Below are 65,212 nucleotides of genomic sequence, written 5' to 3'. Positions count from 1 at the left end.
TTAACACCGCTAACAACCTGCTCGGCTGCCTCGCCAGGGTTGACCTGCACAGTTTTGTCATGCGTCGAATTTTTGCCTGACACGTCTGTGGAGCTCACCTCCACCTCGGGAATCAACGGCTATTTTTCTGTGTCGACAATCGAGGTTGACTGCACAACGTGCGGCTCCTCAACGCTGGTGGTCGCTGCACTATCTGCAGGAACCCGGGATTTTTCTCGACTGCTCTCAATAAGCATCGGCTGAATGCCGCTATCCTCTTTAAGCGCCGCATCGATCAGCGTTTGATCAGCGTCGTTCGCGATTATAGGGCATGGCTGTGTCTGTGCCGTCTTCGGCAGTACACACGCCGCTCACCGCGAGCGTTTCTGCTCCTCTTCTCTCCTGCCGTAGCTTCTCTTCGGCTACCACCAACTGGCGCTTGAGCTCTCGAATAATAGCGTCGCCCGCTCCTTTTCTCTGGCTCGCTCAGCCTCTGACATTTCTGCGCGCTGAGCGCATTACTCGTACCCATAGCCACAGCCACTTCGCCAACTAAATGTAGCCATTGTGCCTTGCGTAATTCTAACCTTACGGCTCAAGCACTTCCGAGGCAAGTAAAGTGAGAATGGGGAAACTCACTCCGTTGTCGGGCTGTCGGTCATGGCACTTGCTTCGAGGCAGCAGCAGGTCACGCCCTGAGGCGCAGAAATGTGGCCGGAATCCAGAGCTCGCAGCAGACCTAACACGTCCTCCTGGCCTTCAAAGTCGCCAGCCGCTAGTGCCGCAGAAGTCGCGGCGCTTCGCTCCGTCGATCCGCTTCTCTCGTTCCTTGACACTCCAAGGCCTCTTGACTCCAAGGCCTCTCGCAAGAATATGGCCTCACTTGGACCTTGCTCCCCGTGGCTTCTCACCAAGATGTTGCCCCTTCAATCTTCTGGGCGGTACTGCCTCCAACCGATCTGCAGGAAGCCTCTCAGACGATCCTGGTCACGGCACCAGTTAAACTTCTTGCCCTCCTTCTGACGGGATGGCCGGTTTGGGCTGGTCGGTTGCTCGTAGCGAGCGGTTGACGGTGATGGCACGCTGGCCGATGATCGATGCACGGCGGTTAGCAGTACGAAGGAATTAGCGGTCTTCTTCCGCTCGTCTGGCGACACACTGCCGGTTGGGGCAGCAATTCCAACTTCTTGGCAAACAAACTGATTTATTCAAGACGGGATCGACATAAAAAGGCAGGTGAGCAAAAGGCAGTTTAAAAAGGGCAGTTTTAAAAAGGCTGTTAAAAACGGCAGAGCTTGAGACTCGGCGCGCTCGTACCAAGTCATTGTTTCCAACGGGTTTTTAACCCCTTCGATAATTGGGCGGAGCTTTAGTAAGCTAGCTCTCGCCCAATTTTAACCAACAGCAGTGCAGTGGCTCCGTATGTGCAAGTGGGCGGACCCCAGGGCTCCCCGGTCTGAGCCCAGTGGACCCCGCACCTCCTGGAACGTGCAGGGCGCGTGACTCCGCGTACGCAGCTCGCTGCATGCGCATTCCATCGAGTGCCACGCATTGGATGTGCCGTCTCCGCTGACAGCAAAGGAAAGTGTTCAGCACGACAAGGTCGTCGGCCCCCTGCCGGTCAGCAGGGGATGACTCGGCGCCAGAGCCGAAAGGATTAGTGCCGGTAGCCGGCATCGAGGCACCCTAAGCGCGGCCGTCGCGCCTCGACGTACATTCCTCTATTTCCCATGGGCATGACTGCTCCCAGGAACAGGAGCGGGAGGGGGGGGGGACCCATCGGCGCCGTGGGCTTCTAACTTAACACTGACATAATTGTGAACTTCGTGCAGTATTAACGCGTTTTCATGCGCGCCTTCTAGCAATAATATCCGGGAATCCTTCGAAATGCTCACCAGCTCCTGAAGACTCCTTTCAGCATGGTGCTGCTACCATGATATAGTTCACATTTGTGTGTTTATTTTTGTCGCCTTTCTGTGTTTAACAAACCAGTAGAAAATATTTTGGGTTCCCTTAGCACCGCCAACAGGATGTATACAAATGGGTACAGCGTGCATGTAAGCGTTTTAGAGTGGTTTCTGCATGCACAACATGCCCACCAGCGCTGCCGCAGCAGCAATAAACCTTGCCGCTTTAGGTAATAACAATAAAAACATTCAGCAAAGCTTTTAGTGGATGCAAAGACAAGCATTCAGGTGATCCATCCCTTGGCTCGAAGGAGAGCTGAGCGGCTCTGCGCGACATGAAGCCCGATCAAGTTTTCACGAATCAATTGATCAAATTAGGGCTCTCACATCTCCTTTGAAGCTTTGGATAAGCCATACTTGTCGTCTGCCCACTTCTTTACAACCGTATCAGCCGAAACACTGCTTCTCGGAACCGAACAATCCGGCGCAGTAGCCGTCGTGAAGAGGCGCACGCCGAGCAGTCAAGAGGCGTGTAATGGCGACGTTATCACGTGATCAAAGATGGCAGCCCCCATGGTACCGCGCTGTATAGCCTGTATACACCGTTTTACGATGAGCGGGCGGGCAGGAGAGGAAGAAACACGTGCGCTGCGCGACACCCCACTGTTGCCATCCTCCCCTGGACTGATAATCCGGCGCGCGGAGCAACGTTCTGCTGGTTAGCCACCGGTCAAGCGCGTGTTTGCGTCTGTCCAACAAAAGCTGCAATGTTGTACGGAAAGCCAACATCCTCTAGACATAAATGTTTTATTGCCGGTTGCGGCAATAGTCGACGGAAGTAAAAAAAAAAGCCGCAAGTATGTACGCGCACCATCTTATGGGAAGGTCTGAGCGTGTCTGCGATGTGTTTCTTCACCGCTTTCCCGCCGGCCCCGAGTTGCATTGGTAGTGGACGTAGTTGGCGAACAGAAAATACTTGCGCCAATAACAAGCTTACGCATCAGCACATTTTGTAAATGAAATGCAGACAGAAGCAAATCATTTCCCGTGCTTAATGTCGGGCGCGGAACGAAACACAGCGCCTGGTTTGCCAAACTATACCCTACACATAATTTTAAGAGATCAAGCTTTTGGATGGTCTTGGCAAAGCTGTTTTAATTCAGCAGTACACGATGTAAGGACTTCAAAAATGTGGCCACAACTTCGTTTCGCCACGCCACATGTTCACGAATATCGGGAGCGTGTGGGCATCGCCACTTGGAAAAAAAAACATGCTGTTAGTAAAAAAATACTAACTTCATTTGCACAATGGCATGAATGATAGTGGAGACACGAACTTTTACCCAACTGCAAAGTGAGCATTCAAAAATGCTGCCACGGCAACATAAGAAGAAAGAATATACGGCATGCGCGGGAAATCACATCGAATGCATGCATTGTAAGAAAATCCACTATGCCTGACCATGCCAGAGATAAGACAAACGCAACGACTTGAGCAGTGCCCCTACCCGACTGAGATTGGAATTCCTGTGCACAACCTACATGGTTAATGACATGTGTCGGTGTTGTGTTGCAGACACCAGTTTTGAGTTTTATGTGTGTCCAGTAACCGCGATGCGAGCGCCAGCCAGTGTTGTGTGTGTGTGTGTGTGTGTGTGCGTGTGCATAGACATCACCCGTGAAACTCATTGTATTATGCCATCATCAGCCTTCATTCACACTTTCCTTTTCCTCCTCTTCCCTTTCCCCTGTGTGGAGTAGAAGGCCAGGGCCCTGTTACCACCGGCCGACCTCTCCGCCTTTCTTTCATTAAAATTCCCTTTCTTCTCTCTTCTCAACACAAGTGCGGCTGTTCGGCGTGTCAATAAGCGGTAATAGCGTTCCATCAGCGTACCAACCTTTCAGCCCGTGTAATTACACATTTTCTAGTATTTGTGGGCCAGTGAGTACTGGCGGCAGCAGAGTTAGGCAAGAATGCGTGTTGCTTTCAGTGAACTGTCTTGTAACGCTCGTAGTATGAACAGCCCTACGCGAGCGGCAGGAGGGAGCGAATTTCAATTTCATCGCGCGTATCGCCGCAAAGCAAACACTGCAATGATCAGACGTGGATTCGTTTCGGTCACAGAGCTCGCTGTTGTCTCCCGAATGCTCAGTTTGTGAACAGAGTGCTCTATCGTAAGCTCTGCATCTAAATTGTCACACTCGCCATGTCCATGGAAAGCAGGCAGCGCAAGCGTAAATTAGAAACTGTGCTCCACGAAAAACGAGATAATCGATTCATCTAGGCGATCTTGAGTTTCAGTAAATTTCGCTTTCGTTTTTCAAACATGCAACACGGTGCAACGTTTGCCGTACAGGCAACCGGCGACAAAAACTACATGGCGTGAACTGCGAGCATGGCACTCACTGATGCTGATCGTTCGCTCCGTCGAAGCATGGTCGCTTGCTCCCGCTGGTTGTTGCAGGCGCTAATGGCAAAGCACACACGAGGATTAACACGAGGTGAACCCCCACGCACCATTTTTAGGCTTGGCAGGAATAAAACGGGCGGATGACACTGCTAGAAACCACACGCTGTTTCGTCTGCAGTGCACGGGCTGCAGATTATCAGCCCATGGTGGCATCGGCGGTAAGCGGCGCTCGGGTAAAAAAAAAACAAACAAAAAACATGGCGGCGCCCAGGTATCGAAACGCAATCGGTGTTTTTTTTTTATTGAACAACTTTTATTGCTATCAGAAAAGACGTTTGTCCCCGCCCCGGCACGGAGGCCCGGAAGACTGGGAGTTGTGCGTCCGCAGTTAGAGGCTGGCTGGCAGTCCTTGACATGGTAGCGGCCTCTTCCGTCAGATGGATGGTCGTGCGCTGGAGCTCAGGGTCCGGGCTTCTTAGCAGGGTCTCCAGGCTTCTCTACTATAAATATTTTTGCCCGCTCCGGGAGATTTTGGGCACTCCCAAATTATTTGGTCGAGGGTCCCTCTCGCCCCAGTGCGTGCATCTATCATGCAACCTCAGCTCATGGTACGCGTGGTAAGCCCATACCGGGTTCATAAATGTATTAGCTTGTAGCTGACTCCACGCGCCAGCTTCTACATTTAATTTTGGGTCTGGTGGGGGCGCCAGCCTACGTCCCAATTTGTAATGGTCAACAACCTCCCCGTAACTTTGACGCTCCTCTTTCCCACAGTGCTCGGGGGGCTCCACGGCTACCCGGCTACCGACTACGATCAGCTTGTGCGGCTTTGGCTATCATCGACCTTCCAAAACCGATGCACCAAAAGAAATTCCATGGAATCGCAAAAAGAAACTGGAGGACGCTTAAGCTTCGTCTTTAAGAGTGAGACGCGACAGCGTGTCGCATGGTTGCCGAGGAGTACACGGAACGCTATCACCTGATCGGCGCGACGCGTGGCCCGTTGTACAATTTAAGGAAAGGACGTCTGTCTCACATATCTCGGCGGACACCCGAACCGGGCCGTAAGGAAAGGAAAATGAAATGAACAGTTGCTTTTTAGGAAAGGAAATGACGTCTGCCTCACATTTCTCGCTGGACCGCCGGAACGCGCTGTAAGGGAAGGAAAAATAGATCGATCGATTAATCAATCGATCCACCAATCAATCAATCTTTAACGCTGTCGCGTAAAAATCTCTTCCCTTACGGCGCGTTTCAGGTGTCCGCCGAGATGAGCCATATTTTTCGCCCACGGCCAAAGACGCCTACGCCGACGACACCGGCTTTTCTGCGACACGAGCTCCTTAACGTTGTCGCGTTAAAAAGTGCATTCCGCGGCCATGAACACTGCCGCGCAAAATCTGAAGACGGCCTGTGAGATCGAGGCGCGAGTCGGCGGCGCAGGCGCCGCTAGCTGTTATGTACGACGGCACATGGCAAAAGCGTGGACACTTTTGTGTCCCTTGATAGTGGACTGTGCCTCGATTTTGAAGTGTTGTCGAATTACTGCTTGGCATGCAGTCGGCACGCAATATTGAGCAGTGAAGAAGAAGATATTCGGCAGGCGTTCCACCGGCCCATGTGCGAAAAAAAATGAAATTTGGTTTTTGAGCAAAGTAAATGACACAGTAACTGTCTCACATGTCTCGGTGGACACCCCAACTACGACGTAAGGGAAGGAATAAAGGAGGGAGTGAAACAAGAAAGAGGTGCCGCGACTTTAGAGAGGCAATTAAAGAGCCCTCGTCGCTAGGGCCCGGGCTGCCGAGGAAGCCACGAGGGTCCCCGAGTAGGGACCTAGCTCTCCTAGAATTTGTAAGGGTCTGGCCCCTAAGGCCAGTCTCCACTCTCTCCAGTTAATAACCTTAAATAAATGTTTTCCACTACCACCATGCACCGGAATAATTTCGACCACATGGAGATATTTAACATGCACTGACATCGCCCAGCGCATGGGCACCTTTTGTATTTCGCCTCCATCGAAACGCGGCCGCCGCGGTCGGATTCGAACCAGGTAAAAGGAAGCAGCACTTTGCATTTGGCAGAGAGCGCCGTTGTACGAGACACCACTACGCTTCACTACATTTTTGAGGCATGCAGGCAGTATAAAGCGCGCACTGCTGTATCCGAGGCTTAGGTGTATGGTGCTGCAACCATATGGAAATAGGACTGCAGCAACCATGTTGCAAAGCCCCTCGGCACAGCCCTTTGAGAACTAAAGACCCTGCTTCCGTGAGGAGAGAAGCTGAATGACCCCACGATACAGAAACCGCAGGTGTACTGCCAAAAATGTCATGAGGGAAATAACCAGAAGAATAAGAACGGGGTGGAGCGCATATGGCAGGTTCTCTCAGGTCATGAATGGCAGTTTACCAATACCTCTCAAGAGAAAAGTATACAACAGCTGTATCTTACTGGTACTCACTCACGGAGGAGAAACGTGGAGGCTAAAGAAAAGGGTTCCAAGTTGAGGACAACGGAGCGAGCATGGAAAGAAAAATTATATGTGTAACGTTGAGACCGGAAGCGGGCAGAGTGGGTGAGGGAACAAACGCTGGTTAATGACATCCTAGTCGAGATCAATTAAGAGGAAGAAATGGGCTTGGGCAGAGGATGCAATGCGAAGGCAAGATAACCTTTGATCCTCAAGGGTAACGGAAGGGGTTCCGAGAGAAGGCAAGCGTAGCAGGAGCGGCAGAAAGTTAGGTGGGCGGATGAGATAAAGAAATTTGCGGGGATAAGGTGGGCGCAGCTGGAAAAGGGCAGGGTTGATTGGAGAGACGTGGGAGAGGCCTTTGCCCTGCAGTGGGTGTAGTAAGGCTGATGACGATAATGACGAGCGGACATGCGAAAGCGTTTCCTGCCCCCGTTTCTTCATTTTTCATTTTTTTTATATTTCCCTTTATTTTTGTTGAATGTTTTTATTTTTGAATTGCTCTTTTTTCACTTCGTTTGATTGACAGGTGGAGCGGACACTTAATTGTACACGTTTCCTGCGCACACTCATGAGACAAGAAAGGCTTTCGCCTTAATAGCAGCAACTAACAACAGCGGTGATGCTCATGCTATCATGTACTGCAGTATCTGGGCATCCTAGCTGCATTCGTGCCCAGCGATGCAGCTAGTAGCCATAGATATTGCCCAGAGGGTGCTTCATAACGACGTAAACACAGGCGAGCTGAAGCCCTTAGAAAGCCGCCACCAGACCACACGCCCCTCTTGACAAAAGCCCAAGGGAAGGCATTGCTGCCAATGCATAAGCGGCTGACAGATGACAAGCTGCTGGCTCGTTGCGTTCGAGGTAAGATGCAAAATGCTGCAGAATCGCTGAACCGCAAAATTTGGTTGCTGTGTCCTAAAATGAGGTTTGCATCTCAGACTGCTGTTGAAACGGCCACAGCCCTTGCGGCCTTGTGGTTCAATAGGGGACATACAAGCTTTGATCAGGTACTGGAAGAAATTGGCACTCTCCCATCCAAGGGATTCCTTGTGCTCAGTGACAAAACGCGCATCCAAGAGACGTCTACACGGCAGACTGCTGAGGCAAGCGCTCACCGCCCAAGCATGGAGAAGGAGGCTCGAATGGAGTACGCTGCTCGCAAGGACCATGAGGGATTAACCTATGGCGCAGGGGCATTCTAGTGATGGGGGATGATTGCTGTGCAGCCCATGATTCTCCATGCCAAATTTAGTGCAAATTTCGGTCGCATTTTGTTGAATACAGAACTTTCAAACTTTGAAATGCATTTTTCTCCTTCTGCAGTTTTTACTGAAAATTGAACACTGGCTTTTTGGGGAAAGGAAATGACGCAGTATATGTCTCCTGAACCGAGGCCTCATAAGGGAAGGGATAAAGGAGGGAGTGAAAGAAGAAATGATATTATCCTTTTGTTCTGGGTGCTCCTTACTGTTGTATCAAACCTCTCTAAACTAATATTAGAAATTCTAAAGTTATGAATAGTAGTCCGGATCAGTAGCCGGGCGCCCTCAGTGGTTAGGGCGCTCGGCTACTCCTCCGTAGTTCCCGGGTTCGAACCCAACCGCGGCGGCTGCGTTTCGATGGAGGGGAAACATATCAAATTTTCAAGATTGGACACAGGGTTTTTTGTACTTCTATTTGTCGTATCACAACGAAACTTGGCACACAGATTCTTTAGAATGTGCAGCTTGCAGACATCTATTCATAATTATAAAATTTCTCATATTAGTTTAGAGAGGTTTGATACAACAGTAATGAGCACCCAGAACAAAAGGATAATATCAACTTTTTTACCACACTACAAGAACCTTTCTGACCAAACTTTTGCTAGTTACCTGCATTCTACAGTTCGTAAGCTACAAACTAAGCTATTGATATCCGCCGTGGTGGCTCACTCAGTGGTTAGGGCGCTCGGCTACTGACCTGGAGTTCCCAGGTTCGAACCCGACCACGGCGGCAGCGTTTCATAGGCGCCCGTGTGCAATGTCAGTGCAAGCTAAAGATCCTCAGGTGGTCAAAAGCCCTCCACTACGGCACCTCTTTCTTCCTTTCTTCATTCAGTCCCCCCTTTATCCCAATATGTGTGATAGATACTGTGCCATTTCCTTTCCCCAAAAACAAATTCAATTAAATTCTTCATTCCCAGTGAAAATTTTCTACGCGAAAGCATGTGCACAAAAGGCCTTTGTTTTATGCTTGCTTAGCAGCACTGAGCAAAAAGCATGCATGCTACAAGAAATCTAAATAGCGCTCTGAAAAACGCAGGAAGCACAGCGAAAGCACACAAAATTTCAATGTTCTGGGTAGCTTATTAATTTTATTTTTTAAACAGCACCTCTTCTAGCTTCTGTGTCGTGTCCGTGTCTTTTCGGTGCACCATATATACATATACTGCGTGTTACGTCGCTCAGAGAAAATCGAAAAAAAAATTATGGCTGAACCGCCCACTTATTCGCGGGCGCTGTTTTCGAACAGCGGTGGCATTTGGCGGTAAATGTCTTTCCTTAATCAGCGCGAATTAACCGGTATCCCGCATCGTATGCGAGAACGCCCAATCGAAGACAGTTTCAGAACAGCTATACTGGCACCACCAGCTCTTGTCGGTGAACGAACGACGAAAGCAGACAAACACAACACACGTAACGAAGAGCGACTCCCGACCTTTAGGGGGCGCTGTCGGCACATCAGTTGCGAAACCATTTTACGCAGTACCTTAGCAGTACCATATTGAAGCTTCGGATGGGCGTGAACCAACGCGATGCGAGCTAACACAGGCAGCGGTAAGCTAGAGGCGGTCTGGCTGCAGTGTTCAGGAAGGCTGTAGTACAGTGTACTGGATACTGTAGATGTAGTCTGGCGATGGTTCGGCAGCATGACCGACTGGCATCCCACGGCCACTGGATGTGACGTCGGTGCGCGAAAGCCGGACCGAAAAAAAAAAAGTTTTGCAACTGATGTGTCGACAGCGCCATCACTCGCCCCTTAAAGGTCGGGGGTCGCTCTTCGTTACGTGTCTCGTGTTTGTCTGGTTGGTTGGTCATTTCCTGCAGGGTGGGATCAGTCTGCACGCCCCTTTTCAGTGAGAAAAGGACGGTAACTGTTTTTTGTGGAGAGAACTTAAATCCATTTTGGTCTGCCCAAGTCGCTAGTTTGTTCAGAGTAAGCTGCATCTGTCTTTCGCATGTTGGTAAGCTGGAAGATGTGCATGAAATTTGAAGGTCGTCAACATATATGGAATACATGATGGACTTTGGAATCATTTGTGATATTGAGTTCATCTTTACAATAAAGAGTGTGGCACTTAGAATGCACCCCTGCGGTACGCCATTTTCCTGGATGAATTTTTTCGAAAGCGTGCAACCTAGACGCACACGAAATGAGCGGTCAGAAAGTCTTTCAAACAGTTCAGCATCCTGCCATGGATACCTAGATCCGCAAGGTCACGAAGAATCCCAAACTTCCAGGTGGTATCATAAGCTTTTTCGAGGTCAAAAAATACTGCCAAACAGTGCTGTTCGTGTATGAATGCTTCACGGCCTGTGTTTTCAAGACGGACGAGATGGTCGTTTGTACAGCATATGCTTTTTTAAATCCACATTGGTGGATATCAAGAAGTTTGCGCGATTCAAGGATGAACATTAATCTAATATTTAGAACACTTTCAAAACATTTAGCAAGACAACTCGTAAGTGCTATTGGCCTGCAACTGCCACCCGAAATTGGCGGTTTTCCAGATTTCAGGAATGGCACAACCACGGCCTTTTTCCACGCCTCTGGAATTTTTCCAGATTGCCATATTTTATTGAAGAATTTCAGAACTTCTACAGCGTCTTCGGAGAGGTGAGCAAGCATTTCATAATGGATTTCATCTGGGCCTGGTGCTGTCTCTGCCCGCCGACAGTACTGTAAGGATTTCTTGTGGTGCGATTAATTTATTGTAATGTTCATTTGCACTGCCACTTGTCGGCAGTCGTTGTTTTCTGTTGTGTTCTTGTACTTTGTAAATGATTGTGTGTACTGCGAGGAACTAGAAACTGTGGCGAAGTGTTCCCCTATAGTTTGTCGACCTGTTCCCTAATGCTTGTCTGTGTATCTGGAGCTGTTAGGAAAGGAATTGTAAAAGGAGTAAAGCTGCCATTAGGTTTGCAGACTTGTTCCCACATTTGTTTCAATGTAACTGAACTATTTATGGACGACACAGTTTTTCCATGAAGTTTTCTCAGCATTGCGACGTATGTACCGTGCTTTTGCTCTCGCCTTTTTAAAGGGACACTGAGGAGAAGTCTATCATTTTTTTTTTGTTAGCAAAATCTGATAGTTCGGCATTTCATGGCTTTGTTGCCGCTTGTCCGGGCACGAAATATGCATTTATTTCAAATAAATTTGGATTCGAAGATGAAAAAGTTTTTCCCGCCGCTCTGATTCAAACTCAGGGAACTCTTATGACGTCTCAGAACGGAGTGACGTGATACGTGACGTAAACGCAGACTCCGTGATTTCCGACGGCTAGCGGTGCGGTGCGCAACCTTCCTTTGCCAGCCTCAGAGATTCGTGGTTTCAATGAAGTAAGGAAAATTCCTCCAAGGTGGCGCCTCTTGCCCTAGGAAGTCATCACGCTTGTACTTGCGAGATTGGCCTGTGGCGGCGACACCTGTATTTTGGTTCTTGCTATTTTCTACATTACAAGAGCTTTGTTTTCAGTAAGAGTGGCGTTTTTGTGATCAGGAGCTGCTATTCTATCGATACAAGCAAACTTCAATTTCTCCTCAGTGTCCCTTTAAGCTTTATGAAGTTGTTGTGAGTGGGATATATTCAGAAAGTTCTGCAGGCTTTGTTTTGTTTCTTTTTTGCTTCTTTGCACACTTGTGTGTAGAGGAGATTTATTATTTTATCGTACAATGCCTGACGATTGAGGAATGGCTAGACGTGCAGCCGCAATGATACATGTTGTAAAAATTTCATTTAGTTCGTCAACGCTAAGATTATCAGAAAATATTTTCTCCAGACAGGCCTTTTCTTGAAATAGTGGCCAGTCCGCTAAGTGCAGCTTCCAACGACGTGGTTTTGTTGGGATTATTGGTGGTGGTGACGCAAAATTAATTACCACTAGAAAGTGATCACTTCCATACGGGTAATCAAGAATATCCCACTTAAAATCGGTAAAAACAGATGCAGAGCTAAAAGAGAAGCCTATGCAACTCAACTTACCTGAGGATGAAGAGCAATATGTGGGTTTGCCTGTATTGAGCAAGCAGACGTTGTTGCGCAGAATAAAATCTTCTAAAACCCGACCTCCAGTGTCTGTCTGTTCACTTCCCCAAAATGAGGAGTGCGTGTTAAAATCTGACTACCAGATATGGCTCTGGTAGCTACCTAAAAAGCTCTTCTATGCCTCGTAGCGTAACAGTGAGATGTGGTGGAAGATATATAGAGCATACAGTAACTGTTTTAAAGCTTAGGACGGTGACTGCAACGGCTTCATAATTCGTCTGGAGCTTTATTTCATGGGTTGCAACGCCGCTCTGAACTACAACAGCAATGCCTCCAGAGAGCCTATTTGCTTGCTCACGGTCACGCCGAAAGACTTTATATTTCTTAAAAATATTTTTATGAGAAGGTCCCAAGTTGGTCTCCTGCAGACACAGTGCTACAGGAGATAGAGAATTCAGGATATCTGTTGCGTCACTATATTTATTTAGAATTCCACGGCAGTTCCAGTGGATAAGGAACGCCATGATGATTTTGGGGGGATTGTATTGAGACCTTAGGTCCCTCCTTGCTGAGGGCCTGTTATTAAGGTTTTTTCTTTTTTGCGATCAAGAGAGTTCTGCCTCTGCAGCGACGGAGGTGAGCTCTGACCTGTGTTCATCGCCTCATTGGAGGCGTTGGAGTTCCGCGGGGAGCCTGCAGGCAGGGAGGTTGTGAGCTTTTCCCGAACGGGGGAAGCCCACAACAGGGGAAACGGGCCCTTTTTCGGGGGTAGCATAGCAGCTTTCACTGCATCTGCCAGGGGCGCGGATGGCCCTGCCTCAGCCTCACTAGGTGTGAGCAGGGCAGGTGTCGAAGGCCGCTGTGGTGTGCCGCACCCACGCACCACATCGGCGAAGTTTGTACGTGCAGTGAAAGAGAATGTGCCCTGAGTCGTTGCGCAACGCTGTCTTGCCTCTTTAAATGTTATATATTTTTTTAATAAGCGGCGTGGTCACTTCGCAGTTTGCGCAGCGTGGTGCAGCATCGCAGTCGTTTGATTGCTGATTATTGGAGGGACATTTGGCGCAGGTATCAAGGCCGTGGCAGCTTTGGGAGCCGTGGCGGGAGAACCAGGCGCTTTGTCGGAATTTCCCTGTCTTCTTTACGAATTTTGATTCTCTGTACATTAGTCACATTCTGATCTGACAATCCTTCGAGCATTTCTTCTTTGGTAAGTTGCAAGAAGTCTTTGTCAGAAATGACACCACGCAGTGTGTATAGAGATCTATGTGGGGTCACGGAGACAGGAATATCACCAAAAATTTCGATGCTTGCCAGCTTTTAAATCTGAATGATATCGATCAGTTCGAGCAAAAGGTCACCACTAGCTAGCTTTGTCACTTTATACTCAGGGCCCAGGGAATCTGCGAGAACTTTGGATACTAGAAACGGGAATATAAGTCTGGCTGGCTTTCCTTTTTGTTCGCTATGAACGATGTAGTACATTCAGAACATAGTTTTATTTTTGTAGAAAAACTGAGAGGTGATATCGGTCCGCCCTCTGAATAGAGGGCGATCATTTGAAAGGAGAGAGGTAGCCAAAAAAAAAAGCGTGTTCTTCGGCCATGGTGCCAGCCACCCACCATGCAGCCCAACAAGGGGGCGGAACAGGAACTTGTAAGTTCTGCCCACGCCAGCTGTACACCACTGCTATAACCAAATATGGGCAACTCGGTAGTTACGCCACGCAAAGTTAACCCTTGCCACCTATGAAATATACAAGAAAAAATGAGAAGAGAGGAAGAGACAGGAGAGTTGTGAGAAAGATGATAGGAAAGTAAAATATAAGGAGGAGGACAGGAAAAGGCGACTGCCGATATCCCCGGTCGGGTCAGGCCGGAGGTGCCGTCTACAGGAAGCTGGGGCCAAAGTGGTGTGTTGCCTCCGCCAAGGGGCCTTAAAGGTCCAAATGCTCGGCATCGGCTTAACCACCAGGATCCCCTGTTCCCCAGACACGGCGATGCCATGCACGGCTAGGCGCGGGTGCTCGGGTCTGTGGTGATGCATTGTTCACCATCATCCCCCTGCAGGGATGTCCCTGCAGATGCTCGGGAACACGTGGTGTCGCCACTCACCAACGACTGCAAGCTGCAGACGCCCCCCTGCGGGGAGCCAAATTGGGGCTCCGAAAACAAAACACAAGACAAAGTTGGAAAGCCTTGATTAAAAGCTATAAAGGCGATCTTTATAGTGTCTGTCGTAAATAAAATGCACAGCGCACTTGGCACGTACAATTATCACATGTAGTTGTGCTCATGCTGTACATTTTCTTCATAAAGTCTTGCACTCGACAGTTGTGTCCGCATGCTTTGTTACCCAGGGGTGGGTCAGCACCTCATCGAGAGAGATGCGGTCAGCAGGCAGTCTCTTCAGCAACTGTTCCAAGAAAGAAAGGAAGCCGATGTAGAGTACAGGCACTCTCACGTGCTCGATTGAAAATGGTCTGTGCCATTTAGGAAAAGAATTCGTGGATCACAAAACCCCCATAATAATTAATTTCTGATCAGCGTAGGCATGCAGCTTAGAACCTGCAATTTTTTTTTTCACATCTAGGAACAAGTGAAAATTCGTCTGCTACCCAGGAAACTGGTTGAAAACAAATGAGTGAGGTTCTGCTGTGCCTGCTACTGGCACAATTCATTGCAACACAATGCCAACTGTACGTGCGAAGTGCAGATGTACACTCGCAGCCATCACCTGCACCTGTCACCATCACGTGGTGTAAGCTGGCGATTTTTCAACCAATTTGTTTTAAACTAGGGGACAGAGGAGAAGAAGCACGGCATGTGCAGGAAAGCTGTGCGAAAAAGGCAGATTCAGAGATGCAGCGGGAACTTGTATGAGTGCCCATCGTCTTTCCTAGGACAGCTTTCAATGCTATTCAAGTAATTTTTCTTTTGTGGCCCTGGAGGTCGCTAATATTTCATCCACAATAACACACTAGCTTTGCAGTCCAATACTCTGTGCACATGGTTACACTCCTTCAGAAATTCGACCTAAAGATGCTCACACAGAGCTGCAAGAAGTTGTGCCCTAGAAAAAAGAGAGACAGTGCAAGGACTGCACATCTGCTTCCAAGAATAATGAGGAAATCTTAGGCGTTGAATAGGGTAGTCCTGAGTGCGACTCAATTCTATTTGTTTTGTATTTTGCACAGTGCTTGCCTTCACCTGGGATCACTTGCACGAAGAAAATTAGACAGTCTATTTCCCAGTCTAATGTTATTCACAGTCTGCACCCTCCCTTGATTTTAAAGGCAAAGAAAGTTGCATAACCGGCTAACTTTGTAGATAGACACCAGCGGTCTAGGAGGAAAAAGAAGGCTACCCAGCAACTCAAGTTTTAGTCTGGTGCACCTGAGGCGTCCACCGATAAAGTGAACCAGTTATGCACCTTTCCTTTTCTCAAAACCAAGGGAGGGTTTAATCCGCGAAAAAGATTAGACTGTCCTATTTTCTTCGTGGCCTAGGTGTCTTCAAACGAAAAGCTTTCTAGTGGCATTATGTATAGCATTCTTGAAAAAAATATTGAATATTGGAATACTGTAAGTTACTGTTAGTGGTCACTCTTCTAATGCATAGAAAAGTCTTTCTTTTAAAGTTTTTCATCACTCACATTGAGCAGTTAAGACTGCCACAGAAAACCAATGGGAACATTTTTGACGATAGCAAAAACGTTAAAAAAAATGCAAGCCTGCTGACAGGACATCTACCAATATATTCATTGTTATAGTGAAATCTTAAACAATATATGAAAAAATTGTGTTCATAAACTCCTTCCCATCGAAAAATGCTTTTGTCCAGAATTACACTGTATATAAAATTTTTATTGTCCCCCAGAGAAATGAAGCAGGATTGTGACTTATGAAATAGAGCGAAAGATAAAATCAACTTTCTAGACTTGCCTCACCTCTGTGCCATTATTAAGTGTTGGAGGAAGAGGGTGCATGAAAAAAAAATATTCTCGGTTACCGTACTTACGCGCATAATTTGCGCACCCTTAAATTATCCCACAGGTTTACAAAAAAAATTTTTACTCGCATATTTTACGCACTGCGCTGCACTAGACCACCATCATGCACACGGGCTCTACCCTATGGCTCTACCCAGTAGCATTCGGCTATTCCGTGTGTTTGTTCGGAAGGCTTTTTGAATATTTTGTGCACTGGGCGTTCATGGTGGTGTCAGGGGCCGCTGTTACAATCGCGGTGGCACCAGCGGCATCGCCACTCGAAACGGCCAGCAGCGCTTCCAGGGAGGATCGGCAGCTGATAGAAGAGCCAACACCGCTGTTTGTTTGGCTGATGCACGTGACTCGACTGCCGGCTACGCTTTTCTTAGTGGCTCTGACGGCTTATGTTTGGTTGTTCGGTCGTGCCTTGCGATGGGCTATCACAGCTATACGGCAAGTTTCAAACTGCTTGTCAGCGCTTTATCATGGCGCGGAGCGCGAAACCAGCGAGAATAACCGCGTGCGCACAAGTTTGCCCATAGACGACAATCGCTGTGCCGGAAAACTTGTGCGCACGTGGCTATTTTCACTGCCTTCTCAGCTCCACGCCGTGATAAGGCGCCGACAAGCAGTTTGGTCGACGCTCGTGCGGTAGTGTTAAAGAATTGAGTGGTGCGATAATTGATTTACTGATTCGCGGTTGCTTTCTCGGACGAAGTTGCGAAAGCAAACTTATGGAATCTAGAACTACCGAACAATTGGCTGGTCCGCAAGCGATGACGCTGTTTTAGCGTCTTATTCAGCTTCGTGCATGCACCTTCATGCCATCCCGCAAGAGCGGGGGGGGCGCTGTGCAGCCTTTTATTTAGAGTGAACTTTTTTTCGGGGGCCGGCCAGCGTAGGGTGCGGGTCTGGGTGCTGACGTATACACAGCAACATACACTATACCTGTATTGCGCGTTATGACCCTTATAAAGTTTTTTAAGTCGCGCTTGCAAAATCCCTGCGTAATTTGCGCACCCCCTTCTTAGAGTCCTAATTTCTGAATAAAAATTGCGCAAATTATGCGCGTAAATACGGTATTTCAGAAGACCAGCATATCAGATTGCAGCACATTACCGACTTGTGACTAAAGATGCACTAAAGAGGACTCTTAACACGTCTTTTTACCACGGGAACTCGGTCTACATGTTCCGAGCATTCTTATAAACTTCAAATTATTATCCTGTGCGGCCGATTTCCCTAATTTAAGGCGGGTTAAACGACCCGGTTGCCGCCTTTTTCGAACTCAACACTGAAGGTTTGAGGAGTCAAACAACGCATCTAGTGCCTTTACGCCAGTCCCGTGGTGGCTTTGCTTTCACTTTTATTTTGTTTTCTAGGTTTCTGTGAATATATAGTTTCAGTCGCAGACAACACAGCAGCAAATCAGGCCCATGGAAATAAAAATACACGTGGACTCTTCAAGATTTACATATCACTTCACCAATGGCAGAGCAGCAAGCCGCCACGAGACTGGCTGAAAGGCACTCCACGCGTTATTTGACTGCTGCTACCTTCAGCATTGAGTGAAAAAAAAAAATGCGGGAGCCAGGGCATTTAATCCGATTTAAGTTAGAAAAATTGACCGCACAGGACCATAATTCGAAGTTTCTAAGAATGCTCGGAACGTGAAGATCGAGTTCCTGTGGTAAAAAGATGAGTTCAGATTGCTTTTTAGTGCACCTTTAAGACAGACGTGCCTCTCTGATTTGGGTCTTGCTTTGGCCTATAACTATAAACTTCATTTGTGGGAGTGTCCCACCAAAATGTCACTAGGATATTCTCTCCAGCTGGGTGTGGCTATGTGACAGCTTGGCGAAACCAAGCAAATAACAGCACTGCCAGCAAGCAGGTGCACTACAGGTCCCTCCGTCAGCTGGCTTGGCGGCAATGTTCCTTACCTTTCCAATGATATCACGAGCATCGGCGCTGACGTGCCGCGGAAACTTGACTTTGGCACCACAAATGCGCCGATATGTCTGCTGTGTGGTGCGTGATTTGAATGGTGGCTTGCCAACCAGGAACTCATAGATGAGGATGCCCAGGGCCCAGTGATCGACTTTCTCGTTGTACACAGCGCCCTCGATCATCTCTGGTGGCAGGTAGTCCAGTGTGCCACAAAAGGTCTCTCGTCTGCAAACCCAACCACAAGACCCCCGCACTTGAGTGTGGGCACATGACAAAGGAATGCTGTAACAGTCGCTTTACATTCAGAGAAGAATGAGCTTGTTAAATGGGCAAGCAGAAGAGCAGTTTGGGCAAACACAAGAGGATAGCATTGTATTTCAGTGGGCAACAACAGACGGCTGCCTGAAGTTAGCTGAGAGAAAAAAAAAGAGACTACATTGTTACTGGCCGTCTAAAATCTTGATGGAAATGCTAGGCAAAGATGCTGGGCCTCTGATGACACAGACTGGCATGCGAAGTCTTTACATGAGCACACCACGCATATTCCCACATACTCTAATAATAAACTTTTGTGAGGACCATGTGCCTGACCATTTTCTAAATGCTTGCTTCCGAGACTTGCCAGTAAACTGAACATTCTTCTTTGATTCTGGACCCAACAGTGCACACACAAAGTTAATCGAAACCTTGAAGAATTCATGGACAAATTCCGAATAGTTGGAAAATACCCTCACTAACAGAGCCCACAAGAATGACTGATAACAATGGCTACGAACAATGGCTCGTAGCGATAATCAACATTTAATGGCTGACAATAACAGTGATGGAAGCAGCACTTCACTTTTGGGAGCACGGCTTGGAGTGGCCAAAATATTAATTTGGAGCAGCCAGAGATACATTTGGAGCAAGTGCTGATACAAGTTTGTTTACTATTTAAACATAAAAATGCCTCAAAGAAGGTCATTTGTGCTAGCAAGATTTATTGCCTATGAAAGCAAGAAGCAAAAAAAACATTGTTCAAGACATGACTACGAAAGGTCTGTTCAGTTTGCACCATTAACCTTCACATATAGAAGCTTTGTTCAGCAAGTAAGAAAAACTTTCCCTCGTTTGTCCAATTTACAATGGACAGTTCTCCAACAATCTCTGCCGCCTCTTTCCATGCAGCTGAATACTACACATCCTTGAGTGCTTATGGCTTCGCACAGGTGCGGCACATAGCTGCCACTCACATAAGTGAAAACAGTCTCGCGTCATGAGACGCGTGCACATTTCGCATTATACAGTGTGCGCACGTGTGCGTGTGGTTTGGTTTATGGGGGTTTAACATCGCAAAGCGACTAAGGCTATGAGCGACGCCATAGTGAAGGGCTCTGGAAATTTTGACCACCTGGGGTTCTTTAACATGCACTGACATCGCACAGTACACAACAGCCTAGAATTTCGCTTCCATTGAAATGCGACCGCTGTGGCTGGGATCGAACCCACGTCTTTCGGGTCAGCAGCCAAGCACCATATCACCGCTGAGCCACCACAGTGACTGTGTGTGTGTGTGTGTAGATGTGTGTGGGTGAAGGGAGGGGGGAGGGGTTCGTGGAATCACGAATCACATATTGAGAAAATAAAAGGGAGCATGGATGGAGACAGCCACAAATAGCTTCAGAAATTTCCTTTGAGCTTGCACAGCGAATCTCACTCGAGCGGCCAAGTGAAATAAATGCAAGCAAGTGCCAAATAAATGCTGGTTGCACAGTGGCGCACTTTCGTTCTTTGTAGTGGAGTGACAATATTGAAATTTTCGAGTATGAAGGAAAAAATGGATTTTAAAATAGAGTAACTACTGAGTATGAAAAAAAAAATATCAGGTAAAGATAAACAGGCAAATATTGTTGTTTTTTACAAACAGTGTATTATGGTCTTTGCAACTGGAATTACACTGACTGAGCACTATATAGAAATGATGTGCACCAAAATGTATATAGCTTCATTAGATGGCATAACAGCGTACAACATGTAAAATGAGAGAGCAAACGAAATCCATGAATCGACACATGACTGGCAGCTAAAAATAGCATGCTGAGTAGTAAAACCTCATTAATTCGGATTTCAAGTGACAAGAAGCAATGCCCACATTATCCGAGGGTAGAGTTAGTCAACCTCCCCATCTCCCCTGGGTAAAAAGATGCTGACCATATGCTGAACAAGGAGGCCCTATTGTAAAAACAGTGAACAGCCCCTAATGAGCATGCAATTTCAGTGTGCTAGAAGAACGACGACGACGCCAGTAAGGGTAGCTCATACTGGCATCAGAAAGGTGAGACTGCTTCTAAAGCAATGAAGAAATGATCAGCGCCGCACCTGTTGGCATGTGAAAGCGCCGCAGACCTGTGTTTGGACAGTTGGCGAATGCGCGGCCAAAAGCTACAAGCACACAACCTAGCAAAGCTACAGGGGCATTCCGTATGTCATTATGCCTTCCGTTACGGGCATATCATATGTGCACGGGTTACAATGCACCATGCGATTTTTTACACCATCGCTTTCCTCATCGGTTACACCGAAACTCGGGTTTCCTTTGGGATTTTCTTGTGAAATTGCACAAGTGGGCTCTTCCAGTTACACACAGTTGAGCTAAACATAATGAAAGAGCTCATGCTTGAAGTGTTTTCCACGCAAGGGGACGAGTGCCATGGGTGTGGGCATTTAGTATGAAACATATTACGGAAGTATAAAACACGAAATATGCGTTTCGCGTTGTGTTTGTTCGAAATGGGTGGTCGACCAACATGTTTTCATCCTGTTGTGTGTGGCAAAAGTCCACTTGCTAATATTCACAGGAGATCCAAGCCTAGCTGCGTCTGAATGTGAATGGTCCAAGCGCCGAACGACAGACAAGAAAGCAAAAATGATAATTTTGCAGATTTTTTCCTGAGAGTTTAATCTTGATTTTTGGATAATTTGTCCAGATATTGTGGTATAGCCATAGTCAAAGTAATTAAAGTTGGCGGTATTTGGTTGCTCTTGAATACTCAAGAATTTTTTAATATTCGGAAATTTTTTAATATCCATTTCTCGAATGAATATAAATGGAATAACAAACATACTCGATTCGTGCTCAAATATTCGCATACGCCAAGTTCTCGGTTTTGTTTTTGACAGTGCAGCGTTTTTTCAGCGAAGTGGATGGCAATGTTGGCCCGATATAATTTGTTTTTCATTTAGCCTTGTCTTGGTGCAGGTCTGGCGCAGTTTATCACTAAAATTCCTGTTTGGCACAAGATGGAGCGGAGCAGCAGTCTGTTCGTGATGCAGCTCGGCACAATTGGAGCAGCCCTTCTATCACTATTGCAAACTGGAATACCTTTCGACAACTGCTCCCAAAAGCATCCAGCTTAGCATTGACCTGCAACAATGGATGAAATGATGACTTGTGAAAATGGCCAACAAGAACTGATTATCCTTTATCGCTTTTCTTGAAAAAGCTACATCGGAGAACTGGGTCTTCACTGTTACCTTTAGAGTAAAAACTGCTGCTGGTGGAAAGACTGCCACATTTGTTTGTTCTACAATTTCAAACAATTATCACATAATTAGTTCATGAATACTAATGAAGAGAAAAGCATGCCTGTAGCATTCGAAGATACAAACATTAGAAAGAAAAGTTCTATTAATATGCGAACAAATACACATTTCTTAAAATTTTTAACCTGCGCTTAAAAGGATGAAAAAAAATACAGCACTTAACATAAACAACCAACTCGCCCGAACCTGTCAACAGGAAGGTTTCACTGAGGCTGTGCTATTGAGGGTGCGAGCATCATCATGGCTAGTGCACCATTTGCATGACCGTTGCTTCACGCCAGTTTGCGCAGTGTCGAGTTTCGGAAGCAATTCACAATGTTTTTGCATGTTGCTAATTAAGTACAATACTTTTCTTTGTGGACTGCTATGTGTGCAAGAAGTTTGCAGCAGTACTCCACTGCACAGAGGTAGTATATCAGCGCTGTATGTTTAACGATGCAGTTAGACGGTCAGCCTAACTTGCGTAACTACTCGACAGTAAAGCCGGCGGCTGCATGGTATGCAAGAACACAGCCTCTAACATTTCATAGCAATTTATGCAAGAACACAGCCTCTAACATTTCATAGCAACTGATAACTGTGCGCTACTCATAAGGGATACTTTGCGAAGAAAAAGCGCAAAATTAAGTGACCCAAATTCCAGAGCTAGTACTGCAGAAATGCATATCTCAAGTAGTGTTAATTTTACCAACATAGCGCTCGAATGCACATATGGTCTGGATTCTAGGTCAGCAGCAGTGCAGTAAGCAGCAGTTTTGCTATACTCAACAGCAACTTATCACTTACAAGTATAGCCGCACCTCGTTAACATGAACACTGTGTTCCCAAGCAAAAGTGTCCATAAAGGGAGTCATCCGTAATAACGAATCATGAACAAAAGCAAAGAAATATTAAGATTACAGACTGTTCTGTGCATAAGTGGCTAGCAGTGAGGTGGAAATCGGGCAACCTTAGCTGCTCAAAGTGATTTACTCTAGCCGCCATTACTCTGATAATCATGCAGTGAAGGATGAAGCACATCTGAAGCTCCTAGTGGTCCACGAGGCACATGACAGCCACTTGGTATGGTGAAGTACATCCTACTATGAGTTATACCCTAAGAACAATGTACTAACCCAGCTGACAGCTGCTAAATGTGGTTTTCAACGAAGCACAGAAATAATTTTTTTTTGCAGCCATTGATGCAATGTTGCAAACGGTACCAGTGCATAGCCAGAAATTTTGTTGGGGGGGGAGGGGGGGGGGGTACTCATGTTGCAGCGCGGCCTCCTCATAAAATTTGTGGAAGGATCAAACACAACAATAATAAGTGCATTGCTATTGACAATGCCATTGTTTACTAGATAACGCTACGCACTGTCTAGACAAGTGAAATATATATTTTTTAAAATAAAAGAATGTATTCGTATGTCTTAAAAATCGTGGCAGACAAGACTAGAAGACATAAAACTGGGCAGGGGACAAGACACAGGAGAGAAGGAAGCAGGACGAGCTCGTCCTGTTTGCTTCTCTTCTGTGTCTTGTCCTCTCCTCAGTTTTATGTCTTGTAATCATGTCATACCAACTATCTGCTTATCGTTCACTCGTGGCAGACATAACTGACACCAATGCTTCCATGTTTTCGCGTATTTGATAAGTAAAGAAAACATCACAAAAAGTCGAACTATATCAGTCCGGAACCAGCAAAGCAGTGCATGCCGCTGATATGAAAAACGTAAAGGCCGTGAAATTAGCAAGTAGAGGACAAATATTTTAATGAATGTTTGTCGTTCAAGAACCTTTACATTTTTGTACATATGCAACGGCCAGGGAAAAATCTTAATGCCGCTGTCCTTCGCTCCGGTGTACTGTGCAGCAGCAGCTGTCACCGGTCATGCATTGCGAGTAATTGCACCGATTTTTATTTTAGTCGTAACAGCGAGCCATCGATATTCCCTTGAAAGTTTGTGCTAGGATGGGGCCCCTTGCGTTACATGACTCCAGGTGCACGGGTGTTTCCACAAAATCGAACACGAGTTAGCAATGTTTGGGCCAAAATGTCTTTTCTAGTCTGAAAAAGACAGTGTAGGTGACAAAATCCAGAATGACTTCCAGTGCCGGTGGCTACTTTGGTCAGCGAAGCGTGACGGTTCAAAAAATTTTCATGCGGGTGGGGGGGCTGAATTCCCATAAGACCCCCCCCCCCACCCCCCGGGATACGCCCCTGAACGGTACGGCACGTCGACTGGTCACTTTGCCACTGTAAAGAATGAAACTGCAGGCACGCACTACAAAAAGGCCACTACTAAGGCATTTGCACATTCAACTGCCTATTGTTAATGTTCTAGCAAAGCTAGTGTTCTAGTTTTTATAGTGTTTTGCTAGTGTTCTGAGCTCAAGTTATAATGGGCTCAACATCTAGCGGAGGCACTCATTATTTTATTCTCATTACTGTCCACATTAGCAGGACACAGATACATGGGTCCCAATGGGCTCTGTGCATTTTAACCCTGTTCATTGTTTGGACAGCGAGTTTCCATATTAAAGGGACACTGAGGAGAAATTGAAGTTGGCTTGTATCGATAGAATACCAGCTCCTGATCACAAAAACGCCGCTCTTACTGAAAACAAAGCTCTTGTAAGGTAGAAAATAGCAAGAACCAATATACAGGTATCGCCGCCACAGGCCAATCTCGCAAGTACAAGCATGGCGACGTCATAGGACGAGAGACGCCACCTTAGAGGAGTTTTCCTTCCTACATGCAGTCGTGAATCTCTGGGGCTGACAAAGGAAGGTTGCACGGTTCAATATTGAAGTAAGTTTTGTTTTAAAACCGATAGTGCATTTTTATCACACAAGGAAGGCAGACAAAAGACAACCTGAATGTAGGAAGCAAAGAGAACCGATGCTTGGCGGCGCCACAGGTGGTCAGGAGAGTTTCGATTTTTTATGGCGCTTTGCGTCCAAGAGCTTTGCATGCCCAGTGGTTTTGTTTTTGACGCGCCTAGATATACAAGCGCCGAACAGCAGAGCAACTCCAAATGCCGCTTCAAGTGCTAGTTAACCTTTGAAGGAGCCTGTTAAGGATGGTCAGATGATCGCCACGGTCGATGAAAAACTATGATGGCACGATGGTCGGTGATCGCACAAGGCACTTCGCAGTATAAAGAGCACTTGTGTCTTCACACGCTCGCCCGACGAAACATTCCCGGCTGCGCCAGTCAACTTCAAACTACTCTTAACGGAAATCGTTTATTAGGGACGGGAGGCAAGGTACAAGGCAGTAAGAAAAATTGCTGATGGCCTAGATCTGTTAGGCCAGGACATATGTAGCGAAACCGAGGAGATTTCGCATCGGAAGAGTGCATTCACTAGATGCGCCTTTATTAGCAGTTGCACCTTGAGTCGTCGTGGCAGAGTGGTAGCGTCTCCGCCTCAAACGCCAAATGCCCTGGTTCGATTCCGAGCCTCGGCACAGATTTCTTTATTTTATTCAGAGAGTGGGCGGCGGGTTTCAGTGGCTCCCATAGATGCCGCCACCGAATACGTTGGTTAGCGGTTAAGCGCAGGCTCTGTTAAAGTGCGTTTATGCACGCGCACTGCACGGCGACGTACGTCACGTCGGCCAAAGCGAGACCCTCTATACTCCAACTGCGCTTGACCGCCGACGCGTTCGGCGGCTTCGGCTCACTCTGACCACACTGACGGAGACTTGGAGCATGTCTCTATTTCGCGCCGAGTGCACAAGCCACCGCCTGCATGGCCAGACCGATTCGGCTCCGCAGCGAACTGCGCGTTGTCACGGAATTCAATATCTTCGGCAGTTGGGCGGAGCTGTTCTTTTCGAGCTCTTGGCTAATTTAATCCATTCACAGTACACAGCTGAAGGTACATGCAAGTGGGCGAGAGAGCCCGATCTAGGGGACCCGTTTGATCTAGCGGAAGCCGCTGAAGAGTCGTGCGTCAGCTTTAGTTTCAAGCCGCCAACTTCAAACGCGACCGCTCTTGAGCACCCATCCGTTTTTTGTGGCAAAAAAAAATATATATATATATATAAGTAAATAACTTGGCCCTTGCAACCGTGGGAGAACTCAACGACGCCTGCTGCAACGTGCAGCCGCGTCATTCAAGGAAACACAATCCGTTGGCTCCAAAGCCCCGGCCAGCCTCCGATAGGCGCAACGCGCCGACCTTGTCCTGTCCCCTCGCGACTCCCTGAACTGGGGTTATGATATTTAGTTTGCAACGGCTGCTCACGGCGGAAGGGGAAAACGACCCGCCGGCGCCTAACCTAACTGTGCTCCCTCAAAAGCATCACACGCTCTCTGGGGCTTAGGTCGCTGAGATGCAGGCCGGAGTTTTTGCGAGAACTACGTCGTCGGGTTCGGGAACGGGATCCATTGTAACGCTGCCAAGACGCCGGTGCAAACGTAAACGAAGCGACGATACCGATCCCCAATAAATGCCTTCAACGTGCGGCGGTGGTAGGTTTCATTTCGGCAGCTGCTAGACCGCACCGCCAGCCACCAGAAATCACGGAGTCTGCGCTTACGTCACGTTTCACGTCACTTCATCCTGTGACGTCTTAAGAGTTCTCGAGTTTGGATTGGAGCGGCGGGAAAAAGTTTTTCAACTTCGAATCCAAATTTCTTTGAAATAAATGCATCTTTCATTCCCGGACAAGCGGCAACAAAGCCATGAAATGCCGAACTATCAGATTTCGCTAACAAAAAGAATTTAATAGAGTTCTCCTCAGTGTCCCTTTAATGAGGCGTAAATACATCGAAAGTGTCTCATCCCCAGAAAAACTGTCCATAATTTGAGTTGTCCAATGGGGCATGACTGTATATAGACATGAATATATAGGCTAGCTAAGCTAACCAACTCATCGCAAATTACCTCTCCAAAAATGGCTGCTGTCTGCCAGCACCCTCGAGCATTGTTCTCAGGCTCACCCACTTGTCAAAAATTGACCCCTTTCACAGATTTGTACGCTTCGATTTCTTCGTCTGTAGCAAAACATGTAAGAGGCCTCTGTATAACTGAATTCAACGAGTGGAAGTAGCCCTGTATTAAGTTGAACACTACGCCGGCACCTCCGCAGTCGTATCAGTGGATGTTTTAACAAATTCAAACCTTTTCAACATGTCCGCTCTTGCCTGTTTCACTTAGTACAAGGTCACACAGCAATTACTTACAATGAGACGCGAAAGATACTCATGGTTCACAGATCACAACGAGTTAAATGTCGTGGCTGGCTGTGATGTCCCTGCACACAACAAAAATATGGTGAACGCCGTGCCAGTCACTAGCGCTTCTTGCGGATGACGTCAAGTGAACGCCTACTATAAAGTTGTGCCCCATAAATAGGACTATGGACAATTTTTTCAGGAACCAAACTTTTCAGATATATTTGAGGTCTTGTTAATACGTAAACTCGCTGTTTACACAACTGAGTGTCAGAATGCACAGAGCCCATTGGGGCCCATGTACATTTGTCATGCTAATACGATCAATGATGGGAACCAACTGCACTAAGCAGACGTTTCGAGTCCTACATTTTGAGTGCAGGGCACCAGCAAAAGGCAGGGAAAGTTACAAATGCCTCATTGATGGACCTTTTCCTTGTTGCTTCATGCTTCACATTGCCAAGGTGCCCAGTGAAAATACCTTACCATGGAATCCACTCAGTTACCCTTAAAGACAAGCGGTTGTCTTGCCTTCGCATTACACGCCTAGCCCAAGCCTATTACTTCCTCTTGATTTTGACTAGGATGTCTAACGTACGTTTGTTCCCTCACCCACTCTGTCTGCTTCCGGTCTCTAAACGCTACACCTATCATTTTATTTTCCATAGCTCACTGCCTTGTCCTTGACACAAGCTGAACCTCTTTCGTCAGCCTCCACGTTTCTGCTACGTAGGTGAGTACTGGTATGATACAGCTGTTGTACACTTTTCTCTTGAGAAATATTCGTAAACTGACATTCATGATCAGAAGGAACCTGCCATATGCCAGATGTACCAATGTGCCGGGCAACAGCAAAAGCAAACAGACGCACACAAAACAAGGTTGAAATCCCCTTTAGTACAAAGAAAGGAGGCCTACTGGCTCGGCTGCGCTTGGTTGGCACACTTACCTGGAAGACGGTGCGTGCACGGACCAGCCGAAGTCGGCAATCTTGATCTCGCCATTGCATCCCAGGAGCAGGTTCTCGGGTTTGATGTCCCGGTGGATGACCTTCTGGCTATGGCAGACCTTGAGGGCATTGCACAGCTGGTAGATGTACTGCACAAGGAGAAACAGGCCCATAGGCACCAAATAAGCTAATGCAGTGAGGCAACGATGCTTTCCAGTTGCAAACAGCACCACCTTGCGGTGGAATCTCAATCAGTGTCTAGAGTGTGGTCACTATTACACAACAACAGCACACCACTTCTCTTCACAAATATCATCACACCTGCAAAGTACTAAGGGAGCACTGAAAGAGGTCGTAGCTATATTCGAGTGTGGCAAAAGCCTGCAATCATCATTCAAATAAGCAATGCAGGTACCACCAGGCAGCATGGATACAAGCAGTGATGTTCCGAAGGGCGAGCTGTCAGGCTAGTTTGTGTTGCATTATGCAAAAAAATTAGTTCACAAAACAGAGCCAAAGGCAATGGAAAAAGGACAATGAGTTTCCTCCATTGTCGTTAATCTGTATTTTGCACTAATTCCTTTACATAGTGATGTTCCATATGGAAAATGTTCCCTTTAATAGGGAATCTTTGGTTTAAAACTGGCCCTGGATTGTCACACTTTTAAGGGTAAAGGAACACCAAGGACAACTCCCCTGAATTTTTTTTCTTAGCAGGGGTGGGACTACAAAAAGTCATTTTGGAGGAATTTTTGGAGCAAGCAAAATTGTGTTTTGAAGCAATATGGCTCAGGCAAATTTGCACATTGGAGCAGTTTGGCGCAGCCAAAACTGCACTTCAGAGCCTCTTCGAGCAAACTAATTTTCATTTTCGAGCAATTTGAAGAAGATAAAATTTCATTGTGAAGCTGTCCATATAATATAGCTGGAATTTTATGTGTCAAAACAATTTTATGATTATGAGGCATGCCGTAGTGTCAGTTCTTTAATGTGAACTGACATCGCACAATACCCGTGCCTCTACAGCACTTCACCTCTATCAAAATGCGACTGCCTCTACCGAGGTTGAATCCGCGTCTTTCAGGTCAGCAGGTGAGCACCGTAAGCATTGTGTCATCATGGTGGCTCCTGAAGCAGTTTGTAGCAGGCCTATCTAAATTTCAGCAGAAAAACTGATCATGGAAGCATGCTTTGAACCCCCCCCCCCTCCCAAAAAAGTAAATAAACGAATACGAGCACTGTACTGCAACTGTTTCACTCAATGTGATCGGCTTAACTTTGAAGCAGATATACCCCATACTGAACCCACCTAATGAATACAATAGTAATAGGCACTATAGGTGTTTTAACAGTGGTAGCAGTCATAAAAAAAGTATGTACTCTGCAACAACGAATCTGACGGCAGCACGGCGCAGGCTTTCCCGTAAAACCAAAAACATTGATGGTGCTAACATTGAACTATGTATCACAGCGTTAACACTCATGACGAGCGAAAATGCTGGTTTAGGTTTGGTTTATGAGAGGTTTAATGTCCCAAAGCGACTCAGGCTATGAGAAACGTCGTAGTGAAGGGCACCGGAAATTTCGACCACCTGGGTTTCTTTAACGTGCACTGACATCGCACAGTACACGGTCCTCTAGAATTTTGCCTCCATCGAAATCCGCTGACGTTTGGTTTGCAACTTCCGGTTGTCGCGCCCAGCGCCCCAGCAGCAGCCTCGACAGCGTCTCCGCGGTCTCCCTTCAGCTTTCTGGATTGCAGCACATGTCAGATTCCTTTGCTTGTTGTCTGTTGTTGCGGGCAAAAAAGACACTGCGGGTGGCTCCGGAACTCCCGACAGAAAGAGGCGCCAGACGTAAGTTGAAACCATAAGCGCGAAGGCAGTGACCTGGCTCGCGCTTGCCCGAGGGGGTCGCACGGCGGCACGAGCAGACGACTTTCACGGCTACCGTAAGTGTGCCCGTGGCGTCGTGGCTGCCGTGGCTCCAGCTAATGACAGCGTGTTGTGGCCTGCCAACATCACTGAACCAGTGAAGTCTATTTTCACGATTTTAGTTCCAAAATCCGTCACTACGAAAACACCAATCGCCCCCGAATTTTGAAAAACACGGTTTTTAAAAATTCATAACAAATCGCCGGCTCAGTTCCGAAGACCCATACTTAGTGTGAACGCTCCTGAGCATCATTTGTACGCATTGAAAACATTTACAAGCGACTTTTAATTCATTGCATAGTCCCTTTAACCCTTTCAGGCATCATTTATCATTTTGAAAACAAATTGAAAACAAATTTTGCAGCCTAAATAGCACATCCAGGCCTCAAGAAAGCCAATTCATACGTTTTTCTGAGGAAAACACCAATGGTTAAGTGTTTACATGCACACTCTCAAAACTGAAAACAAACACCCTAGGGATAGTGGAATAATTGTTTTTTTTTTTTGTTGCCCTGGGTTTTATGGCACATAGGCAGCTAAGGCCATCATGCGCCAGGCTCAAGGTATAGAATAAGTTTCGTGCAAAATGTTTACAAATGGGAAATACTATCAATGGTGTAGATGGCCTAAAATATTGTACTGTCTAGTAATAACATAGGGGAAGAAATCTGGAAAAGGCTAACTGTAAAAGCCTTAAAGCAGGTTAGGTAGCCTCAGCGGCTATCCTTGGCTGGGCAAGGATCCTGAGGCTCCTAACCAACCAAAGAAAGACCTCAGCCTTCTTCTCGGGGATGAGAAAATGGCTGAAGGTGTATCATGCAATACAGTGAGGCAGTGGTTCAAAATTTACAGTTTTTCAAGTATGCCTGCTTCTTTTAAAAAGCTAAAAATAGAAGGTATGTTAACAATGGCATTATCATCTAAGAGCAGTGTTGTATGAAAAGAAATGCATTAATTATAAAATTGAGTAAAATACTTCTTTCTTAGTTTTTCCAGTTGCACACAAGAGAATAAAATGTGGTTAACCATGAGTTCATCTCCGCATTCTTGGCAAACATGTTTGTCTTATTTATTAGTAGGAAGTTGTGCGTAAGGTGCGTGTGGTCTATTCAGAGACGAAATAAGATCACTTCCTTGAAACGTTCTTGGTGCACACACGACTTAAATTCACCTAAAACTGGTTTTACCAAGTGCAGTTTATTATTTACTTCATTGTTCCAAGCCGACTGCCATTTTTTCCTTAGTTTCCTTGCTACTAATTTCATGCAATCATTAAACGGTATATTTACTTCTTTTATTTCCTTGCCACGAACTTTAGCAGCACACACATCTGCTCTCTCATTGCATTTTATTCCCAAATGACTCGGGACCCAGCACAGTTTTATATTTTGTCCTTTAGCTGTGGCAGACACTATGTTGTGTGTGATGAAACCAAGCAGAGGGGTGCTGGCATCTTTAGAATGGAGAGATGTAAGTACACTTCAGGAGTCTGGGTAAATAATAGCATTTTTGAGGTTCTCACTTAGTATTTTTTCTATAGCCACACATACTGCGTAGCACTCCGCGGTGAAGATGGAGGAACACTGTGGTAGTCTATTTCCTCCGAATTCCCTCGCACCACTGCGCTTCCTACGCATCTGTTCTTGATCCATCAGTATAAAATTCTTCTTCATCCTGTATTCTTGTATTATATGTTGCTGTGGAGTTTACTTTTTACGGAAATGTGTAAGAATGAGGTCAAAGGTTGCAGGAAATTGTACCATGGAGGCAGTGGACCTCGTTTTCGAGCAATGCCAGGAAATGGATCCATTACGCCAAGGTTTTGGCACATCTCTTCAAAACGCAGGAGAAGTGGCCGTATAGCTAATGGTTTGTTGTTAAATAGTGTTCTTGTTCTAGATGGGCACTTTGTGACTATTTGGTGACTGATATGTTTAGGCAGTGAACGGATTTTTAAAACGCACGAGCATGTGAGCTTGGTTTTGTCTGTAAGTGATGGTCCGTTGGTTTCCACATAAAGACTGTTTATGGGTGACGTCCTGTATGCACCGGTGGAAAGACGCAAACCCAAATTATGCACTGGATCCAGCCGTTTAAGGTACGATTGCCTCGGTGATCCATAAACTATGCATCCATAATCTAATGTAGAGTGTACTATAGAGCAATGAATCTGTAAAAGACAAGTCCTATCGGAGCCCCAGTGTTTTCGTGAAAGTACTTTTAGTATATTCAGAGATTTAGAAGTGTTCTTTTTGAGGGTGTTTATGTGTGGTAGGAATGTGAGCTTTTTGTCATAAGTTATTCCTAGAAATTTGTGCTCATCTGTAACCGGTAGTGTGACTTCATTTAGATAAAGGGATGGATCAGTGTGCAGTCCTCTTCTAAGCGAGAACAGAAGAGCTATGAACTTTTGCGTAGAAAACTTGAAACCATTTTTATCTGCCCATGTTGTTAGTTTATTTGCTGTCAGCTGTATTTGCTTCTCACACGATGTAACACTAGAGGATGTGCAAGCAATCCGGAGGTCGTCGACATAGACTGAATACATGACAGATTTTGGAATTATTTTTGCTAGGGTATTCATTTATACTATAAAAAGCGTTGTGGTTAAAATGCACCCCTGAGGCACGCCGTTCTCTTGAATGAAATTCTTAGAAAGAGTGGCACACAGGCGTACTTGAAATGAACGGTTGGTCAAAAGGTCACTCAAGCATTTCAGCATTCTACCACGGATGCCGAGGTCTCCAAGGTCCCGCAGTATGCCAAACCTCCATGTGGTGTCATAGGCTTTCTCTAAATCGAAAAAGACCGCAAGTCAGTGTTGCTTGTGTATAAATGCTTCTCGGACTGTGTTCTCTAGACGGACTAGATGGTCAGTTGTAGAGCATGCCTTTTTAAACGCACACTGATGGATGTCAAGAAGATCACGTGATTGTAATAGAAGCATTATTCTAATGTTAAGAACACTTTCAAAGGATATGGCAAGTACGCGTGTTAGGGCTATCGGCCTACAATTGCCAGGGGAGGTAGGTACCTTTCCCGGGTTCAACAACGGTACAATAATGGCTTTTTTCCAAGCCTCCAGTATCTCTCCTGATAACCATATTTTGTTAAAAAATTTTAGAAGCGAGTCTACAGCGGGTTCGGACAGGTGAGCGAGCATTTCGTAATGGACCCATGTGGTCCTGGTGCAGTCTGTTTACCGGAAGAAAGTACGCTGTTAATTTCTGGTAGTGTAAATGGGCTATTATATGCTTCGTGAGCACTGCCCTTTATCGGCAGTATTTATCTTTCAGCTTTGTTTTTATATGTTAAAAATGATTCTGTATAGTGAAAGGAACTAGATACCGTGGAAAAATGTTCACATAATATGTCAGCTTGTTTTTTTGATATTTGTCTGTACACAAGGGGCTGTCAGAAGAGGAACTGTGAACGGAGAGTAGCGACCATCCAGTTTGTGTACTGCCTCCCACATTTTTTTCGATGAGACTTGGCTATTTATCGAGCAAATGAAACGCTGCCAAGATGATTTTTCGGCATTTCGACGTATGTACCGCGCTTTTGCTTTTTAAGGTTTATAAGGTTCTCCTGTGTGGGGCATCGGCGAAATTACGCCAAGCTTTTTGTTGTTTTTTTGCTTGTTTTCAATCTCGTGTCCATCACACTTTATGGTTGCGTTGTACTATTCCTGAAGATTGGGGGATAGCCAAGTGTGCGGCAGCAAGAATACAATGTGAACTTTTCATTTATTTCTTTGACATTAAGATTTTCTAAAGCAATATTATCTAACGCGGCTGCTGTTCTAAAAAGCTGCCAATCTGCTAAATTGAGCTTCCAATGCTGTGGTTTTGTCGGGGTGACTGACGGTGGGGATGACAGGCTGATTTCAACAGGGAGATGATCGCTTCCATATGGGTTGTCTAAAACATCCCATTTAAAATTGCTACAAACTGATGAAGAGCTAATAAAACACTCATTTTTCCCGAACTAGGGGAGCAAAAAGTAGGTTTACCAGTGTTCAATAAACATATATTGTTGGATAGTATAAAATCCTCAATAACCTGACCTCTGCTATCGGTTTTCTCACTGCCCCAAAAACAAGAGTGTGCATTAAAATTGCCAACTATCAAGTATGGCTCCGGGAACTGTTAAAAAAGGTTCTCCGATTCATGTTGTGTTACTTCGGGATGTGGTTGGAGATATATGCTACAAAGTGTAATGGTTTTGTAACCAGCCACAGTGGCTGCTACGGCTTCGAATCTAGTTTTCAGTTTGATCTCACCAGCTGCTACTCCAGGTTGTACAATGATGCCTACGACCCCGAGAGTACGCAAGCCCCCTCTCAGTCACGGCGGAAGACAGTATACTTCTTTAGCACCTTTGTGTGCTGAGGGCCTAGATTCGTTTCCTGCACACATAAAGCAATAGGGGAAATTGTGTTTCAAATGTCTTTTATGTTGTTACAGTTATTTAAGAGACCTCTGCTGTTCCAGTGAATTATGAAAGCCATCTTAATGTTGTGTGCGTGTGTACACATAAAATTAGATTAACTTTGATTTGGCCCCGTGACTCGGAGCCTCACATTTTTTGATGGATCCAAGGACCTCCGCCGTCCGTCCGACGTGGACAGCACGGGGCTGCCCTGGGTCGTGTCCATCGCCTCTGCATAGGCGCTGGACGACCGTGTAGGACGCACGCTGACTTTTGAGTTAGCCCTCAACCTGTGGGAAGAAGTCTTGAGACCCGCTGACCCGGGGGTCTGCGCAGCCTGCATTGTGGTTGGTGGAGTAGTGTCAGCTACTCCATCATGGAGCGCGGATGGCCCTGCCATAGGCGCACTGCATGCAGCCTGGACAGGTGCCAAAGCCTGGTGTGATGTGCCGCGCCCACGCACCACATCGGCAAAGTTTGTTGTTGCAGTGAAGGAGAATCTGTTTGTTTTGGCGTATCGCCTTCTTGCTTCCTTGAGAGATGTGTTCAGTGCTTTTCAGAGTAATTATTTCTTTTTCGTTCTTCCAGGACAGAGAAGCCCTGGAGTATGCAGCATGGGCTCCTTCACAATTTGTGCACCGCGGGGCAGCAACACATTCATCTGACTGGTGGTCCTTTGAAGAGCATTTCACGCAAGTTTTGCGGCCCCGACAACTCTCTGAGCCTTGGCCGAACCTCTGGCAATTGAAGCATCTGCGTGGGTTGGGTATATATGGCCTTACATTTATTTTCATGTACCCGACTTCAATGCTTTCAGGTAGAGTGCTGGTGTTAAAAGTGAGGATCAGGTGTTTCGCATCTATTTCCTTGTTATGCTTCCGGATATTTATCCGCTGAACATTTATGACATCTTGGTCGGCAAGGCCTTCAAGCATTTCTTTTTCATAAGAGGTGAACAAAGTCAATTTTTGATATGACGCCTCGGACTGTGTTCAAAGATCGGTGTGACGTGATGGAGACAGGAACTCCGCTATCGATACAATGTTCGCAAGTTTCGAGTGCTGGACGGTGTCACATAGTTCGAGCAGTAAGTCCCCACTAGCCATTTTTGATACCTTGTACCCAAAGCCCAAGGTATCTGTCAGGCACTTTGCCACCAGGAACGGGGAACTCAGTCTTGCTTGTTGCTCTTCAGCTTTGCTATGAATAACATGAAATTTTGGGAATGACACTTTTGTTTTTTGAAAAAAATCTTCATCGTTCCGCCCTCTTTTTAGAGAGCGATCAAGTTTGGAATGGAAGGGAGCCATAAAAAATTTAGCTTTTCAGTCATGATGCCAGCCGCCCAACCATGTGACGGGACTGGAACTTGCACACAAGTCCTGCCCATGCCAGCTGTACACCTCAACTATAACCAAATATCACGAAACCTAGGGTAGTTCGCCATACAACGTTAACCCTAACCACCCAAGAAGAAACGAAAAAAGAAACTGGGAAACGAGGAGGAGACACGACAGTAGTCAGAAAGAAGATAGGAAAGTAAAAGATGGAGAGGAGGACAGGAAAAGGGAACTGCCGATTTCCCCCGGTCGGGTCAGGTCGGAGGTGCCATCTACAGGAAGCTGGGGCCAAAGTGGTGTGTTGCCTCCGCCAAGGGGCCTTTAAGGTCCAAACGCTCGGCATCGGCTCAATCACCAGGATCCCCTTTTCCCCACACACGGCGATGCCACGCGCGGCTAGGCGCGGGTGCACGGGTCCGTGGTGATGCACAGTTCACCATCATCCCCCTGGAGAGATGTCCCTGCAGATGCTCGGGAACCCCTGGTGTTGCCACTCACCAATGCCTCCAAGCTGCAGACGCCCCCCTACGGGGAAATTCTGCGTTTCAAATATGCACATAAAAAAGCATTCATCTGCTAAGTGAATTACGCTGACTTTGCCTGAAATGAAGACTTTAGTGCTAGCTAACTTGCCGTGGTGGCTCAGTGGTCAAGGCATTCAGCTACTGATCCAGAGTACTGGGGCTCGAACACGGGGGCCGCATATTTGGATGGAGGCAAAACACTAAATAGCCCATGTGCTCTGTGATATCAGTGCACATTAAAGATCCACAGGAGGTCGAAATTATTTCCAAGCCCTCCACTACGGCACCTGTTTCTTCCTTTCTTCTTTCATTCCCTCCTTTATCCCTTCCCTTAGGAAGCTTGGCTCAGGTGTTGGATGATATGCCAGACAGATACTGCTATATTTCCTTTCCCCAAAAACCTATTTTTAGTGCTAGCTACCACACAATGAGAAAAAGCTGATAGTTAGCAATTTATGCAAATATCTGCGAAGTGCCTTAAGTGTTTAGAAGGGAAATTTTTTTTTTCGGCTAAATATGTTACAAACAAGTCTAGCTTGATAAATTACTGCCATTAAAGGGTTATGAGAGGGGCTCTCAATAAAGTTGTTAAAGGGCACAGCTTCACAAATATACTCCAGCAAGACTTTTTTAATGCCCTTTCTAGTAGCAGAGTTTTTTGAAGTCAAAATTTGAATTTCAGCCCTCTGTGTGCCTTTCCCTCTCCTTTCATCATTTTTTGATTGTTCAAAGGTCCCCACAGCTGCGGATGGACCCAGGAGTTCCCCCAAGGGCAGAGCTTCCTGACCCGCCAGAACAACAAGGCTGACTGGCAGTGGCCATGGTAGCTGCCCGAGAAAGAATCTAATAGCCATCTCTTGACCAGCGCACACAGCATGCCAGGGAGGGCGCGAGTATGAAGAACTCGCCAGAAAGGGCTCACCAGCATTGTCGGTTCTCTGCTATGTGTAGAAGTGTATTATTTGGCCAAGGTGTTCACGACAACATAATGTAGTGAAAACTGGCTTTTGAGGAAAGTATCTGCACCTGTTTCACATCTCAATGGACACCTGAACAGCCCTTTAAGGGGAGGGATATATGAGGGAGTGAGAAGAAACGAAGAAGAGGTTAGTGGAGGAATAATTTCAACCATTTAATGTGATGGTGCCTTTTGCCCTTCACCTTCATCAAGATGGCTGGGTTCGAAACCGGGAACTCCGATTCAGTAAGCGAGTGTGCTAACCACTGAGCTGCCGCAGCAAGTGCAACGTAATGATTGAGCGAGTTTTGACGGGCTCTTTTCAGGTGTTTCAGAGTGCCTTTAAAGTGTAACACCAGTAACATTGCAGGCATTTATATTGCCTGCCGGAAACTAACAAAATAAAAAGATGGCAGTTTGACTTTATTTATCTTCTCACGTGTCTTTACTACTGTCTCTGCACTGTGTGCAAGTACTATTCCTGTCTCCAGAAGCTCAATTATTAGAGCGCCAGTGCATCAGTGATATCTTGCAGCTTGGAACTTTTGTTGGGTGACCTATACAACAATCCAACCCAAAAATTTTTTTTTTCCAGTTCATGAAGCTAGGATGTCAACCTACATGATGGACTGACCAATTTCAGAGTAACTACAATAGCCGTGTGGAGCTAACACTAGCCTGCCTAGCAAAAGTCCCGTATGAGATCAAGTTCAGCAATCATTTGTGTGCTTGTTTCCTTTGCTTCCATTAAAAATAGGCTTACTTAATTAGGCTTAAAACCGGTTTTTAAAAATTTATTTTAACATGTAGCCTTGGATGGTGATGCTGGCCAACATATTTGATGGGTTGCTCCTGCTTGAAATGGAGTGCATAAAAACCGACAAAAGTACTCGCAACCTGTAGTGTAATTGGGAAATACTATAAAACAAAACAGAAAAAAAAGTGCAGGCAATTTCCAAACTTCTGCAGGAAAAACTCAGCCAAAACATGGATTTGTTGGCTACAAGTACAGGGATTATTTGTGGGGCATTGAATATCACTGGCTACCAGCACCAGTGGACTGCATGGAGCAACAAATAACCGGAACCAAAGCACCAAAGGTGTCACAGTCAGGGGAGCATTCATGGGTCACGCTTGGAGGTGGTGGCACCATTTCAACCATGTATTTCTTGGACTTTTGTCGAAAAGTGTGGTCAACCACGGTTTACCTACTATGCAATGTGGTTTTAGCTGCATGACATACTTGACAGGCCTCTTGGGAACAGCAAAGTGACACAGAGCAAGTTATGGAGGACATGGCCACTGGCTTCAGTTAGCCACATGCATTGTTTAAAAAGTAAAGGATGGTTAGCACATGTGAGCTGAATCTTGTACCATCAGATGACAGCTCTCATCTGCATGGAGATATTGTCATGTTTCAGTTCAGAACAGAAGACTAAAGCACATTCGCAACATGCAATAAACTGAATGCATTTTTGCGGTACAACCAGAATGTAGATCTCCGGGGAACTGGAACATTTCCTATTTAAGTACATGCATAGATGTTTCTTCACTGCTTCAAAGGTGTCTAAAAATAAAATATAGACGTTGCCATCCCCAGGCAAATTCGCAAGTAAACTGTTGTGCACCAACAATTTTCTGAACGTTGACTCCAGAGGTTAGGCTACACAGCCTTTCACTTCGAAACAGTGGTCATGGAATTCTTTCCGGTGTAGGTGTCACCAGATTTAATTGAGCAGCGGAAGCTTTTAAATTCAATTTTCTCTGCAATAAGTGCACCTTTTGCTACCGGACAAGCATCATGCCCAGGAAGAGCCACAAAAGAGATTTTTTCTAAGAAGGAAAATTGGATGGCATTAAAGCTGTGTTGTCTCATTAGGATCACATAGAAGACATCACAGTGGAAACGGCCACACAGGGTGCTCACCGTAGCAGCTTTCTGGTTGGTGAATCGCTTCGCTTTGGTGAGGTGGCGGTACAGCTCCCCCTGGGGTGCATACTCCAGTATGAGGTAGACGCGCGTCTCGTCATGGAACCAGTTGTACAAGCACAGGATGTTTGGGTGCCTGCATCAGGGACACAGTAGCTGTATCCAATTCAGTCGTGATTCACTGCACCTCCTGCACAGTTCATGCTGTGCTGCACCAAAGCGCTTGATTCACAGCGCCCTCTGCACCGCCGTCCGCGATTGATTGGGGTGCAGCCGTGGTGCCGCTTTGTTTACAAGGTACCATGGCACCAGCCATCAAGGAGGTGCAAAAAAGTTGTGCACGTGCAGACAGCTTTCAGCAAACGATGCTAACATGCTCATAAGTACTGAAGGTGAATTGAGGGAGGTCTTCGCTGCCGTCGACGGGTCCTATGTCATTTTGCGAGAAAATGATGCTGAAATATACACGACAGCAGGTAACTTTCTGTTTTTTGCTGTACCTGCTACTTGTAACAGCTAGCTAAGTTGTTGGTGTGCGTGCGAGTTCACATAAAACTTTCTTTTTTTTTTTCAGACGGCGCAACAATGATGTGTGGGCTGTTGGAAAAATATGGGCAGGGCGAATCCGGGCGTGCTTTGCCGGCGCCGTTACCTCTGCCTGCTGGTTCGCCGCTGCCTAGACATCCTGCTGCAGCTACGGAGATGCCGGGGCTGACGCTAAGCAGCGAGGTAGCTTTTAAACTGCTTATAAAGAGCTAAATGAGCGAGGTGGGCTCTCAACGGTAATTTGTGGGAACAGGGCATTGAAACGCGCCGAAAGTTCTTCGAACGACTCTCTAGAGAGTATAAAGAGCCCCAAACATTCGAAATTCATGGCAGCACTTGAGAATTTGGCTGTGATCGGTCCAACCAAGTGAGTTGCGGCAAAGGACAGCAAAGAGTTGGTTTCCTCGTATTGCACTGTCAGAAGAGTAGAACTACTCTATAACAAGGAACTATGTGATATCCTCGTCGTCGACCACGGCAAACTCCATGGATTATGCAATTCTAGTTATGCACGAAATCGACCGCACACAAAAAATACAAGAGAGAACTGAACCACTGAACACCTCCACGGCGAGCAGACAAGACCTGCCTGCACGTGCTCAATTGAAAATTGTCACACATAAGGTGCGGCGCTGCTGACGCGCTGCACCTGCACCACACAACTGGTTCTGCACTGCGCTGCCACCAGCGACAGTTTTTCAGGATTGGTGCCGTGAACCAGCTCTGAATCGAATTAAGCTAGTGGTCAGTAAGGAGCTGCACCATTTCCCACTGGTCATTACATGCAAGATCAACTAGCGCAGAGCTGCAGCTAGAGAACCTGGGTGTGGCCCTTCTTGTTGTTGGAGCTGTGCTTAAGTGCAGCAATGAAGCAGCACACAGCAATGCAATGGTGCAGTCTGCCACAAACAGCACAGCCTTACCCACCACTGGTGATACTAAGGAGGGACTTTCTCATGGCTTCCCGAAAGAGTGCACCATAATCTATAACTGAAATGCAAAACCGAACATTCACCAGAGACAGATATTGATGACACACACTACCTAATTACAAGTGAAGCCATCCAGGGCAAGATCACACAGTACAAGGTTTGGTAGGTGCCAAGATGCACATGTGGTGACCGTATAACTAAGCAAAGAATTTGCAAAAGGAGTCATGATGCCCAATGAAAAGTTTTGTTTGAAAAAAAAAAAACCGGCAGCTTTGGAGGAGATTTGAAACTACAGTTCATTCATAATACAATTAACAGACTAGTTTTTCACCTAGATTCTTTTTCCGGCAACTTCTATGGCAATTATATAGCCTAGCAGCGCCTGCTGGCTCAGGACATTGCAGAGGCCGCACGGAAACTGCAAAGATTCCTACTGCCGAACTGAGCTTGAATGTGTTGTAGACACTGCTATCATGTGCAACACATTATCCTTTCTGATAAATTATATTGTGACTCTTCCAAAGCAACAAAGTTTAATTGTACAAGAAAGTTTATTTATTAAGAATTTAAGGTAGCAAAAAAACACACACACAGGTAAACTAAGAAGAAGGGGAAGAAAGGAAAAAGGCTGGACTATGAGCTGTTTATTCGAAAGTTCAAGGCTCAAATATACATAGGCCACTTAGTCACATGACCCTCTCACATCAACCTTTCGTCGTGGAAACAAAATTTACAGTGACTGCAACACCTTCTATCTTACAAATGATCTCACAGTTACTGTGTCTACTTCTAGTCAAAAAAAAATCATCTTTGCAAAGCAGCATCAGATAATCTGGCAAAAAACAGTCATACGCAATAAAACCAAAAAAGAGCAAAAATTGGAACACTTTCAGCATATAAGTATCAAACAATAAAAACAACATGCAGAACAGAATTTTTCATTCTTAAAACACACACATTCATCATCAAATGAAAAAGATTCTATGAAGGAGATTTCCTTACTTCGAAAGGCAATGGAACAATCACTACAGCATGCACATTTTTTCTTTGCAATCAGAAAGGCCTTTAGAGCCTCACACACTGTCTTATCAGGACTCCTGCCAAGAACCTTGATACCATCAAGCACCGGCTCACATTTGCGCTCTTTGCAGTGTAGGGGCAAATTGGACCCAGTTCCCTTTTCTAGCGACTTAGAGTGCTCCCACGCTCTATCGTTAATACAGCGACCAGATTGGCTTATATAGACACCGCTGCAAGTCAGTGGTATTTCATACAACACGAACTGCACAGTCGAAAAAGGGTTTGCCATGCCTCTTTTCACACTGGGGTTTCTTCCTTCGCCCAATATGTGCGCACAAGCCACTCAGCTTTCTCGGGGCTGAGAAAACTACAGGCTTGTCATACATGCCAGCAACCTTTTTTAGGCTGTGGGCCACACGGTGCATATAAGGGACCACTTGTGGCCTCCCTTGTCATGGCTTGGCACTGGTGCTTTTCTTCGCACTCAGTTTTTGCAACAGGGTCTCTGCTACTGCTCTGCAGACACAACAGAACGTGGGAAGCCCGCTACGCACATCCTAGCCAAACAACGTGTTTTACTGCACAAGGAAAGTAAACAAATATCTGAATGCAACAAGAAAAACATCCAAGAACTCAGCTTTGATCAATAAACTGCTCAAGAAGCACAAAATAAGGATGAGGACAAAATGGAAATTAACGAAGCAAGAAAACGAGTGGTGCAACAACCTTCATGCATCAAGTGCCAAGCAATGCAGCGCAAAACGCTGCAATCTATCCCCAGCCAGCTCAATCCCCCAGCTATGCACCTAGGAAGTAAACTTCATTAAGACGGCGAGTTGAGCTAGTTGGTACTACACACTGACTGTGAATAACAGCCCAGAGAAAAGAAACTGCGGAAGAAGACAGCACCGATCTTGTCTGCTTTCTCTGTCCCTTGTCTCTGCACTGTTATTCACTGTCCGCACACAGGAAACAGACCAGCCTCACCTGAGGTGAGACTGAATCTCGATCTCCCTCTGCAGCTGGTGCTCCACATTGTTCTTCTGCAGCTGTGACTTGAACATCACCTGCAGAGACGTTTTCCACATAACTTTTCTTTCATGGGGATTATCTGTGGGCTAAATGGTACTGCCACAGCACGTTAAAACCAAGTGTCTGACGTTGTTGCCAACTATCAGCAGCACCAGCTTAGCATTGCTTTGTGTTGGGTATAGTGGCGCGTAAGCATCTAAGGCCATCATGCGCCAAGCTCAAGGTATACCAAAACTCTTTTCCCTGGAATTTTACAAAAAATGTGAAAAAGCACTTGTGGAACAGAGGGCCTAAAAAGTTATTTTGTACTTGCTAGTAATGAAAGAGGAAAAAATTTTAGAAATGGCTAATAGTAAAAGCTTTAAAGGAGGTCGGGCAACCTCACCGGCCATCCTTGGCTGGGCAAGGATCTTGAGGCTCTCAACAAATCAAATAAAGACCTCAGCCTTTTTCTCAGGAATCAGAAAGTGGCTGAGGTGTATCAAAATCAAGTGAGGCACTGGGTCAAATTTACAGTTTATCAAAAAAGCCAGCCTCTCTTAAAAAGCTAAAAAAACAAGAAATGTTAACAACTGCACTGTCACCTAAGAGCAACGCTGGATGACAAGAGAAGCGCTCATTATAAAATTGACCAAAGTTCTTTTTCCTTAGTTTTTGAGTTTCGTGCATGAGAATAGAATGTCATTAACCGTTAGTTTGTCTCCACAACTTCCACAAACAGGTTTGTCTTCTTTTGTTAGCGGGAAATTGTGTGTGAGCTGTGTGCGTCCAATAAGGAGACAGCATAAAATTACTTCTATGAAATGTTCCTGGTCCCTACAGGTTTCCCATTCACTTTTTACTATGGGCTTTACGAAGTGAAGTTGTTATTCACTTCATTGTCCCAAGTTTCCTGTCATTTAGTCACCAAATTACAGTGTATTAATCTCATGCAGTCTCTAGGGGATGCGTTGACTTTCATGATTTCACGACTGCGAGCTTGCGTAGCACATAAGTCTGCTCTTTCATTCCCATCTATTCCAATGTGGCTCGACAACTAGCAGAATTTTATCCTATGTCCCTGTGTTGTGACTTTTTTTATGTTGTGCATTATGTTTCCTACCATGGGTTCGACTGGGTTTCTGGAATGTAGTGCCGAGAGCAGGGTAAGTGAATCCATGAAGATTAAGCTGTTTTCAATACTGTCATTCATTATTCTGCCTATAGCTACAGAGACTGCACAATATTCGGCAGTAAAAATGAATGCACAGTTTGACAGCCTTAATATTTTTTACCAGTTCTCTCGTATTGCCACGCTTCCGACATAATCTGCTGTTTTTGAGCTGTCAGTATAAAATTCTGTGTAGCTCACACATTTTTTTCTTGTAGTGCCGGGTATTCCTGTAATATGTGTTAGTGTGGTGTTTGTTTCTTTCGAAAGTGTGTTAATATGAAGTCACATACAGTGGGAAGGCTGTACCATGGGGACAGCGGGTCGTGCCTTGAGGCGACATCATCGAAGGTGTCCAGTGTTTCCATGTTTTGGCAACTATCCTCAAAGCGAAGAAGCAGAGGTCTGATTGACTGGGTTTTACAATTGAACAGTGTTCTGGAGGTGCACTAGGTAACTATGGTATAACAGACGTGTTTTGCCAGTGAAAGAATTTTCAGGACATATGTGAATGTGAGCACAGTTCTGTTTGCAAGGGAAAGTTCATTAGTTTCAACACAGACCATTCATGGGGGATGTTCTGTATGCGCTGGTTGTGAGGCATAAACCTAGGTTTTGTACAGGATCCAGTTTCTTCAGGTATGATGGTCTCATAGACCCATACACAATGCATCCATTGTCTAAGTTAGAGTGGACTACAGACTGGTAGATTTGTAAAAGACATGTTCTATCATATCCCTAGCGGTTTCGTGGCAGTACTTTGAGTATATTCAGGGATTGAGAAGCTTTCTTTTTGATGATGTTTATATGTGGTAGAAATTTGAGTTTTTTGTCAAATGTTACGCCCAAAAATTTGTTCTTTTATTGGAAGTATGATTTCATTTAAGTGCAGGTTGGGATCAATCTGCAAGCCTCTTTTGAGCAAGAAAAGAACAGCAACTGTTTTTTGTGGGGAGAACTTAAACAAATTTCTGTGAGCCCAAATCACTAGCTTGTTCAGTGTGAGTTGCATCTGCCTCCCACATGTTGACAAGCAGGAGGATGTGCATACAATTTGAAGGTCATCAACATATAAAGAATACATAGTGGACTTTTGAGTGATCTTAGCTATGGAATTCAGTTTCACGACAAACAGGGTAGTACTTAAATACACACCTGTGGTACCCCATTTTCCTGAACAAAGTTCCTGGGAAGTGTTGAACCAAGGCGTACATGAGATGAACAGCCAGTCAAAAAATCTTTCAAGCAGTTGAGCATCCTACGGTGGATACTAGGTCTGCTAGGCCGCATAGGATTCCAAACCTCCATGTAGTGTCGTAGGCTTTTTCCAGATTAAAAAAGACATCAAGGCAGTGTAGTTTGAGTATAAGAGCTTTTCGGACAGCATTTTCAAGGCGGACAATATGTTGAGTTCATGAACAGGGTTTTTTGAAACCACACTGGTGGATATCAAGTAATTCATGAGATTCAATAACAAACATCTGCCTAATGTTTGCAACGCTTTCAAAAGAGTTAGCTAGACAGCTTGTAAGGGTTATGGGCCTGTAACTGCTAGGGCAAGTTGGTGGTTTTCCAGGTTTCAAAAATGGTACAATAACGGGCTTTCTCCACGCTTTGGGTATATTTCCCGACACCAATATTTGGTTAAAAATTTTCAAAAGTGCTTCTACAGAAGGCTGAGAAAGATGTGCCAGCATGAATTTGATCAGGGCTGGGCGCAGTCTGTTTGCCGGCAAATAAAACTGTTTATTTCATCAACTGTAATTAAACTATTGTACGGCTAGTTTGCACTGCCACTTGTTGGAAGTCTTTGTTTCTCTGCTGTGTTTTTGTTTTTTAAAAATAATTCTGTGAAGCAAGAAGAACTAGAAACGCTAGAGAAATATTCACCTAAGATGTCGGTTTGTTCCTCTATACTTGTTTGTGAAAAGGGGCTGTAAGAAAGAGAACTGTGAAACGGAAGAAGCTGCCATTTAGTTTACGAACTTGTTTCCACATCTTTTTGTATGTTATAGAACTGGTTATGGATGATATGTAGCTTTGTCATGAAGTTCTCTCTGCATTGCGATGGTTATGTTGTGCTGTTGCTCTCACCTTATTGAAATTTGTAACATTCTCAGCCGTCTGATACCTCTGAAAAATTCCCCAGGCTATATTTTGTTTCTTTTTTGCTTCTCTGCAGTCTTTTTTGTACCAAACCTTGTGGTTTTGTCGTACCACTCCCGAATACTGAACGGCTAGGCATAGCAGTAACGATACAGGATGTGAATATTTTGTTGAGTTCATCGACACTGAGATCGTCTCAAAAACGTTTCTCCAGTGTGACCTTTTCCTGAAATAGCACCCACTCAGCTACAAGGAGCTTCCAATGACGTGGTTTACTTGGAATGATTGATGGTGGTGATGACAAGTTAATTACCACAGGAAGCTGATCACTTCCGAAGGGGTTATTCAGAACATCCAATTTGTAATCGATAAAAGCAGAAGGTGTAATAAAAGACAGGTCTGGGCCGCCGCGGTGGCTCGGTGGTTATGGCGTTCGGCTGTTGACTAGAAAGGCGTTGGTTCGATCCCAGCCACGGCGGTCGGATTTCGACAGAGGAGAAATTCTAGAGGCCCGTGTACTGTGCGATGTCAGTGCACGTTAAAGAACCCCAGGTGGCTAAAGGCTAAAATTTCCGGAGCCCTTCACTACGGCGTCCCTCATAGCCTGAGTTACTTTGGGATATTAAACCCCGCATAAAATAAATAAATAAATAAATAAAATACATGTCTATGAAGCTCACTCTTCCAGAACTTGGAGAGCTGTACATGGGTTTCCCTGTATTGAGCCGGCAGACATTACCGCATAGAATAAAGTCTAAATTACGACCTCTAGTGTCAGCTTGTTCAATTCTCCAAAAACCAGAAATGGCATTAAACCTCCAATTACCAGATATGGCTCTGGTAGCTGTTTAAAAAGTGCTTCTAAATCATGGAGTGTTACTTTTAAGTGTAGCTCGAGGTATATAGAACATACTGTACGTGATTTAAAATGTAAAACAGTGACTGCAACAGCTTCATATGTAGTTTTAAGCTTAGCTTCGCGAGTTGCAACACCGCTTTGCACTATAATATCGACGCATCCAGGGAGCCTACTTGAGTGCTCTCTTTCACAGCGGAAGACAATATTTTCTTTAAAATGTTCTTATGTTTAGGTCCTAAGTTTGTTTCCTGTAGGCAAAGAGCCATGGGAGAAACTGAGTTTCAAGAGGTCTATTACATCGCTGTAGTTGTTCAGTAGTCCTCGACAGTTCAAATGAATTAGGAATGCCATTTTCACTGTTTTTTGGGAGATTCGGTTACGAAAATAGGCTCCTGGCTTCTTGGGGCCTATTACTGAAGTTTTTTGTCTCCTGGCAAGCTCAAGTGAGCTGCACTACCGCTGCATCGTGGACTTGCTGGAGATTGCGTCCATTGCCTCACTGGAGGCGCTGGAGGTTCGCGGGGAAGCCGGCAGTGAGCGAGATGCAGACCTCCTCCGATTGGGGGGGAGTCTTTTGGGCTGCTGACTCGAGGGTCAGAAGGCCCTTTTATAGAAATGGCAGGGTGGCCTTCGCTACGTCTGCCGGGCGCACAGATGGCGCTGCCACACGCTCACTATATATGGCCTGGGCAGGTGCCGAACCCCGGTGTGGTGCCCCGCCCCGTTGGACCACATCAGAGAATTTTGTTTTTAAATTGAAAGAGAACATGCCAATGGCTTGCAAGAGTCGTTGATGTGGTTCTCTGAACGAAATGCTTTGCTTTGTTTTCATAGCTTTCTTTTTGTTTTCCATGTTGGGCAAGACCTTGAATAAGTGGGGTGATCTCCCTCGCACTTAGCACAGCACGGTGCCGCTTCACAGTTCTCGGAAACATGCTCATGTGAGTTTTGCGGCCGTGGCAACTTTCAGTCTTGACCGTATCGTTGGCAGTTAAAACATTGTTGCGGGTTCAATTTGTAGCGGCAGACATCTATTCCCAAGTAACCAACTTCTATTGCTTTGGGGAGTGCACTTGAGTTGAAGGCGAGGACAAGATGCTTTGTGGGTAGTTCTTTGTTTTCTATCCTGATTGTGATACAGTAAACTTTGCTGACATTCTGGTTCTTGAGACCCTCCAGTATTTCTTCTTCTTTGGTGAGTTTGAAAAGTCTGCTTGTGAGATCGCCTTCCGGATGGTGTCTAAGGATCTGTGAGCAGTTATTGAAACTGGGGTTTCCCCAACCGACATTATGGTGGACAGTGTTGAATATTGGGCATTATCTTTCAGCTCGAGTAGCAGGTCACCACTAGGCATATTTTTAACCTTGTAGCCCATGCCCAAGGCAGCAGTCCGGCTTTTCGTTACCAAGAATGGAGATATTGTTCGGACAGTTTTTTTCTGTCTCTTCATGATGTAGAACATGGAATTTTCTGAGAGTTTCCGTCAATTTCTGTAAGTACACCTTTGTCCTCCTTCTATTGTGATGGCCATCATCTCGTGGGAAAGGGGGAACCATGAAATGTGTGCATTGTTTGGCCACGGTGCCAGCCGTCCACCATGGAGCCGAACGAGGGGATAGGACATGACCTTGAAAGCAAGCCCTGTTGAAGCCAGCTGTGCACCCTAGCTATATCTCAATATGGCACAACACAGGGTAGTTAGCCACACAAAGTTAACCCAAGCCACAAGGAAAAAAGGAAAAAAAGCCAAGAAGAAAGGAGGAGAGAGGGGAATTCTGACAAAGATGATAGGAAAATAAACAGTGAAGGGGAGGACAGCAAAAGGTGACTGCCGATCTTCCCCGGTCAGGTCAGGCCGGAGGTGCCGTGTACAGGAAGCAGGGGCCACAGTGGTGTGTTGCCTCCGCTGACTTAGCATTGCATCGGCAGTATATTCTCTAATGTAGCGACACCGAAAGCTCATGCATTCTCCGGCTGGCTAAAGCAGTTGTTATCCGGCAAACCTGAGCCATAAAAAACATGTATGTCAGAGAGGGGGTGCTCTAGAGAACATGCCACCAATGGTCACTTAATGCAGGTGGAACCGGGAGCAGACGCACTTGCGAGAGAGGTGAGGGAGCATGGTACAACTACCCCTGCTCATTCTTTGCTCAGGGGGACAGTATGGCGGGAGTTGCCCATTGCCACAGAGTGCACAACAGCATGAAATGTGTTGTGTTTCGTTCACAGAACAATGGTTTCATCACATACTGTACATTACATAGGCTGGTGCCCTGCCATGCATTAATAATGGGGGAGCATCTCCTCAGAACTCACGGTTCACATGTCAATCCAACATGTGATTGGTGCACACTGGGGTTGTGGCTCCATGTAATGACGCATGCATGCACACACACACACATGCAGACACCAAAGTCCCAGGTTGTGAGTCAACTTACATCACCCCTAGCAGTAAGTTTCATCTCTTATGTCAAACTCTCGCAACCTGCGGGCATTTGCATAATTAGAGCGAGTGAAAATTACCTACAACAGCTGTTTTTAATTCCATCAGAATGGAATATACACATGTGTGCCAGCACTTCAGCCTGTCAAAGGTAAGGCAAATGTAAAAAATAGAGCATCCAGTTACAATATAAATAGAAGTGAATTTGCCTTAAACAAAGAAATCATGTCCAGGCCTAGCACAGCTTCAGAAAATCTGTATGTTCGCTTTGAAAGTTTACTATGTTCAAAACTGCACTATGCTCAAAAAATGAATCGTGAACAAGACAAATGACACAAACAACAAAGCGAGGAGATCTTAGCCGAGGGAAGCTCAATACCAGAACAGGTTAATTCCACTTTGAAGGTGTGAATATTGTGTCTTTAGAAATGTTAATTAGCCTTGTTTGCGCTTCCTCTCATAAAGCTAATGTGTTTGTGTTTGGTGTTGGCATTTCAGTTTTCTTGTTCGCATTTCATTTGTTCAGTATTGTCCATGGCAATAACACTTCAATGAAATAATAAATGTTTTATCTCTCTCTCTCCCTCATGGCTATAAGCACACAAATCAGACACTACACACACAACTGCATACTTAAGTGTCTAGAAGGGTAATGCAATGGGTTGTGACCATCAGAATCACTTTCAAAGTTTTTGTGGCTTACACCAGACGAAATTTAGTTTCTTACAGAAAGCAAGCTAGCATCTATCTACTAATTTCAAAAACAATTTCACAGGGAAACACTCATGATGCAAAATGCTGAATTGTGCAATGGAACAAACATTAAGATGCTAAATGTACAACACAACATATGCAGAAGTGAATAGTACTTCACACCTTAAATAGTTATCAGTGAAACAGCCTTGTTACAGAAGAAAAATTTAGCACCGAATTTAGTGTCTATATATGCAACTTGTTTTATTTGTCCCCACCCATTTATATGAATGTAGTTAAAATGGTATACCGGGCATTTTCTTTAACTGTTTACAGTTTTTTTTTTTAACTCTGAGAGATACATCGGTACGGTCTGTGCAGGTGGATTGTACAGCAAAGTGGGCATTATGTACGTGATAGAGTGCAGTGAAGAAACGATTAATTAACTAATATTAATTCATAAACCTTTCTGCTTTCGATTTCAAAGGGCCAACATTGTAATAAGAAATCAAAGGCAATTAATTGACAGATTTTAATTTTTCTTTTATATATGTATATATAAACTTGCAACTTCTCAACTGTTTCTTCACCAGCTCTGATGTAATGAAATGGCAACTGCTAGAAATACCTAAGTGCTTGCTTTAGCCGCCGCGGTGGCAAAGTGGTTACGGCGCTCGGCTGCTGGCCCAAAAGACGCGGGTTCGATCCCGGCCGCGGCGGTCGAATTTCGATGGAGGCGAAATTCTAGAGGCCCGTGTACTGTGCGATGTCAGTGCACGTTAAAGAACCCCAGGTGGTCGAAATTTCCGGAGCCATTCACAACGGCGTCTCTCATAGACTGAGTCGCTTTGGGAAGTTAAACCCCCATAATCCAAACCGAAACCAGCATTCTGATATCCACATCCACAGTATGTTCTCAAGTTGCTCAATTACTTGAAACGTCGAAAGGTACTTCAGACTAGTTCAACCCACCTTAAGAGCCACAATGAACTTTGTCTCCTTTTCTCGGGCGAGGTACACATTGCCAAACTTGCCCTTCCCCAGTGGCCGGCCAATCTCAAAGTCTTTGAGGCACCACTCCTTGACAGACCTGCAAGTCAGAAAATGGTAACGCATTGAAACAAAGACAGAAGAAATACGAACTGCAGACAAGATCTGATTGTTATATCAGCCGTGTTTTCAACAGTCCCACCACTGCATGAAACATCGGAAATCTCTAGCAATAATTTCAAATTGGAAAACTGCGCTGACCCAAAAGTTCAAGAAATACATTGATCAAATGAGACCGCCCCGATAACAAACATCTTATTATGTTGAGAAGCTGTACTGTTAGTCTTTAATTACGAGGTTTACAATAGAGAGGCGGGTAAGAAAACGCGGTCTGGCGCTAAATATTTTCAACAGCACTCACATGTTTTCGGACGCCAAATGGCACTTGACAGCAGTAAAATGCAGCTGCGACAACTGCCACAATGACCTTCACGATACCGTAACGCAGGCAAATAGCACGGAGAAACTGCCCGGATCCGCAACCTGCAAGGATGTGTTGGTTTTTTCTACCGAATGACCGGTGCTTTCTGCGACTGACGTGCGGCGATATTTGAATTCGCGGACATATGCCTTGTCACCAGTGATGCCAACTCAGGTCAACGTTTTATCCCTAAAATGAACCCCCAAAAATCCCTAGATTGAAGAAAAATCCCTAGCTTTGAGTTCTTGTTAATGGGGCGATTACAGCTTTAACAAAGTCTCAACGCAGTTCACGCTTTATTCCATGTCTTGTACATTTTATCAGAGATAAATAAATTTGTGTTAGCCGCAACTGTAGCTTTTTTCTTAATTTTTTGTAAAGTTGCAATGCATAGAAGGTCCACAGAAGGCACCACCAGATAAAGGGGGAGTCAGCAACGACGCTCTCCTGACTCCCCCTCTATCTGAAGTAAAATTCGAGCAAACGACTCCTGTTTCACCGCACCGCCTTTTGAGCTGCTCCTTCAGCAGGCTCATCTTTACGCGCAAAGAACCCTTGCAGCCCTTTGTAAATAGAATGGTGTTGAACCCAAGTTGAAAGAGCTTCCATTGTTTGCTAAGCCCCCTTGACGCATAAAAGTATTTTGTTCAGACAACATTAACAGTCTTTTTAAGATGCAGACAGAAAGACGAACACGTTTGACTTCGTGAAAGTTCCCTTCTCGCCTCAAACAGAACACTCAGAAGCTGTGAAATGGCGTACCTCACCGCCCAGTACTTTATTTATCAAAGTTTCAATCAAAGATCGTCAAACAGTAGTTGGAGCGACTAAGAAATGACAACACGAGAACTTGACATCCTCAAATATCTAGTCTTGCTAGTTATATAGCAGTGATTCAGACGTAGAGTTGGTAATTACAAAATCAGAAAATGGTTCCTTAAAACTGAGAATATATATGTTGTTTTGGAATTGAGCAGCACGTTGAAACGAAGCGGTCTAGCAAACGTGAAGAATGCTTTTCTTTTTTTAAAAAAAAAGCTGCACAGATCGAAGCACTTTCTTCAATAACATAAAAACACGTACGATGCAAATGATACTGTATTCAGAAATAACGTAAACGCGCGTGCAGTGTCGATGCTGACGCTTTAAGATATATCTTTCTTAACTCTCTAGATTTATTATATGGCGCACGAACAATTAAGGATCATTAGACGCGCACACAATCTTAGTCTTAATCATCGTACATATCTTTGTTCATCCTCTTCAAATGAGAAGGAGTGATCCTGAACTTGTAACAGCAGCTGTCCATCAAGGCTCTTTTTGCACAACGCTTCTGTTGCACAACCGCACTACGCTTCTGTTGACAATCTGTTTCTCTGCTTTGTTTTCACCAAGTTGACTTGCGAAAACACGCGTTCGACAGCGGCGCTGGAGTGTGGCAGGCATAAAACTTGACAGCAGGGGGTACTCTTGTGAACCGTCTCCTTTTTTCATTTGAGACACTTTGTGCCAGAACTGGCTCGCAGTCAAGTCAGCGTAGTCGCTCAGCTCCATGTTGCGGAGAAGTCGCCATTCCCTGTCCAGCTCATATACTTATTCGTTTTCTTTCACTATCAGAGGAAAGGAGACCGCAAGCGACGCGATTGATGGCACTGTCTTTCCCAGGACAACTTTCGGGTCTATAAGGTTTTTCATCTGTTCACTTTTTAGGGGGAACCGCAGGTAGATCTGATGAGCTGCTTCAATAAAAAAAACTCTAAACACCGCAGCCGAAAGTTGTGAACCTGATTATCGTTTAAGACGTGCGTGTTACAGGCTAGTGCGGCAGTTGGCTTTGCTCCGAGGTAAATTTCTTCCAATGGCAGGAACTTGGCTGGGTCTTTGTACCGCACATCGAACAACGCTGTGGCCTCCAAGTAGTCCCGCTTGATGTAGCATTCAAGTATGCATTTCAGCATGGCAGAAACTTTTTCATGGAGCAAGTGGATTCTGGTTTCTTCCGACTGCATTTCCTTATATAGGTTAGTGAAAAAAGGCAGGACATACTCAAGGAACTCGAGGTAGAAGTTTGTTGACGGGTCAATCAGTTTTTCCAGAATGGCTTCTGCAGCAAGCAGGCGGTCGTCAGTGGCGGCTTTTTTGAAAAACAAAATCAGGGCAAGCATCTGCTCAAGTAAGCGTGTCACAACAACTTGTAGAGACAGCCACCTTCTTTGGCTTCGGTGCAACAGCTTGTGTGGTTTCACCTCTGCAAGCTTCTGGAATTCTTGGAAGGCAGATGTCTGCTTCGGCGACAAAAAGTAGTTGAAAACATCGCGTGCCAGATCCTCAACTCCTCTCGGAAGTGTTTTACATGCATACGAGGCGCACAGATGGAACGAATGACAAACGCACTTCATAATGAAGAGGCCTGCATGGAATTTCTGCCTGTAGCAGCGACGCGACGGAATGATGTGCACCCATCATCACGTTCGCTCCGTCGGCCGCAAAACCAAACAAATTTTTGTTGTACGGAATTTCCGCAGCACTTAACACTGCCTTCAGGCCAGTGTATAGAGAGAGCTGGCAGTCGCATCACTGAGTGGTACTAAGTCCAAAAACGCATCTATTATGCCGCCGTCAACGTTCGATCATTACTCGGGCGACGAGGGACAGATGCTTCACTGTTGCCTTGTCAGTGGATTCGTCGACTAGAAGGGAGAACTTTTGTTTGCGCAAAAGCTCGATCACAGAGCTCTTCGCGACTCTCCTCTCCAAACACATTCTTTATGATGGCAGCGCACTTTGTCCGGCGGCAACTTAAGTTCTTTGCAATCTGCGAGTCGTCACACGACGCTTTGACATCAACTAAATGCCCCATGGCATTAAAGGGTAGATTGTGTTCCGTGATAAACGCCGCAATTCTTATTTCAGCCTCTTTGACAGATTTGTCTACTTGAGTTTGCCCACTTATTGAAGGCATGGATGTCAGCGCGCGGGTCGATTGCAAGCTCGCAGCGCTTTTTTTGTGTTTGGAGCTCGCAAGGTGGCGGTCGATTTCGGATTTTCCCCCTTTGTAATCGGATCTGCATGCTTTGCAGGAAAAGAACAAGGGCCCTTTTTTACTGGCTGACAACCAGCCTCTGTACTTTGAATCCGCCTCCCATTTTGTCAAATATTTTTGGTCGTATGCTTTCGCTTTCTTTTTGCTTGGCTCACCTTCCTCAAAGTCTCCCGGTCCAGAAGTTGTCATCTGACATGCAGCACGTTTGAACGGATAAGGTACGCGGTGAGTGTAAACGTAGCGCGTTGATCCAAACAGCACAAGTCAAAACTCAACTTTTTTCTTTCGTAGAGCAGCAGTCACTCGTAGCGCCAGTGATGACACGCACGATTAAACAATTTGAGTCATATAGTTTCGTTTCTCCTCTCTGTGCAGCAGCCATTATTTCGCGTTGCAGAACTGCTGTCGCCATCTATCGGCTTGGCACAACACCAAAGATAGAGGAGCAGTAACTAGGATTTTTCATAGTTTTTTTCTGTTCGAAAGGCAGTATTGTCAGATACAAATTATAAGGCCTCAAAATCTTTAGATTTCACAAAAAGACGCTAAATCCCTAAAGCAAAGAAAAAATCTCTAAATCTAGGGATAAATCTCTAGGGTTGGCATCACTGCTTGTCACAAAGAAGCGTTTGCGGGTAGGTAGGCTGCAAACGCCGATTGGTCGGTGGAATGCGTGTCTGTGTGACGTTTTTTTCCGCTTTGCTTTCGTTCTCAACCGGGCAGTGCTGCCAACCCTAGGGATTTTTTCCTAGATTTAGAGAATTTGAACTTTGTTTAGGGGAAAAGTGATTTTTGTTGCAATCTAGGGACATTTTACTTTCCGCATGGGTCTTTTTTATTTTTCGATGTGAATCGGTTCCTTATTGACTGTTTCTTCACCACCTTGATTTTGAGAATCTGGCTATGCGCCATGTGCACGAGAGGAAAGCGTTTTTGAGATCGGGGTGGCGTGATCTGGCCGGGAGGAGGTACGAGGATGACGGGACTCAGGGAGACTTTGGGGGGACAACAAGACATTCTATTTACATGGTGAAGGAAATGCACGGACTGTACAGAGTTGATGAGGGAAGCGCTGGTAGAGAGACGATGGGTAAGGCGGACGGGCGCCCTGAAATAGGGTTTGCCTGCGGTTCCCGCCTTCTTTACCCGTTAAGAAATAAGTCTGGCCACCACCCTTGAACAGAGTCGATGGCGCATCTGCCCAGGCAAAAGTTGGGACGCTTCCTTTGCTTCGAATTTCCTGGTCGGTTCCTGGAACAGTCTAGCTTTAGCAGTACCAAAAGCACGCTGTCCAAGAAGCACGATTCCTCGAAATCACGGCTGAAGGTAGTTGGGTGTGTTTAGAGGAAAGTGACGCCAACCAATAATTTTAACTTTAGCCAAGGTTTCTGGACCAACGCGGTCTCTTCTTCAGGGGTGACTAAAGTGTGCCAGCAGCAGCGGGTTGCTGCCTTCGCTCTCCGTTTGTTAGCGCGTGGCGCAGTCCATGCACTAACGTACGCGGAGGAGAGTGTTGCTGGACTGCTATTCATCGACACCTTTGTGAGCCGGATGTGCCGTGACTCCGCAGTCGCCTCTTGAACCGGTTTGGCTCCACGGCCAAGACGCTCACCTCCTCGAAGGCTATCCTGTGGTCGGCGCGCTCGCAGTGTTCGGCGAGGGAGTTAGATTCTGAATTCATTTGCCGGATGTCATTTTTGTGTTGCCTTATTCTTTGGTGGAGGTTTTTTGTTTCGCCAATGTATGGTGCCGGGCACTTTGAGCATAAGATTTTGTAAACGACACCTGGTTGTTTTTCTCTGAGACGCGGTTTTTCGGTCGTGGCTAGAAGAGGCTTGTTGTCGAAACAGGTTCGTGAGCCCATGTAGATTCCATGTTTTCTCAGAATGCGTGCGAGTGCCTCGCGGGTTCCTCTCACATATAGAAGCACAACGCGCGCGTTTCGTTGTCTCATTGTTAGCTGGTCCCCCTGTCCTCTGAGCTTGACTGGCGACCAACGCGCTGAATAAAGCCACGTGTGTAGCCATTCTTCTGTAGGCCGGCGAGAACGGTGGATTCTGCTTTTTTCTCCGCTTCAGAGGAGCAGATTGACTTTGCTACTCCAGTCATTCTGCACCGCACATTCTTCGTCACCACGTCATCATCATCATCATCATCATTTATTTTTCCCTTAAGGCCCCGCCCCTTCACAGGGTATTACATAAGGAGGGGAGGGCTTCGTACATAGGAAAATCCAAGAACAAAGCCAAAGAGGTTGAAAAAAAACAGATCTAGTAAAACATATATAAACATACAAAGAGGGCAATTAGGACAACGATACAAGCAGTAACATCAACTGAGAACACAATTATAACAGTTAAAAAAAATTCAATCGAGCAGAGAGAGGAAATTACAAACGAATTGTTTCAGCACTTCAAACTAAGGGTGAGCTGCTTGTTGGAAGGGCTGGTCTAGGTTGGACTCTCTTGGCTGGGTTCCGGTGAAATTCCTTCGAAAAATTCGTGACGAGTCTCCTTAGAACCAGTCCCCGTGACTCGCCAGTTGAAGGTGAAATGGTTAGTCTTTTTGAGGACAAACTCGACCCGGATGCAAGCAGAAAGACTCGTTGCTCTTTCACAACAGCTTAGGCGACTTCATATGAAGTCTCGCAGGCGTGTGTCACCACTTCGCGCACTTTTGCGTGCACTCCCGGACACCCTTAGAGCGTGTGGGGGTAGCGGTCTCGGTCACAAAAGAGATGCCCTCGACTCAGCGTGACATAAAGCCGATCTGTTTACGGGATGTACCGTTGGAGCGTGTACCGTACAGAGACCCAAAGAACTTCATACCTCTTGAGGAGATATACCTCGGCGGAAAAGTGATGTCGGCACTGTCGGAACCTCACGGCATAGACCGAACCATTACTCATAACTTTCGCCTCAGATGTTTGGAATTTTATATTGAAGCGGCAAGCCAGATATTAACCAGAATCCCATTGGACAGCGTCCAGATGAACAGACTGGAGGCAATCGACCCGCAAGTTGTCATCGAAAAGCGGATTTCTTCAATAGCCCCACTTGCCACATCATTCCCTTCTCTGGTGCCAGAAAGAGAAATGAACAAAATTGACGCAGAATGGAGACTGCTCCGCAATAGAGAAATGGACCTGCCGGCAGATGCGAGCGTTCAACGCTTTTGGAAACGAGTGAGACGCCAGGCAAGGAGATGGGAGCCCAATGTTCCCTCTCTTGAGCGACTTCGTCTACAAGCTTCTCTGTTTGCCGCACTCCAGTGCAACAGTGGAGAGAGTTTTCTCTCAGATCAACCTGATGAACACAAAGACCAGAAACAGCTTGGTGACGCAAACCCTGGCAGCTACGCTTCACGCCAAGCGGGTTCTAAGAGGGGCCAACTGTTATGACTTTGCAGTGAAAGAACGCTTAATTGGCCTCATGAAAAAAGAAATGTATATGCAGGAGTGAAACTCAGTCGGGATGCCACCCGAATGACGTGTCCTATGTTTTAGCGTTTGTTTGTTCACACCAACATTTGGGCACAAAGTGGATTTTCCCTAGCTCTTTGACTGCAGCCGGTGAGCGTAAGTGTTCACTGCGAGATTTTCGTTCATTTCAGGGTTTAGGCCAGGATTTATTAGGCTTTGATATTAACTAATGTTTTCTTTACCCGTGATCACGTGGTACGCGACTTTGCATGGGAAATTAATGTGTTATTGTATTCAAAGTTGCTACCAAAGTGTGGTAAGAGGGTCTCTGCGAAATAAAAGAGTTCACAATTCAACTACGCACCTTTTTTCCATGCCTGAATATTTTTTTTTTCGGATCTAGGGAAATCTAGGGAAGTTTGAGTGAAAATTTGGGGGAGAAGTGGCTTTCGAGGTTGGCAGCACTGCAACCGGGGGACGGCGATGGACGCGGCACTGCTCGGACGTGCGTCCGTTTGCTCCGTAGAAATCCGCTGCGTACGAAAACTAGGAGCACCATCGATAGAAAATATCGCTGAATTTGGCTCCGGATGTACAAGCTCTGCCTACGGATACCATTATTTCGAAGGTAGGCCGAATTTTTGAGGTTTTACGACCATTTTAAGTTCGACCACGTGTTGAGGCAGAAGGGCAGCCTTTGCTGCCTAGCCATGCACGCCGGGTCTTCGCCGGCCCCGGCAGCGGAAGTGGTCGCTACGAGCTTCAACATGGTTACCGTAGATGGACGAACAGCTACGGAAGAATTACGGGAAGGAAATTGGTTCGAGAGGAAGAAAAAGCGGGATGTGCCAGTGCTGGCCAGCGTCGGCGGTGGAGAGGAGCCCGCGAGGATGAAGGGATACCGGCCGCTACGCGGCAGAAGACTAGCGGAGAGGTCGGTTGAAAAACTACCGATCAGACTGCCAAGCGAAGCTTTGAAGATAGTGCTGAGACCAAGCGGAGGAGTGGGAAGCATCCTCCATAAGATTGGAAGCCTGAACTTAGCCTGCGTGATCGCCCAGGCAGCTGGAGTCGACCTGATGGAAGCGGCGAAGGACACGGTTATCCCGAACTTAAAGCAGCAGTCCATCTTGATCGCTACCACGAATGAAGATAGGGCACGTAAATACTTGAGGATCAAGGGCCCGGCCACGAGCATGGACTCCGTCGTAGACGTCACGGCCTACGAGGTCGCCCCAGAAAACTGCGGGAAAGGTGTTATCCATGGGATAGACACCGCACGCACCAGTGAACAGCTGAAAGAAATCATCAGAAAGGATGAACGCAACCCGCCCATCCTGGGGGTGAGAAGATTCGGCAAGGGACAGACCATCATGGTCCTTTTTGAGGACTGGCGAGTTCCCATGCGGATTTTTATGTTGGGAATGAGTATGTGGTGCTACTTGTACCGAAAGAAATATGAGGTCTGTTACGAGTGTGGAAAACTGGGACACAGGGCAGACGTATGCCCAAACCCAAATGAGAGGACATGCCGTGGATGCGGCCAAGAAAACCCAGAGAAAGAGCAGGATTGTCATCCTGAGTGCCAACTTCGCGGAAAACCACATCTGTTGAGAGACAACAGGTGCAAGAACATCTATAGGATCCCTTACCTCACGAAGAAAAGGATATGGGAGAAAACAGAAATACAACAACAACAGCACCAAAAAGAAGAGGAAGCAACTGGCAGCTTCGACAGGAGCCGCCCCAAGTCTAGAACAAAACCAGGCCACAGGGAGAGATCCAACTCGGAGTCCAGGTCGAGATCGAGGCCAGGATCCAGGACCGCATCGAGATCCCGGTCCAAATCTGCAACCAGGGACAACGCTGCGGCGGATGCAGAGGTGACCACCACAGGAAGTGGGCAGAGCCTGGCGGCGACACGGAAAGGTCCTGGGCTGCCGTCCAGGGACCCGACAAACCCCTGGGGCCAGCAGAATGGAGCAGAAGCCAAACGGATGAGCTTTGCTAGCAGCGCCTCCCAGGCTATAAATCAAGAACTAGAGGAGCTAAAGAAAGCAAATGCAACACAGAGGGAGCTCATAACATCCTTAACTCAGGAAATTAAGGTGCTTAAAGCTCAGATCTCAAACGGCCAGGCTCTCCAGGATGCCGCGGCGGCAGCTAAGAGGCCAGCAGTGGAGGAAAACACTACGACAGGCCTGGTACAAACAGAGTCAGCTGATTGCATGGAACAAGACGAGGCCAGACCCCCACCGCCAAAAAGGAAAAGTGGAGACTTGGACCCATTAGAAAAACAAGTCAGAGATCTGGCAAACAAAAATAAGGAATACGAGGGATATTTTAAGATTTTTCAGGAACAGATAAAAGACAACCGAAAAAATGCAAGCATTCTCGGCTGCGCTCAACAGTATCGGGACAAGCCTCGGGGCCAAAATTCTCCGAATAGAGGAATTTTTAAACGAACAAAATGGCAGGGAAACCCAATCACAGTAATCCCAAGGAAAGCCCGGAGCTTAAAGCTCTGTGGCAGTGGAACTGCAGAGGCTTTGCCAGAAAACGAGCGCTACTGCAACAGTACTTAACGATGTGCGGTGTCGAACCCATAGCCGTGGCCCTGCAGGAAACATCGAAAACAGGGGCGACAATAGCCGGCTATAAGTTTTACGCGAACGGGAAGACGGACTCCAGGGTGGCAACTTTGGTTAAAAAGAATCTGGCAGTCATTAAACATGACGTAGAGTCCGAAGGACCAGCCTCCGTCTTTGTTGAAATAATCACCGGAAGGAGGGAATCTAACAGCATTTTTCTTCTTAATAATAAATAAATACTTTATTCACTCCAAAGAAACAATACAAGACGCGGACGCGCCAAAGCCTCAATTGGGCTTGTAGGGCGCCGTCCGGCAGCAGCAACAACCTCTGTTACCAAATCAATTCTTTGTTTTGTGTACATTAAAACATATGCACTAGAACTGTTCAAGCTCGGCAATAGCATCTCGTAACTGTCTGCGAGTGTTCAAGTTGAAAACATTATCAGGCATCTCATTGAATATACATAAGATATAATATGACCTCATAGACATACCAAAATGAGTTCGCACTGCAGGGACAATATATCGAGAAACTTTTCTTAATGGGATTGGTTTAACGTTGTGGAACCGAAAGTCAGAGTTCCAGAAATATCTGAGTACAGTGATTTGTTTGAACACAATGTCAAAGGAAGGCAGACCTGAAGAAAGGAATACACTTTGCTGTTTATGGGGTATTGAATAGATGACACTCTTAGCCATATTCTTGAGAATACGGTTTATCCTATTTTTCCGTGTTGCAGAACAGTTGAAGAAACAGCACATGCCATATCTCAGCAGAGAATACCCCAAAGACTGTGCAATTAAACGTCTTATGGCAAATGGCAGGTAGGCCCTTAGAGCATAGAGCAAGCATGCGACGCCTCTAAGCTTCTTACTGAGGTGTGCCATGTGCGTGTTCCAGGATAAATCACTGTCAAAGTAAATGCCAAGGTATTTCACGGACGGAACACATGTAATGGGGTAGCAAGAACATGCAGTGCAACTGGAGCTGTGCAAAAAAACCGCAGCGTTTTTCGGGACTGGCTTGTGTGCATTTCTAAAGCACACTAGATGAGTTTTTTGGGGGTTTATATCAATCAGGTTACATAGAAACCAATCATATAGATTAGTAGCGTCCTGTTGAAGTTGACGGAGTGCGCAAGAAAAATCTGTATTAGATGAGATGAGGAGGGTGTCATCTGCATATTGGTAAATCTGTGATGAAGTTATAATGCCGGGGAGGTCATTAACATAGAGATTAAATAAGAGGGGTGATAAGATGGATCCTGGGGAACACCACTATATAAGTCTATAATTCTGCTTTGCACAGGTCCAAGTTCCACCATTTGAGATCGCTGAGACACATAATTTCTTAGTAACATTTGAAAAGGACCACGAAAACCATAGCAAAACATCTTTTCACAGAGAATATCATGGTGAACAGTATTAAATGCCTTCCTGACATCAAGAAAGAGACCAAATGCCACTTCATTTTTATCAAAACTAGAATGAACGGAATCCGACATCTTTTCTAATAACGTTTGGGTACCAGAACCAGCAACAAATCCGTATTGATGTGGGCTAAGCACGTTATGCCTCAGCAAAAATGCTGACATTGTACATAAGACGTGTTTTTCTAGAATTTGTGATATACACGACATGATAGATATTGGGCGATAATTCGAGATATCATTTCTTTTGCCACCCTTGTAAAGTGGTATAACACGTGCTTGTTTAAGAGAGCATGGTAAGAAGCCACTTTCAATCATATCATTTAGCATAAAAAGAAGGACACACTTCAAGCTTTGGAAGTTTCTGGAAAGGTCGCTGATAAATATTCCATCAATTCCAGCTGATTTGTTATGCCGTAGACTGGAGATTATGCTGAAAAGATCTGGCTCTGTTATGTGTGGAAGAAATGCTGAGTCAATCACAGAAGAAGGAAGTAACGGCGAACGTGATGTGGCACGGGCAATGCGCTGTTCTTTAGAAAAAAAGTTATTAAAATCATTTCCCAAAGAGGATGTCAAGTGACCAAAACTATGCTCGATTGCGTCCTTGACCGGTCTACGCTGACGCCCACGTAGTTCATTCACGATAGCCCAAGTTTTGGCCACGTCATGGTGGCAACTGCGAAACTGGCTAGCATAGTAACGCCTTACAGCAACCCAAGGCAGAAATTCAACTTAGAAGCCACCTTTAAGGAGGCAATCAAAATCGCAGGCAGATGTCCCTTAGTTACTATGGGTGATTTCAACACGGCCCATCCGGAGTGGGGTTACAAGCAGGCAAATTCCAAGGGTCGGCAATTGCTAGAATGCATTCAAGACCTAGGAATCACACTGCATAACGATCCCTGCACGCCAACGAGAGAAGGATCAGGAGGAAAGGTGGATACTTCTCCGGACCTCACCCTCAGCAGAAACATTACTAAGGCAACCTGGGCCACCACAGGGCAGAACCTAGGTAGCGACCACATCATCATATCCCTCACTTTAGGAAAGGGCATCGCGGTGAGAAAATATAAGAAGCCAACCATCACGGAGTGGGATAAATTTAGGGCCATAAGAGAAGCAGAACACATGGGCAGCATAACCGACATATGCGAGTGGACCACCCTGCTGAAAAAACACGTAGAGGACACTACAGTTGAGGTAGAGGACAAGGACGCCCCACAAAACGTGGACAGCAGGCTTCTGAGTCTTTTTCGGCAGAAAACGACCCTCGAGGAAAGGAAAAAGAAAAATAAGAACGACAGGCGGATAACGAGGGACCTAAGCAAACTCAACAGGGAAATAGAAAAGCATGCCTTTCAGGTATGCGAGCAAAATTGGCTAAGCGCTTGCGACCAGATGGAAAAGGGAATGAGTCTGACAAAGACGTGGAATATAATCAGACACTTATTGGACCCAGATAAAACCAAATCAGAGGCAAGAGTTAGACAAACGAAAGTCAGGCACAGTTTCAACGGCACAGATGAACAACTATGCGAGCGTCTGGCAGAAGTATATATCAACCAGGAACCGGCTGGGCCTCTACCAGAATATGGTGGTGAGGACAACCCGGAGCTGGATGCATCAATCACGGAAGCGGAGGTGCGTGCTGCGTTATGCAATCTAAAAACTAAGTCGGCACCCGGCTCAGATGGCATTGGCAACAAGGTACTTAAAAACCTTGATGATGCATCCGTCACCAACCTCACGGCCTACTTTGGGAAAGTATGGGAAACCGGAAAGATTCCCAAAGCCTGGAAACATGCAGAAGTAGTATTTATACCAAAACCGGGGAAACCCGAGGAACTCAATAGTTTGCGACCAATCTCACATCCCGTGTAGGAAAGGTAATGGAGCATGTAGTGCTCAACAGACTTTCCAGGCATATGGAGGACAATAACAAATGGCCACACGAGATGGTTGGCTTCAGACCAGGGTTAAGCACTCGGGATATAATGCTAAGACTAGAGCAGGATATAATCAGGAACCGTTCACATGAGTTGAAAGTTATATTAGGCCTAGACCTAACTAAGGCATTCGATAATGTTAGGCATGAAGCTATACTTAGAGGCATACAGGAAGCAAACCTGGGCCTAAGAACATACAACTACATAAAGGACTTTCTCGCAAACAGAGAAGCGATACTGAGGTTTCAGGATGCAAAGTCGGAACCAATTAAGATAGGGGGGTCCGGCACGCCACAAGGGGCAGTACTATCCCCATTTCTTTTCAATATAGCAATGAGAGGACTCCCACCCCTGCTCAACAGAATTAGCAACCTCAAATTCAGCTTGTACGCCGATGATATAAATCTTTGGATCAGCGAACCTGGTACGTTCGAAGCCAGAGATAAGCTACAACAGGCTGCGGACATCATTGTTAAATATGCCAAAGAGAGAGCGCTGGCCTGCTCTCAAAAATAAGAGGTTCTAGTGTACGCCAAAGGAATATACGGACCTAAGCCAGACATCAACATCATAGTTGAGGGCCGCAAGGTTCCCAGAGTTGAGGAAATCAGAATCCTTGGTTTCTTCATCAATTCCAAAGGCAAGAACGCTAGCACAATAAAGAAACTAGAACAGTATACAGATAAGATAACAGGGTTAATTAGAAGAATAGCTACCAAAGGAAGGGGGTTGAAGGAGCGGAACCTGCTCAGGCTCACGCAGGCTTTCATCACAAGCAGGATCTGCTACGCCACCCCCTTCATGGAACTTAACAAAGGGGAGGTAGACAGACTGAATATAATCATTAGGAAAAGTGTAAAAAGAGCCCTAAGTTTACCTGTAAATACATCCACTGAAGAACTAGAAAAAATGGGGGTTCATAACACATGGGCGGAGCTTAAGGAAGCAGTTAGAATTTCACAGCTTGAACGACTTAGCAAAACCCGGACAGGCAGGAAAATTATGGAATGGGTGGGGGTACAGCCTAACAGCAAAATAGAAGGCAAGGTAGATATACCTCTCGACATCAGGTCCAAAATAAAAATTCCTCCCATACCGAAAAACATGCACCCTCAGTTCAACAAAGATAGACGAAAACATAGGGCCAAGGCTATGCCAAAAAGTTCAGAGGGCTGCCTGCTGAGGAGGTAGCATATGTAGACGCTGCTGGGGGTCTGGAGGGGGCTGCGGTTTCGGCCGTTGTAGACGGTCAGGGAAAACCCCTGATCACAGCCTCAGTCAGAACACGGAAACTGATGAAGAAGTGGCGGTGGCGCTCGCCCTGGCAGGATCTAATGCAGGGTACATTCTTTGCGACAGTAAATCCACTGTCAGGAATTTTAGTAAGGGCTTGGTCTCTTGGGAAGCCAAACGCATTCTGGAAAGCATGCCAAAACATAGGTCTGCTGCACTATTCTGGATACCTGCACATGAAGAAATAGCTGGTAACGAGGCCGCTCACCTGCTAGCCCAAGTAACCTACATCCGGGCAGCAGCGGAGCAACCGGTCTGCACAAATCTTAAGGATGCCCCAATCACGTACAAGGAAATTACGGATGGTTGCAAATTAGGAAGAAGAATATACCCTCCTCCAGACGTATCCCCTACTCACAAAGAGGCGTATATCTGGAGGAGGATCCAAGCAGGGGTATACATATCGCCAGTCAAAATTGCTAAGAACCCAGGTGACGAAAAATGTAT

General features: G+C 45.9%; 1 protein-coding gene across 2 annotated transcripts; it reads right to left on the bottom strand.

Annotated features, from left to right (window-relative positions):
* Nucleotides 1–4,703: 4,703 nt before the first annotated feature.
* Nucleotides 4,704–51,176, bottom strand: LOC144095168 (aurora kinase A-B-like). Of its 2 annotated transcripts, none has more exons than XM_077628964.1 (7): nucleotides 50,977–51,176; nucleotides 50,538–50,655; nucleotides 42,269–42,348; nucleotides 38,781–38,919; nucleotides 27,667–27,815; nucleotides 17,960–18,191; nucleotides 4,704–5,449 (listed from the first exon to the last, which is right to left on the bottom strand). In XM_077628964.1, coding segments are annotated over exons 1-7 (750 nt in total). In that variant the 5' UTR covers nucleotides 50,979–51,176; the 3' UTR covers nucleotides 4,704–5,419. The 2 variants fall into 2 exon arrangements, with proteins under 2 accessions (XP_077485090.1, XP_077485086.1); XM_077628960.1 differs by lacking the exon at nucleotides 4,704–5,449 and adding an exon at nucleotides 14,229–14,441.
* Between the last annotated feature and the right edge of the window lie 14,036 nt (nucleotides 51,177–65,212).

This window comes from Amblyomma americanum, chromosome 1 (genome assembly GCF_052857255.1).
Source record: "Amblyomma americanum isolate KBUSLIRL-KWMA chromosome 1, ASM5285725v1, whole genome shotgun sequence".
Taxonomy (NCBI): domain Eukaryota; kingdom Metazoa; phylum Arthropoda; class Arachnida; order Ixodida; family Ixodidae; genus Amblyomma; species Amblyomma americanum.
This window is presented reverse-complemented; position numbering and strand designations above follow the sequence as displayed.

Coding starts and splice junctions, on each gene's coding strand:
- LOC144095168 (XM_077628960.1), bottom strand. Junction 38,920..42,268: donor GAGATTCAGTCTCACCTCAG/GTGAGGCTGGTC, acceptor TCCCTGATGCAG/GCACCCAAACATCCTGTGCT. Junction 14,442..17,959: donor CTCGTGATATCATTGGAAAG/GTAAGGAACATT, acceptor TTCTTGGAACAG/TTGCTGAAGAGACTGCCTGC.